This window comes from Schistocerca nitens, chromosome 2 (genome assembly GCF_023898315.1).
Source record: "Schistocerca nitens isolate TAMUIC-IGC-003100 chromosome 2, iqSchNite1.1, whole genome shotgun sequence".
Taxonomy (NCBI): Eukaryota; Metazoa; Arthropoda; class Insecta; order Orthoptera; family Acrididae; genus Schistocerca; species Schistocerca nitens.
This window is the reverse complement of record NC_064615.1, coordinates 218171411-218243499: the sequence shown is the minus strand read 5'-3', so window position 1 is coordinate 218243499 and position 72089 is coordinate 218171411.

The window sequence follows — 72089 nt, the reverse complement described above, 5'->3', positions numbered from 1 at the left end:
ACGACACACGGCAAAAGGGACAGTAGTAAACTCTCAGTAACGCTGTGCCAGTTCTTATGCAACGTGTTTGTTGCTCGTTTCTCTTATTAAAATAGCACTGACCGCTTTTCCATTTTCTGTAATAACGCAACATTTCAAGTCAACGCAAATTTTATGAATAAAAATTGCTCCTAAAAAAAAGTAAAAAGGAATTAATTTAAAAACTTTAGTACTGCGGCTGTGGCTAATTGATATTTTGGTTTTTTCTTCCTTTATTAGTTAAAAAATGTTATAACCAAGACCAAACAAATACCGGTTATTCAGAACTAAAACAACGTTATTGATTTTAACCGGTTGGTTTTTCCCATCCCTAACCGGGAGTCGCATGGTCACAACTCCACTGCAGACTAGCCTTCCCTCTAGCTAGTTCGGTTGCACGGGTCAGCCTGCGCGTTAGGCGCAGTGGGACCGCAAGCAATTCCAGCGGCTTACGACAGCCTTACACGAACTGTGTTCAACGTCAGCAGTCGTGTGGAACAAATAGCACGCAGTCTCATGTCACTGAGAAAACCAGGCTGCAGGCCGAGTTCGGCGGCTAAACGAGCAGATCCAGTCCCGTAGAGCTCAGTCGTTCCATCACAGACCAACTGCGGATGATCATCGTTCTGTTTGCGCCACGCACGCCAACGACGTTTCCGACAGGAAATCAGCAGTTCAGATACAAGGCATCGCCACTGAGCAGTGCGTACGCCAAGAGAAGATAGCCGCGTTCCGCAATTTTGACTTAGTCTCAGTGCAACGATTAGATGAGGGTCGAATGTTTGTGTTACTGAAACAATCAGTGTTTCGGACATGGACATCCGTAAGTGTTACAGCAGGTTGTAATATCATAATTTTGTCCATAGCTGTGGTTCAGCATCTGCTGTGAGTACTCATCTAACAAAGATGAAAATCAGTCATCAACCACACGAAACTTTTATTAGAAGTTAGAAGTTGGCTGAAATCACACACAAGTCAACGTCGAATGGGGATCGGACGACAGCGTCCTAGAAACACCCGGCACAAAATACATATATAAAAGGAGTGTGATAAAAGGAGTGTGTTAAAACAAATGTACAAAGATTGAACAACAGGAAAACGTAACAGGTTTATTGAAACAAATCCAAAATACACTCCTGGAAATGGAAAAAAGAACACATTGACACCGGTGTGTCAGACCCACCATACTTGCTCCGGACACTGCGAGAGGGCTGTACAAGCAATGATCACACGCACGGCACAGCGGACACACCAGGAACCGCGGTGTTGGCCGTCGAATGGCGCTAGCTGCGCAGCATTTGTGCACCGCCGCCGTCAGTGTCAGCCAGTTGGCCGTGGCATACGGAGCTCCATCGCAGTCTTTAACACTGGTAGCATGCCGCGACAGCGTGGACGTGAACCGTATGTGCAGTTGACGGACTTTGAGCGAGGGCGTATAGTGGGCATGCGGGAGGCCGGGTGGACGTACCGCCGAATTGCTCAACACGTGGGGCGTGAGGTCTCCACAGTACATCGATGTTGTCGCCAGTGGTCGGCGGAAGGTGCACGTGCCCGTCGACCTGGGACCGGACCGCAGCGACGCACGGATGCACGCCAAGACCGTAGGATCCTACGCAGTGCCGTAGGGGACCGCACCGCCACTTCCCAGCAAATTAGGGACACTGTTGCTCCTGGGGTATCGGCGAGGACCATTCGCAACCGTCTCCATGAAGCTGGGCTACGGTCCCGCACACCGTTAGGCCGTCTTCCGCTCACGCCCCAACATCGTGCAGCCCGCCTCCAGTGGTGTCGCGACAGGCGTGAATGGAGGGACGAATGGAGACGTGTCGTCTTCAGCGATGAGAGTCGCTTCTGCCTTGGTGCCAATGATGGTCGTATGCGTGTTTGGCGCCGTGCAGGTGAGCGCCACAATCAGGACTGCATACGACCGAGGCACACAGGGCCAACACCCGGCATCATGGTGTGGGGAGCGATTTCCTACACTGGCCGTACACCACTGGTGATCGTCGAGGGGACACTGAATAGTGCACGGTACATCCCAACCGTCATCGAACCCATCGTTCTACCATTCCTAGACCGGCAAGGGAACTTGCTGTTCCAACAGGACAATGCACGTCCGCATGTATCCCGTGCCACCCAACGTGCTCTAGAAGGTGTAAGTCAACTACCCTGGCCAGCTAGATCTCCGGATCTGAAAGAAACGGAAAATATGATAATGAATCTGTAAAATCTTCGTGACTGATTTTGAACACACTAATCTCCAAGTCCGCAGCTCGTGTTCTCGCGGTCGCGTTCTCGCTTCCCGAGCAGGGGGTCACTAGTTCGATTCCCGGCGGGGTCAGGGTGTTTGTGCTGTCCTCATAATTTCATCATCATTCATGAAAGTGGCAAGATTAGACAGAGCAAAGGTTGGGAGTTTGTACGGGCGCTGACAACCGGGCAGATGAGTGCCCCGCAAACCAAACATCATCATCATCAACGTCATCACTAATCTCCAAAACTACTACACGGTTTTTCATGGAGTTTTCGCAGATAACGTGAGAATAGTAGGGCAGCGTATAGTTAGTTCATCAAAACTGGATCACGAAAATAAATTCGTGTTTTGAAATTTTACTAAAATTTTCTTATCTGTCTGTCTGAACATGCTAATCTCCAGAACTACCAGACAGATTTTTGTGGGGTTTTCACTGGTAACTTCAGCGTAGCTGTGGGCACCCTATGATATATATTTAATCAAAATCGGATCAGGAAAATAAAAGATATTCATACATATTATAGACATGTATGTATCTACTATGTTGCACATCTTCTCAGAAATCATTGGACCGATTTAAATTATATTTGGTTCACATACCACTTAGTGTCTGGAAATAATTTCTGTGGGGTGTGGGGTAAAAACCACCTATCTGTCAAAGGGATAAGGGAGGGGTAGAAAAAGGAAGTGTCACAACTCGCGAATACCTAGATTTTGTTCATCGAGTATTTGAGAACTAAAGCAGTTAATGACTTGCAGCAAACTTTATATATAATTATGATTTCAAACTTTTCTGAAACTTTTTCTCGCTAACACCCCCCCCCCCCAAATTCTGAGGAAAGGAAAAAAAATTATCGGTTACTACCTTTTCGCTGTTCATTTTCAGATCAGGCATGGCGTTTTAAATTATTACTTGTTTACCAGTAGCATACAGTATCCAAGTATGCCGCTGAATGTACCTTCAAAATTATAACACTATACGACACAGAGTGAGGGGGAGGAGGAGACGGACAGAGAAAGGAAAGAGGAAGAGATCGACAGGAAGAAGACCAAGAGGAGACGAACGGAGACACGGAGGAGGAGGACAAAATGAGGAAAGAGTAGCAGATGGACAGAGAGGGGCGCGGGTGGAGATGGACAGACAGGTATGGGTGGAGTAGGTGGAGAGAGAGAGAGAGAGAGAGAGAGAGAGAGAGAGAGAAGGGAGAGAAAGAGATGGACAGAGCCGGAGGGGCAGAGTAGACTGAAAATACATACCTGAGCAATGCTGTGTACTAGTACGTAATATATGCAATGAGTACCAGGCATCAGATTATCAAACTGCAAATCATACAAATTATACGCGACAGAGGTCACCCATTACATTGATGGCTAGAAGAGAATTAATCACGAGTAAATAAAAAGTAGTAGCGGTAATTTACAAAAAACCTTAGTAAAAAATGTGCACACAGTGACTGCTAGTATCCACTGAACCACATAAAATCATGTAAAATGTTTAACGTAAGTATATAAACAGATAGTTGAATCTTGGATCAAAAGAAACAAGTATAAAAATATCATTACATGTAACGGAGTTAAACACGGGTAATACATTAAAATTCATCAGGTGACGGTGACGCCAAGAGCCGATGGAGCAGCGGCGTTTCTTTGAACTTTTCAGTATCTTGGAGACGAGGTTACCCGCCGTATGCGAGTTTGTAGAAAACGCAAGTAAGTTAGCTGTACTCGGACTACGATGCCAGGGAGTGGCGATAGCCGACACGATAACACGCGAGGGGCTCCAGCGCGTAAGTTGAATTCGTGTGTAGAACACGTCCCTGTAGCCCACATAAATGCAGACTAATGCCTAGTACTTAAAAGCTAGTACAGCTTGGTAGGTGTTTTAACAAGTTAGTGTACGGCAGCTACACACCAGACTAAGTTGTAGTCCGTGTAATATTTATGATTATCCGTGCTTGTCACCGTTTCTTCCGAGTAGCTTCCCTGCTCGCACGTACATATGAGCGGCACTTCTAAGGCTGTTGTCAGTGTACGGAACTCACAGTATTCACACATAATGAAGACGAAATTACAACATGTACACATGTTTAACCGTCAACAAGATGCAAGATTGCCAGTCTGCCCCTCGGCTGGGCCCTTTTACGATCCGTATACCTTAGGATGAACGTGTGATGCAGGCTCTATCTGGGCAAATCTTATGGTAATTAACCCACAAAAGTTGAATTTTAGAGTAGTTTTAAAATTAAAGCTTCTAAAGCAGCATTAACATTTGCTATTTACTTCGACAAAATTTTATTATGCAGTATGGTTTAATGATTAGATGAGGATAAAAAATGAAAGGAACTGAAATATTCAATATGTAAACAACCATATTTTTCAAAACAGCAGTAAAACGTGGAGTTTCATGTCCGTACAAAAATCGTGTTTTAGTATTAAAAACAACATACCGTATGTACAAGTAAACATGTTTGTTAGCCAAATTCAAGATAAAAAGGTATGTTTCAAATGAAAGAAATTTTACTTTTATTTGCTTCCAATGCAATATCTTCTGAAAGAATCAGCCTTAAAACCAAACTATCAAACAATCTAATTGGTTTGCACTGACACTTCACAGTAATGCGCCTACGTGCAATGCCTTTGTAAATTAATTACTTTAAAAGGTCACTTTCAGGACTGGATGAAGCTAAAGCGTTGAGCCTGTCTTGCAATGTGCAGGTTGTGAACCTGTTTCTGATCATCTTTGGTTTTGAACCTTTTCCCACTGATGTTTGTGATCATGAGTGACAGACACCTAGGTGGTAGGCAAACAAAATTAGACGTTTAGTGGGTTCTGGTTTGAAAGAAATGAAGAAAGAATGAAACCGACTTTCAGCGAAATCTGACTCATTCCAAACTATCGAAATTCCGTTCGCCATTTTTTAAAAATTTCATCGGAATTTCCAAATGGAGGGCCACGACCGTGTGCAATTGGGAATTTTGCAGAAGGAAGTGCTGTTCACTGAAAAATTCATCCAAATTAGCCCACGTAAAATAATTACGTCTACGACTTTTAATATTATAAGATCATCAGCGCCACAGTCTTGAAATCAATTTTTTTTAAATTTTTGTGGTGCGTGCACCTTTGCGCTCCTACAAAAAAAAAAAAAATGGTTCAAATGGCTCTGAGCACTATGGGACTCAACTGCTGTGGTCATTAGTCCCCTAGAACTTAGAACTACTTAAACCTAACTAACCTGAGGACATCACACACATCCATGCCCGAGGCAGGATTCGAACCTGCGACCGTAGCAGTCGCACGGTTCCGGACTGCGGGCCTAGAACCGCGAGACCACCGCGGCCGGCTGCGCTCCTACACTGCAGCCTATACTAAATAGTCTATCCGTAGTTAAGACCCTGCCTCTTAGGTGAGACCAAATGTATCATCACATCACCATATCACTCTCCTCGACGCTTAGGTTTTCCGTGATTTCCCTAAATCGCTTCAGGCAAATGCCGGGATGGTTCTTTTGAAGGGGCACGGCCGACCTCCTTCCCCATCCTTCCATAATCCGATAAGACCGATGACCTAACTGTTAGGTCTCTTCCACCAAATCAACCCAACCCAACCCAATCCTCGGCGCTATACCTCAAGCTTTATTTAACCGTGATTTCCATTACGCCTTCATGTTCTGTGAAGTAGGCAGACTTTGCTGCCATTTCACTGTAACTAAAGTATTCAGTCGGTGTGCCCTGTTTGTACAGGGCTTCAAAAAAATATGGAAACAACCCGAGAAACGCAAGTTTGAACCTAAATTCACATGAGAGCCAAGCCTGTAGATTGCGCTGTTGTATTTGACGACGAATCTCACCTGTGTAAGGTTCAATACGTCAGAAGTGTCAGTCAAGGTCAGAACAGCGTTCTGTGTAGTTACGAGCATTGTGTCCGGACCTAACAGAATTCGAACGAGCGCAAATTGTTGGTTCTCGTATGGTGAGTGGTCCCACAAAAATGGTAGCCAAAGTGTTTTGTGTTTCAAAAGGCACCGTACTGAAGATTTGTAACGCATACTGGCAAAGCTGAAAAACAGTTGCCGCTAAATCACTACGCGGGCGAAAGTGTGTGACGTACCGTCACTGAAGAGGACTTAGACGAAACATAAGGGGACGACAGTTACAAAAGCTATCACAGAACTGAAAGTGGCACTCGCGAACCCTGTCAGCATCTAAACAGCACGAAGGGAGCTCCATAAGCAGTTAATTTCAGGGCGATCTGGAATTCCAAACCCACTCATCAGTGATAAAAATGCCCGTTCGAGGAAAATGTGGTGCCGAAGACATAACACTGGACTATAGACCAATGAAAGAAAGTAATTTGCTCGTACGAGTCTTGTTGCTTACTGTTTCCAACTTCTAGACGAGTTTAGGTTCCAAGAGTAAACATGGCGGATGTCCAGTCATGATTTGGAAAGCCATATCATGGTATTCCAAGATCCCCATCGTTACTTTGCAAGGTCGAATTACTGCCGAAGACCATGTGACCATTTTGGCTGATCAGTTGCATCCCACAGAACAATGTTTGTTCCCCAGTGGTGATGCTGTGTTCCAGACGATATGACCCCTGTTCACGCTGGTCGCATTGTTCAGCGCTGGGTTTGTGAGCACGACTATGGATCGTCGCATCTTTCTTGGTCACCGCTGTCAGCAGATCTCAATGTTATTTTTCCCTTGTGGTTCGTTCTCCAGAGGTAAGGGCGCGTGTTCGGTATCGACCTTCATCTTTGTTACATAAACTTGCCACTATTTTTCAGCAAGAATGATATAAGACTCCCTTGGAAACCTTGTCCATGCCGAGGCGACTGGAAGCTCTTTTGAATGCCAACGGGTTTCCTAGACTGTATCAGGCATGGTATTTTATACTGTTTTTGGTGTTTCCATATTTTTTAGAACAACAGCCGTATTTGTTTGTTCAAAATGTTCAAATGTGTGTGAAATCTTATGGGACTTAACTGCTAAGGTCATCAGTCCCTAAGCTTACACACTACTTAACCTAAATTATCCTAAGGACAAACACACACACCCATGCCCGAGGGAGGACTCGAACCTCCGCCGGGACCAGCCGCACAGTCCATGACTGTAGCGCCATAGCCCGCTCGTCTTATCCCGCGCGGCCCGTATTTGTTTCATTTACGTGTAAGTGCGTCATTTATCCGAGAAGTGCTGTTAGAGGGTTCCTGTGCTGTAATTCTAAGTGTAGCGTTAATCACGTGAATTGTGATCAAGCAGAAAATCAAGACTTCATTTCACCCTGCCAGCAGGAAATTACCTCTGATTCTTTGGTTTCATTTGGGACAGGATAGTGGAAGGCAAGTTCCCAGTTTTAGCATAACATAGCTATGCACAGCAGAGAGAATTGTGTCTACTCTGCCAAACTGCAGACTGCATTTTATATTGAGACTAAACTATATCATCATCATTGCTGTACGTACGACCATCCCAATGGACAATGTTCCGAGTATTAACACCTGTTATAGAGATCCAACATTTAGTCCTGTGACTTCTACATTCGTGAAGCTCTGAAGCGAAACATTTTTCATTACTGGATTTCAGGTCCGCCTATTATGCAAACAACTTTTTGTTGTAGAAACGCAGTAAAGCTTCAACACCTCTTTGCCATCGTCAGTCGGTGCATTTATTAAGCTCTATAAAGTGTAAACATGTCTTAAGCAATAATTGTTGTAACAAAATACTTTCTGTCTGTTTTTGTCGGATTGTGTAGAACCAGCCCTCTTTACGTTACCATTTATTGGCAGCTTCCCATCTGCTATCAAACGGCGTTGCTGTGAGGTTGGTTGTTGAGTTAACATTTCACTTCATCTATAAATGCAATTTTTTGTGCGAAAATATTTCGAGGTTATATTTTGTGACTATTTATTCGTTCTCAGCTACATTCTTGTCTTTTGTATCCTCACCTGCATTATTAATTGTTGTTGGAATGCACACACAAATACAGTACACGTTTTGTGGAATTTCACTCGCAAGTTACACTTTTTCACTTTCCAGAACAGAGTGTTTATATTGCTGCCGTGTATCCAGTCCCTGTTGATGTTAGCTTGCTCTCATTCAGTTTGGCATCAAATTTGACCTTTTTTTACTTTCTCTCTTCCTCATTGTGTGCGCATGCGTGTGTGTGTGTGTGTGTGTGTGTGTGTGTGTGTGTGTGTGTGTGTGTGTGTGTGTGTGTGTTTGTGTTTCTTTACCTGTTTGTGTCGTTTTTGTACAGTTCCTTTAATGTACTAGTTAGTGTGCCATTGAATTGTGTAGCGTAGTTGTTTATGATCTTTACCTTCTGCTAATGTTTCCGTATGTGGAAATGTTTTGTGTTTTAAAATTTACAGTGTAGGCTGTGACTGGATTTTAGTTCTTTTACAGCTGTTTCTATTTTAACTGGTTGATGGTTGTGGGTTATTAAATCGTTAAGAAATGTACCGCGGGAGCTGTTACTTTTTAGAGCTCTAAGGTGTCCTGAATATCTTGTTTTAAAGTTCTTCCATATCTGACCTGTACAACAGAGTGTCCCAGGACAAATGTTCAATATTGAGAGATATGATTGGAACGATCCTTCAAAGCAAAAAGAAAGTTCAGTAATGCCTGTCTTAGAGCTATGAGCGTTTGTACGTCTTCGCTACTGTGAAAAACATCACTTCTACTGAAAAAAAACGTGCTATGGCTCTTAAGATATGCAGCTTGGAGCCCATGTTTACTGGACTTTTTGCTTTGAATGATCGTTTCTGTCATATCCCTGAATGTTGGCCATTTCTCCTGGGACACCCTGTGTACAAACAGCCGTTCACGAAACAACTGGTAACTTTGTTGGCAAGCACGGACACTGCAAGAGTTTTGGAACGAAAGGATGAATAAGAAACATGAGCCGACGTGGTTGTGAACGACTGCGCTTGAATCAGTTTGTTCTCCTGACATAAGATTGCCGACCTAACGGAAACATTCATTAATGCTGATGATAAGATCTGACAAGGGGAAGCCGCCAATTGTGAAATTCAGATTCGATTCATACTGCGCATAACAAAAGCTCATGGCCAGAAGTGTAATGTGGCAAAGCACCAAGATGCACTTCTCAGCCGTTGTCGAGAAAATCGACAGTTAAAAGAAACCTTTGGGGTGAAATATTCTCTACAATTAATAATTTTCTACAGCGTCGTGGCGCAGCGGTAAGCTCTCGGGTTTTTAATCCGAAGGTCGCCGAATCGAATCTCGCGCCGTGCAATTTTTTTTATTATTAGTTTTTTGTAATTCAAATATATGAATTGCTTATGCATGTTATTGAAGGCGGATCGCTCTCCAATTGTACCGCCTCCATTTTTCCGTTTGTTTAACAGGGTGTACCAAAGCTCTCCCGTCCGCACTGATTTTCGACGATGTTATAAGTTCCGCTAGGGACCGCATCTACCTTCTTTCTAAGTTAGCAGACAACTACGCTGTTATGCGGCGGCTCGTTTCGGCCCATTCAACATCTGTCCTTCAAGTGTAACGAGCGAGTGACGGAGTTTATATTTCATACCTGCCACAGCAAATTTGTGTTCGTGGGGTCTCTATTCTAATTCGAACGTTTGACTTACGCTATACGTATTCGTTTCGGAATATCGTTTCTACGTCTTCCGTTAACAACACGTGGTTAACATTATGAAGACAATTAATAACATTTGTGAAATACAACTTTGTTTGCGGAAAACATAATGATGTCCGAAGTCGCCAGTTTTTCCATGCCAAACGACTTTCAACAACTTATTATATGCATAATTGTTGCAACTGGTTGCCGGGAATTTTATATATATATATATATATATATATATATATATATATATATATATATGTGTGTGTGTGTGTGTGTGTGTGTGTATGTATATATATACATTTGAATTACAAAAAACAAATACTAAAAAGAAAAGGTTGCATGGCGCGAGATTCGATCCGGCGACCTTCGGATTACGAACCCGAGCGCTTACCGCTGCACAACGACGTTGTAGAAAATTATTAATCGTAAAGAGTATTTCACCGCAACGGTTTCTTTTAACTGTCGATTTTCTCGACAACGGCTGAGAAGTGCATCTTGGTGCTTTGCCACATTACACCTCTGGCCATGAGATTTTATTATGCGCAGTATGAATCGAATCTGAATTTCACAATTGGCGGCCTCCCCTTGTGAGTGGTAAGGTGGCGTCGAATTCCCCTTAAAACTTGTTCACTGCTCGACGTTTCGGTGGCTCTATTATGATCTTCTTCAGGATTACACTGGTATATCTGGCTGGCTGAACACTGTAGCTTTCACTTACGAAAGGTTATGTTCCCCGCGCTTTTTCGGAGAAGTGGTGTGACGGGATAAAAGTCATCAGGCTGCTATTAACGGGTCGTCGTCATTGGGAAAATACCTGAAGCAGATACTGAAAGAGAGTGTGAATCCAAAATACTATAATTGTTGTGTCGCCTCGGATGTTTACTGGTTTCTCTTCGCTCGCTGTTATCGATGACAACGGCCACAAAAATCTACAGGCTTATTTTTATTGGTGTTATTTAACAACATTAGTGGTTGTCAACGACGGCGCGCGAGTCGGTTCGTTGTCCCGACATATGTATGCTCTTGTGGACGTAGTGGAATAGCTGCCTGCAAGTTGCAAAAAAATCCTAGATAATAGACGATACAAAATGTAGGGTCAACGGTGAATCAGACGACCAGACTGAACGTCTCACCCAAGTGAAATGCTTACTGGAATAATATACAGAACGATTAAAGAAGTGATTTATAAGTAAGATTTCCGTCCGAATGGAAAATAACACAAACCACAGACATAAAAACCAGCAGGTGATATTGAGAGAACTATGAAAAATTTTGCACATGACGTCTAAAGGAATGAAGTCAGGCACACTTGGAGAATCAGAAATATATAAACGGAACAGTCCGAATTTAAATACAATAACTTTTCTGCTCTTTTTAAAAATGAGTTAGCTTATGGCATATCAGTAATTAATAAAATAATACGATCATGTCTGAGACTTTTGTCAATACAGCATATTTGTATGTAGATGTAACATTATGGTCTCTGAGAGACAGAGTACATGAACACATAATAAACATCGGAAATGAAGGCCGGTGTAACCTCGCGGTTCTAGGCGCTTCAGTCTGGAACCGCGCGACCGTTACGGGCGCTGGTTCGAATCCTTCCTCGGGCATGGATGTGTGTGATGCTTATATTAGTTAGGTGTAAGTAGTTCTAAGTTCTAGGGGACTGATGACCTCAGCTGTTAAGTCCCAAAGTGCTCAGAGCCATTTTAGCCAAACATCGGAATGTGCGTGTCGAATTTGTATGTAAACAACCGAATACGCCTACCGAATTTTAAATGTATCAGGAGAACCGTAATATAGCCAAATAACATGTTATATTGATCTGATTCAAAAGCAAATGTACACCGAAAACTGATTAATGTAAATTAATGAAATTTTTCGGGAATACATTTGTCTAGGTAACTTATTTATCAATATTGCAAGATCATAGGTTCATGTAATAGCCAGATAATCCATAGCAAATGTGAGAGGCTGGTACATTAGTAACAGGTGTAACCGCCAGAATGTTGCATGGAAGCTCGTACTGTACAGCCGCCGGATGTGAGTTTGTGGGATGGAGTTCCATGACGGATGCGCTTGGTGGGACAATGCAGGGAGGGTTAATGCTATTATCCAACTGGAAAACATCTCCTGGAATTGTGTACGTGTATGGCAGCACAATAAGTCGAATCACCAGAGTGACGTCCAGTTTTGCAGTCAGAGTGCGTTGGATATACATGAGAGTGCTCCTGCTCTCATACGAAATTGCATCCCAGAACATAGCTCCAGGTGTAGGTCCAGTGTGTCTAACACGCAGATGGGTTGCCTGCAGGTCCTCAACTGGCCTCCTTCTAACCAACACAGGGCCACCACTGGCACCGAGACAGAACCAGGTTTCATCAGAAAACACAACAGACCTCCATACTGCCACCCAATGAGGTCTCGCTTGACATCACTGATGTCGCAAATGGTAGTGATTTGGGGTCAGTGGAAGGCACGCTAAGGCGAGTCTGATTCGGAGCTCTCCTTAAAGTAACCGATTAGTAACTTTTCGTTACAGTGGTGCCACCTTCTGCTCAAATTGACGCTGCAGATGCAGTTACGATGCGCCAGAGCCATGTACCGAACACTACGGTCTTCCCTCACGCGGTCGTCCGGAGCCGGATCATCTTGTGACCGTATATTCTACATCTACTTCTACATCCATACTCCGCAAGCCACCTGACGGTGTGTGGCGGAGGGTACCCTCAGTACCTCTATCGGTTCTCCCTTCTATTCCAGTCTCGTATTGTTCGTGGGAGAGCCAGTCCTGACAAAACTCTACCATCTGGTGAGCAAGATGTATGAAACAGGCGAAATACCCTCAGACTTCAAGAAGAATATAATAATCCCAATCCCAAAGAAAGCAGGTGTTGACAGATGTGAAAATTACCGAACTATCAGTTTAATAAGTCACAGCTGCAAAATACTAACGCGAATTCTTTACAGACGAATGGAAAAACTGGTAGAAGCGGACCTCGGGGAAGATCAGTTTGGATTCCGTAGAAATATTCGAACACGTGAGGCAATACTGACCTTACGACTTATGTTAGAAGAAAGATTAAGAAAAGGCAAACCTACGTTTCTAGCTTTTGTAGACTAAGAGAAAGCTTTTGACAACGTTAACTGGAATACTCTCTTTCAAATTCTGAAGGTGGCAGGGGTAAAATACAGGAAGCGAAAGGCTATTTACGTTCTGTACAGAAACCAGCTGGCAGTTATACGAGCCGAGGCGCATGAAAGGGAAGCAGTGGTTGGGAAGGGAGTGAGACAGGGTTGTAGCCTCTCCCCGATGTTATTCAATCTGTATATTGAGCAAGCAGTAAAGGAAACAAAAGAAAAATTCGGAGTAGGTATTAAAATCCATGGAGAAGAAATAAAAACTTTGAGGTTCGCCGATGATATTGTAATTTTGTCAGAGACAGCAAAGGACTTGGAAGAGCAGTTGAACGGAATGGACAGTGTCTTGAAAGGAGGATATAAGATGAACATCAACAAAAGCAAAACGAGGATAATGGAATGTAGTCGAATTAAGTCGGGTGATGCTAAGGGAATTAGATTAGGAAATGAGACACTTAAAGTAGTAAAGGAGTTTTGTTTTTTGGGGAGCAAAATAACTGATGATGGTCGAAGTAGAGAGGATATAAAATGTAGACTGGCAATGGCAAGGAAAGCGTTTCTGAAGAAGAGAACTTTGTTAACATCGAGTATAGATTTAAGTGTCAGGAAGTCGTTTCTGAAAGTATTTGTATGGAGTGTAGCCATGTATGGAAGTGAAACATGGACGATAAATAGTTTGGACAAGAAGAGAATAGAAGCTTTCGAAATGTGGTTCTACAGAAGAATGCTGAACATTAGATGGGTAGATCATATAACTAATGAGGAAGTATTGAATAGGATTGGGGAGAAGAGAAGTTTGTGGCACAACTTGACCAGAAGACGGGATCGGTTGGTAGGACATGTTCTGAGGCATCAAGGGATCACCAGTTTAGTATTGGAGGGCAGCCTGAAGGGTAGAAATCGTAGAGGGAGACCAAGAGATGAATACACTAAGCAGATTCAGAGGGATGTAGGTTGCAGTAGGTACTGGGAGATGAAGAAGCTTGCACAGGATAGAGTAGCATGGAGAGCTGCATCAAACCAGTCTCATGACTGAAGACCACAACAACAACAACATTGTTCGTGGAAAGAAGGATTGTCTGTATGCTTCTGTGTGGACTCTAATCTCTCTGATTTTATCCTCATGGTCTCTTCGCGAGATATACGTAGGAGGGAGCAATATACTGATGGACTCGTCGGTGAAGGTATGTTCTCGAAACTTTAACAAAAGCCCGTACCGGGCTACTGAGCGTCTCTCCTGCAGAGTCTTCCACTGGAGTTTATCTATCATCTCCGTAACGCTTTCGCGATTACTAAATGATCCTGTAACGAAGCGCGCTGCTCTCCGTTGGATCTTCTCTATCTCTTCTATCAACCCTATCTGGTACGGATCCCACACCGCTGAGCAGTATTCAAGCAGTGGGCGAACAAGCGTACTGTAACCTACCTACTTTGTTTTCGGATTGCATTTCCTTAGGATTCTTCCGATGAATCTCAGTCTGGCATCTGCTTTACCGACGATCAACTTTATATGATCATTCAATTTTAAATCACTCCTAATGCGTACTCCCAGATAATTATGGAATTAACTGCTTCCAGTTGCTGACCTGCTATTTTGTAGCTAAATGATAAGGAATCTATCTTTCTATGTATTCGCAGCACACTATTCTTCTGCCCACCGCTGCCAGCAATCACGTGCGGCGGGTACATTTCTGCCAAGTCTCTCTGCAATATCGCAAAAGGAAAATCCAGCTTCTAGTTGCCCTGTTATATAACCTCGTTCAAAGTCAGTGAGGTACTGGCAATGGCGTCTTTGTCAGCTGAAAGGAATTGTTGACTAACATCAGCACACTAAGTTCAATCTCAGAAACAACTTACTCTCACGACCGTTGTAGTGAGATTTCAAGGCAAACCTGAGATGCATACTCATAGCGGTACTACTAGTGTCATTCTCATGCGACTGGTGGTTAAATTTGCATAGACATCATTTTTGAGGCGTAGAAATACGGGTACGTCTACCAAATTTTGTTTATGTTGCACAAGTAAATGTTTTCCTCAGTGTAATACACACATCAAAAAAAGGTTTGCATCAGCTCGGTTCCGAGATTTCAGGAACCTGTACAGAAAATTGGAATAGAGATCAACATAAATATCATTTCCGCCCTTTTTATTGCTCATGAAATCCACACATTGCATTTTGTACCACCATACACCGAGGCCTTCAGAGGTGGTGCTCCAGATTTCTGAACACACCAGTACCTCTAATATCCAGTAGCACGTCCTCTTGCATTCCTGTATTCGTCGTGGCACACTTTCCGCTAGTTCATCAAGGCACTGTTGGTCCAGATTGTCCCACTCCTCAACGGCAATTCGGCTTAGATCCCTCAGAGTGGTTGGTGGGTCACGTCGTCCACAAACAGCCCTTTTCAATATATTCCAGGCATGTGCGATAGGGTTCATGTCTCGAGAACGTGCTGGCCACTCTAGTCGAGCGATGTCGTTATCCTGAAGGAAGTCATTCACAAGATGTGGGCGATGGGGGCGCCAATTCCCGTCCATGAAGACGAATGCCTCCAATATGCTGCCGATATGGTTGCGATATGGTTGCGTTCAGCCTGACCGGGTTACCTCCAAACACGTCTCCGACGATTGTCTGGTTGAAGGCATATGCGACACTCATGGGTGAAGAGAACGATCCATTCGGCATTGTTGGGCCCATCTGCACCGCGCTGCATGGTGTCGTGGTTGCAAAGATCGACCACGCCATGGACGTCGGGAGTGAAGTTGCGCCTATTTAGCACAGTTTGAGAGTATCACGACGTCCTGTGGCTGCGCAAAACGCATTATTCAACATGGTGGTGTTACTGTTAGGGTTCCTCCGAGCGATAATCCGTAGGTAACGGTCATCCACTGTTGTAGTAGTCCTTGGGCGGCCTGAGCGAGGCATGTCATCGACAGTTCCTCTCTCTCTGTACCTCCTCCATGACCGAGCAACATCGCTTTGATTCACTCCGAGACGCCTGGACACTTCCCTTGTTGAGAGCACTTCCTGGCACAAAGTAACAATGCGGACGCGATCGAACTGCGGTATTGACCGCCTAGGCATGGTTGAACTACAGACAACACGAGCCGTGGAATGATTGGAACTGATCTGCTCTCGGACCCCCTCCGTCGAATAGGAGCTGCCCATGCATGGTTGTTTACATCTTTGGGCGGGTTTAGTGACATCTCTGAACATTCAAAGGGACTGTGTCAGTGATATAATATACACAGTCAACGTCTATCTTTAGATGTTCTGGGAACCGGAGTGATGCAAAACTTTCTTTGATGTGTGTATGTAAAGCGAAACATTACAAACGCATGCACGTCGTAAGAGATTTGTAGCACTGATGTAATCTGTGCACACGAAGTGTTTGAAGGTGTTGCATTTCAAGTCTTGTTAATAACAATGTACATTATAATGTAGGTAACTATTTGGCAACGAACGAAATTGTTCGAAACTAACAAATAACAAAAATATTGTTTGCAACACTAACGGAAACCTTGATTAACAAATCACAAATATATATTGAGTTGCAGGTTCTGATGCCAACACAATGTTGGAACAACGCGAATGAAAGAAGTGTTGCCTGAAGATTACCTTCTTGTCAGAAAACTAAATGATTGCAGAACAACTATTCTTGTTTTCCATTTAGCATTTCAGAGAGAAATAAATAGAAATCAGCAAGCGCTGAGTCGAGAGGAGCTGAGATACTTAGCACAGGGGAGGACGCGGTTTTTCTGCATGCATTTGTGCTGGTGGTAAGTACATGAAATTCGCGAAGAAGATCCTGGGACTGTGTAGCTGGACAACAGAACTGCAGGGAAAGGTGACCCGAGCTATGGGACCGCTGATAAATAAAAAACAGCAGTTTGGTTCCGTAAACGAATGTAAAACGTGGTGGACAGCCAAAGTATCAATCTGAGAGGTGCCAAAAGCAGAAGAAAATAAATTTTTGCTGCAAACCCATGCTACAATATGGAACATTAGAACAGCACATGATTTGTGCCATCCAAATACAGTTAATTTGTGCCTGGAAGACGTAAATTTAACACTGGGTTCCCTAATGGAGTGCTGCCAATAGACGTAGCCACTCCGACGTCTAAAAAAACCGAATTCTCAAGTATAAAAAGTCGTATCTCCCGAAATATGTATCGTAAAATAATACAGTTTCGCTGCTACATGCAGTGTTATATGTGGATACTGTGTGGAACACGTGTTGCGAATAGAGTTGATAGTAAGGAAATAATGATTTAAAATCTCATGAGTGATGCTCAAGTTTTCCTGCACAAACAGCGAAAACGTAAGCGATAAACGTTTTTCGTTTCACTGTTTTGAGGGAGGTGTCGGCGACAAAAGCTTAGAACAGGTTCGAAGCTATGTGTATATTTTCTTGGAAGCCGCTGAGTGCTCACATTCTCAAATACTGGATGAATAAAGTCTGGGTAAATTGCGCGCTGTGAGTTACGCTGCCTCATTATATTTACACATTTTTTAACTTAATATTTTACGTACTCTGTTCAACCTTTAACGTTAAACGTAACGTAAGATCACTCTTAATGAGTAGGTCATGCCAGTATTTCAGAAATTTAAATTTTTTCAGTAATTACGTGAAGTATCTAAATCAAAGTCTGCTGCTCCTGGAAGCTGTTAGACAGGTAACCTTCAACTAGAATTGTGCACAATGCCCCGTTTTTTAGTAGTACAGACAGGACCACTACTTTGCACAGCATACATAAATGACCTGGTGGGCAGCGTGGGAGGTTCCTTGAGGCTTTTCGCGGATGGTACTCTTGTAAAGAGACAAGTTGCAACGCCATAAAATTGTAGTGGAACGCATGAAGACCTGCAGAGGGTCGACCCTTGAGGCAGGAATTGTCAGCTGACCTTTAGATGTGGACTGCTATTCACAAATAAGCAGCAATATTAACATGATTGCAGAACAATCACAGGAAACAGGCACGACAATTGGATATATGGAACTTTGTAAGTGATTTGAAGTGGAACGACCAAATAAAAATAAACGCTGCTAACAGATGTCAGAGACTGATTAGAAGAATCCCCAAGAAGTGTAGTGCACTCACAACAGAGACTGCTTACAAACCCCTTGTTCGACCACTAGCTGAATTTTGACCGTCTTTCTGAGCTCTGTCCCTTACAGGATTGATAGGGGAATTAGAGATGATCCAAAGAAGAGTACCACATTTTGTTACAGTTCATTTAGTCAGCGCGAAGCGTGACGGAGACGCTCAGCCGACTCCTGTGGCAGACGGTGCAAGAGAGGCGTACTGAATCACGGTCTGGTTTACGTTAAAATTCCGAGACCGTGTGTTAATGGACTCAGACCACAATCTATTGGTTATGAACTGTAGGTTAAAACTGAAGAAACTACAAAAAGGTGGGAATTTAAGGAGATGGGACCTGGATAAGCTGACAGAACCAGAGGTTGTACAGAGTTTCAGGGAGACCATTAGGGAACGATTGACAGGAACTGGGGGAAGAAATGGGTCTCTTTGAGGAATGAAATAGTGAAGGCAGCAGACGATCAAGTAGGTAAAAAGACGAGGGCTTGTAGAAATCCTTGGGTAACAGAAAATATATTGAATGTAATTGATGAAAGTAGAAAATATAAAAATGCAGTAAATGAAGCAGGCAAAAAGGAATACAAACGTCTCAAAAATGAGATCGACAGGAAGGACAAAATGGCTAAGCAGGGAAGGCTAAAGGACAAATGTAAGGATGTAGAGGCATATCTCACTAGGTTTAAGATACATGCTGCCTACAGGAAAATTAAACAGACCTTTGGAGAGAAGAGAACCACTTGTATGAATAGCAAGAGCTCAGAGGGAAACCCAGTTCTAAGCAAAGAAGAGAAAGCAGAAAGGTGGAAATAGTATATAGAGGGTCTATACAAAGGCGATGTATTTGAGGACAATAGTATGGAAATGGAAGAGGCTGTAGATGAAGATGAAATGGGAGATAAGATACTGCGTGAAGAATTTGGCAGAGCTCTGAAAGACCAAAGTCGAAACAAGGCCCCGGGAGTAGACAACATCCCATTAGAACTACTGACAGCCTTGAGATAGCCAACCCTTACAAAATTCTACCATCTGGAGATCAAGATGTATGAGACAGGCGAAATACCCTCAGATTTCAAGAAGAATATAATAATTCCAATCCCAAAGAAAGCAGGTGTTGACAGATGTTAAAATTACTGAACTATCAGCTTAATAGGTCACGGCTGCAAAATACTAACGCGAATTGTTTACAGACGAATGGAAAAACTGGAAGAAGCCGACCTCGGGGAAGATCAGTTTCGATTCCGTAGAAATGTTGGAACACGTGAGGCAATACGGACCCTACGACTTATCTTAGAAGACAGATTAAGAAAAGGCAAACCTACGTATCTAGCATTTGTAGATTTAGAGAAAGCTTTTGACAATGTTGACTGGAATACCCTCTTTCAAATTCTGAAGGTGGCAGGGGAAAAATACAGGGAGCAAGAGGATATTTACAATTTGTACATAAACTAGATGGCAGTTATAAGAGTCGAAGGGCATGAAAGGGAAGCAGTGGTTTTGAAGGGAGTGAGACAGGGTCATAGACCATCCCCGATGTTATTCAGTCTGTATATTCACAAGCAGTAAAGGAAACAAAAGAAAAATTCGGAGTAGGAATTAAAATCCATGGATAAGGAATAAAAACTTTGAGGTTCACTGATGACATTGTAATTCTGTCAGAGACAGCAAAGGACCTAGAAGAGCAGTTGAACGGAATGGACATTGTCTTGAAAGGAGAATATAAGATGAACATCAACAAAAGCAAAACGAGGATAATGGAATGTAGTCGAATTAAGTCGGGTGATGCTGAGGGAATTAAATTAGGAAATGAGACACTTAAAGTAGTAAAGGAGGTTTGCTATTTGGGGAGCAAAATAACTGATGATGGTAGAAGTAGAGAGGATATAAAATGTCGACTGGCAATGGCAAGGAAAGCGTTTCTAAAGAACAGAAATTTGTTAACTTCGAGTATAGATTTAAGTGTCAGGAAGTTGTTTCTGAAAGTATTTTTAAAGAGTGTAGCCATGTAAGGATGTGAAACATGGACGATAAACAATTTGGACGAGAAGAGAATAGAAGCTTTCGAAATGTGGTTCTACAGAAGAATGCTGAAGATTAGTGGGTAGATCACATAACTAATGAGGAGGTATTGAACAGAATTGGGGAGAAGAGAAATTTGTGGCACAACTTGATTAGAAGAAGGGACCGGTTGTTAGGAAATGTTCTGAGGCATCAAGGGATCACCAATTTAATATTGGAGGGCAGCGTGGAGGGTAAAAATCGTAATGGGAGACCAAGAGATGAATACACTAAGCAGATTCAGAAGGATGTAGGTTGCAGTAGGTACTGGGAGATGAAGCAGCTTGCACAGGATAGAGTAGCATGGAGAGCTGCATCAAACCAGTCTCTGGACTGAGAACCACAACAACAACATGTTCCTAGAACCATCAGCCAATATATTGGTTCCTCCTTGCGAAAATACCATGGAGGTAAAATTAGAGTGTCTCAAGCTCGCATGGAATTTTAGCAACAATCATGCTTCCTACAGGGCATTCGCGACTGGAGTAGGAGGGGAGGGAAGTGACAACGGAACACAAAATACTCTCAGGATTTCAGCTAAGCAATATATGGTAGGTCACAGAGATGTTAATGTAAATGTAGATGATGTGGCACAGTGAATAGCTGTTGGGGTATATAACCACTGGAATAGGCAAAATAGATTATAGAGTATGTTGGATGTGATATCTACACCAAATTAAAAAGAAAAAAATCATCCCAGACAGCTTCATCAGACCATTTAAAAGATAAACGATCTAAAAACAAAGTCTCAGGAGAACTTCTATTAAAATGAGTAAATTTAATTTCTTCTTATTTTTGTATTCGTATTTTTAAAACATTAAGCGAGGTCCTGACAACATCTCATTTCGCTGACTGATGTTGCAGTACATGCTGTTTCGTACGGGTGGTGAAGATTTAGTTGAATCGAAACACCACGTCAAAGGAGGCGTTGCCTTTGTGGAGCCCCACGAAACAAAACGGCCGGTTTTAATTAGGCAAGGGAGGCCTCAGCAGTTCAGCTTGAAGCAATCCGATCGAACTGTGTCTCGATATAGGTCAGACAAACAAGGCACCATCGTGCCCCGCCCTCAGACTTGCTGTTCACGACCCCTGCACAACAAGCGGCAAACACCTGTTGTGTCAACCGCTTAGTGGTTTCAAATCGAACCGAAAGTAATGGCACACAAAAATAGTTCAATGCAGTCACAGGGCATGTGTGGTAACTAACAAGTTCCACTGCATATCGCAAGAGATAATTTTTCCAAGCTGTGTTCATTTCTACAGCTACATAAACACTCTAAAAGACTCCTTGCGGTGTGTGGCGCAGGGTATTTCTGGCACCAACATTCCTGTTCTCTTCGCAATTATCGGTAAGCCAGTGAGTACTAATTTCCTAGAATGGCTCTGAGCACTATGGGACTTAACATCTATGGTCATCAGTCCCCTAGAACTTAGAACTACTTAAACCTAACTAACCTAAGGACAGCACACAACACCCAGCCATCACGAGGCAGAGAAAATCCCTGACCCCGCCGGGAATCGAACCCGGGAACCCGTGCGTGCGAAGTTTCCTAGAATATTCCATCGTAGTCAGTTTGATAAAGTAAATGGGAGGAAGTAACACGTTGCATGACTCTACAGTAACCCCGTGTAAGATTCATTAAAAATATCATTTGCGATACGCAACTGTACTACTTTATTTTTATTCAAGACTATCGATTTCCCGACCATCTTCCGGACCGAAAAAGGTGTTCAGCATCGCAACGCGCAACTGCAGCACTTAATGCAACTGAAAATGGTAACCGAAAAAAACTTCACAAGCCAAGATGGCTAAAAAAGTTTTATTAGATGAGCGGTTCCGATAGAGCTATGCTGACATCATCGCATCCTATCCTTTAGAATTTTTACATCATGACGGTGAAGTGACTTGTAACACTGATGTAAAAATTAAAAATCATGAGATCCTATGATGAGAGGATAGGTCACTCAGTCGAAACCGGTCATCCAATAAAATTCTTTTTTAGCGGTCTTGACTTGCGTTTTCTTTAGTTAATATACATTTCCTATTGCCCTCAGACTGTTCATCTCAGGAATATGTTCCACTATTACGAGGGTCGTTCAATAAGTAATGCCCCAATTAAAAAAAAAGCCATTAATATACACAGACAAATATCCTTGTTGGTGCTTCACGTTTGATATTTATTCTGGGCGCCGGTGAAGTTTCGAACCGTTCTGGCAGATGACAGAGCCGTAATGCAGAGTCAAAATGGCGTCTACATACGAGTCACGTTCAGGCTGTTATTGAATTCTTGTGTGCAGAAAAGGAAACCGCGGTGAACATCCATAAACGTTGTGTGCGGTGTATGGCGATGCTGCAGTTGGTAGGAGTACAGTTAGGCGACGGATAAAGAAATTTACAGCCTCAGGAAATGCAGAGTTCCATGATCAGCCACGCTCGGGACGTCCTGTCACAGCCACTGCTCCAGACATGCTGAATCGTGCGCATGCCGTTATTCGTGCCGACCGGTGCATCACAACTCAACAGTTCGTTCTACAGTTGTCGCTCACATATCGTTGCGGCGGACGAAAGCTGGGTGCACCACTCTGCACCGGAAACAAAAAGGCAGACTATATAGTCGCATCCTCCTCATTCACCACAAAAGAAAAAATTTCAAGACAAACCCCTCTGCCGGAAAAGTCATGGTGACAGTCTTCTGGGATTGTGATGGCGTCATTTTCGTCGATGTGATGTCAAGAGGGTCAACCATCAATTCAGAGACATATGTGAAGACTCTGAATAAATTCAAGAACCGTTTCCGACATGGTCGATCGGACAAGAATCTAGAAGAAACCATGCTCCAACACGATAATGGACACCTACACAGAAATCTGAGAACCCGGGAACACATCCCCAAATTGGGTTGAACATCATTGCCTCATCCATCCTACAATCCAGACCTGGCACCTCGGGCTTCCATTTCTTTAGGCCGCTTAAAGATTCTCTACGGGGAACATATTTTGGAGATGACGAGAGTGTCAGTCAAGCAGTGAAAAAATGGCTACGCCTACAGGAAAAGAGCTTTTACCAGCAGGAATACACTCCTGGAAATTGAAATAAGAACACCGTGAATTCATTGTCCCAGGAAGGGGAAACTTTATTGACACATTCCTGGGGTCAGATACATCACATGATCACACTGACAGAACCACAGGCACATAGACACAGGCAACAGAGCATGCACAATGTCGGCACTAGTACAGTGTATATCCACCTTTCGCAGCAATGCAGGCTGCTATTCTCCCATGGAGACGATCGTAGAGATGCTGGATGTAGTCCTGTGGAACGGCTTGCCATGCCATTTCCACCTGGCGCCTCAGTTGGACCAGCGTTCGTGCTGGACGTGCAGACCGCGTGAGACGACGCTTCATCCAGTCCCAAACATGCTCAATGGGGGACACATCCGGAGATCTTGCTGGCCAGGGTAGTTGACTTACACCTTCTAGAGCACGTTGGGTGGCACGGGATACATGCGGACGTGCATTGTCCTGTTGGAACAGCAAGTTTCCTTGCCGGTCTAGGAATGGTAGAACGATGGGTTCGATGACGGTTTGGATGTACCGTGCACTATTCAGTGTCCCCTCGACGATCACCAGTGGTGTACGGCCAGTGTAGGAGATCGCTCCCCACACCATGATGCCGGGTGTTGGCCCTGTGTGCCTCGGTCGTATGCAGTCCTGATTGTGGCGCTCACCTGCACGGCGCCAAACACGCATACGACCATCATTGGCACCAAGGCAGAAGCGACTCTCATCGCTGAAGACGACACGTCTCCATTCGTCCCTCCATTCACGCCTGTCGCGACACCACTGGAGGCGGGCTGCACGATGTTGGGGCGTGAGCGGAAGACGGCCTAACGGTGTGCGGGACCGTAGCCCAGCTTCATGGAGACGGTTGCGAATGGTCCTCGCCGATACCCCAGGAGCAACAGTGTCCCTAATTTGCTGGGAAGTGGCGGTGCGGTCCCCTACGGCACTGCGTAGGATCCTACGGTCTTGGCGTGCATCCGTGCGTCGCTGCGGTCCGGTCCCAGGTCGACGGGCACGTGCACCTTCCGCCGACCACTGGCGACAACATCGATGTACTGTGGAGACCTCACGCCCCACGTGTTGAGCAATTCGGCGGTACGTCCACCCGGCCTCCCGCATGCCCACTATACGCCCTCGCTCAAAGTCCGTCAACTGCACATACAGTTCACGTCCACGCTGTCGCGGCATGCTACCAGTGTTAAAGACTGCGATGGAGCTCCGTATGCCACGGCAAACTGGCTGACACTGACGGCGGCGGTGCACAAATGCTGCGCAGCTAGCGCCATTCGACGGCCAACACCGCGGTTCCTGGTGTGTCCGCTGTGCCGTGCGTGTGATCATTGCTTGTACAGCCCTCTCGCAGTGCCCGGAGCAAGTATGGTGGGTCTGACACACCGGTGTCAATGTGTTCTTTTTTCCATTTCGAGGAGTGTATATTCCCTTCCATAACGTTGGCGTATGGCCATAGAACGTAGAAAAATAGGACATAGACATGTTGATGTATATTGTCACCAAATTTTGACTCTTAACAATTAATATTTACTGAGAGAAAAAATGTGTGGCCTTACTTACTTAACGACCCTCGTATATCATCTGAATGTGTGTAACGGTGATGTCTTAAAAACATTTAACAGGACTCTGCCCACCCTATTCTTTCACTCTGATTTAAAATCGACGTCTTTAATAAAAATAAAGTAGTCCAGCTGCGTATCGTACAAAGCTGTCTAGCAGGAAATATTTAAGATTTGACAATGTTATAATTCCGTCAGAGACGGCAAAAGACTTTGAAGATTATTTGAGCGCAACGGATACTTTCTTTAAAAGACATTGTATGATGAAAATGAATAAAAGTAAAACAAGGTTGATGAGGTAGGATTAAATCAGGCAACACTGGCAGAAGAAAAGATTAGAAAATGATATACAAGAATCCGTGGATATGTTTCGCTTTTTTGGGCGATAAAACAACTGATCACGGCTGAAGTTCAGAAGATATAAAATGCAGACTGGTCATAAAAAGAATAGCGTTCCTGGAATACAAAAATTTGTTAAATTATAAATTTAGTGCCAGAATGAGATTTTCACTCTGCAGCGGAGTGTGCGCTGATATGAAACTTCCTGGCAGATTAAAACTGTGTGCCCGACCGAGACTCGAACTCGGGACCTTTGCCTTTCGCGGGAAAGTGCTCTACCATCTGAGCTACCGAAGCACGACTCACGCCCGGTACTCACAGCTTTACTTCTGCCAGTACCTCGTCTCCTACCTTCCAAACTTTACAGAAGCTCGCAGGAGAGCTTCTGTAAAGTTTGGAAGGTAGGAGACGAGGTACTGGCAGAAGTAAAGCTGTGAGTACCGGGCGTGAGTCGTGCTTCGGTAGCTCAGATGGTAGAGCACTTTCCCGCGAAAGGCAAAGGTCCCGAGTTCGAGTCTCGGTCGGGCACACAGTTTTAATCTGCCAGGAAGTTTCATATAAATTTAGTGTTGTATATTTCTTCCGACTGTAAAAGAGTAGAAGCTTCTGAAACGTGGTGATACAAAAGAAAGCTGGAGATTACAAGGGAAGTTTTAATAACTAAAAAAGAGGCGCTGCAGCAAATTGTGAAAAAAGGAAATATATAGCAGAGCTTAACTAAATGATCGGTTGACAGGGCACATTCTCAGGCATCTAGGTATCGTCAGTTTCGTACTGGAGAGAAGTGCGAGGGGTAAACATTGTAGACGGAGGCCAAGGGTGGAATATAGTATGCAGGTTCAAATGATTGTTGGTTGATGTAGCTGCACAGATTTGGAGCAGCTTGCACAGGACAAACTAACGTGAAGAGCTGCATCAAAACACTCTTTCGACTGAGGACGACAACACCAAGGAGAAAGTATGCTGGATGTTAACAGGAACACGTTTTCTTTGGTTTTATACAGGATTTCAATACATGATATTATTCTCCACTCGTTTGGCTACAGAAACCTATTTTTCAGGACAATGTCCGTTCAATGCGACAGTCTTATGCCACCTTACTGGGAAGGCTTGTATGCCCGCTTGGTACTATTCTATTGGTCGACGTCGCAGCCAACGTATTTATGCATCAATAACCTCACTTTTATCCGCATACTGCTTCCCCCTTCATTGCGGTCCGTAGGTCACCTCTAATCGGGAGTGTCCGCCCGTTCCAACACTGCAGGAGTGACAGCTGTGTGCGGCCGGCCGGCAGCAAGAGATCGGAAAGGTTTGCGCCACCTTGTTGCTTCGCCCAACGACTCACCGTGCTTTTGTTCTCTGCCAGGTCTCCACAGACATTCTGCGAGCGTCTGTGAATATCTGCAATGGTTTCCTGTCAAAAGAAACGCACATCTGTTACAGATGCCATTTTTAGGCTATATGTAGGGCCACCACCTATCGGGACATTACGAAACTATAGGGGCTGAACCGGGAAATCGAAGTTACCTGAGAAAATAAAGTGTTGCATTACGTACTGAACTCCCCTCGTATATCTGTTTCGCGACTGGGAAAAATCTCTTTAGAAGGCTGGAGTATCCTCCTCAAGACTTTTAAAGACGCACATTAAGCCTGGAATGGTAATACTGCCGATGAGGAAGCAAATGAGACGGCGTTGGAAGAAATGGTTCAAATGGCTCTGAGCACTATGGGACTCAACTGCTGAGGTCATTAGTCCCCTAGAACTTGGAACTAGTTAAACTAACCTAAGAACATCACAAACAGCCATGCCCGAGGCAGGATTCGAACCTGCGACCGTAGCGGTCTTGCGGTTCCAGACTGCAGCGCCTTTAACCGCACGGCCACTTCGGCCGGCTTGGAAGAAATGTTGAACAAGGATTTTGTTGAGAAACTGTCAAGAATAAGTAAATGCGCAGATGATCAAGCAGTATTGGCTAAATCAGAGAAATAATTGAATTTATAATGGAAAGGATTGGAAATCGGGGAAAAATTATCGATTAACGGTAAGTGTAGGAAAAAACAAAGTGATGGGAAGCAGCAAACATGAAGTGATTCTTGAAGTTTTCCCGGCGTACTGAATGTTCGATGAGGTCTCGGGATTGCAGCCAGATCATGTTGACTTCTTGCCACAATGTTTCGGCCGGCAATCGCCAGTCATAGTCAGGTGGGTGTCCTACACTGGAGACTGCAAATTCTCGGCGTCGGCTTTATAGCAAAAATTGGCGCGGAAGATCCTATGAAATCATCGTTGGAAGAAATACACTTGGATCAAGTATAATCTTTTAGTTACAGCTTCGTTGTTACAGAAAACTGTATTACTTGAGTAATACCAACAACAAACGTATTGTAATTCAAACCTAGTTGATTCGAAACTTGCTACCAGTTTCGGCGCGAAACAGCATCATCTTCAGGCCCCAGACCTAATCTACCATCAACATACGGACCAGAACGACGAACACCAATGGGTCTTCCACGTGGTTCGTATGTCGATGGCAGATTATGCTTGCTATCTGAAGATGACACTTTTTTGCGTCGGAACTTGTAGCACAGTTAGATTATAATACAGCGTTGGTTCCAGTTTTCATAACTCAAGTATTTCATGTCCGACACTGTCCCACTGTCCTCGATGGCTTACTAGAGACTGAAAACTGCATTTGGCTGTAGGAAATTAGTGGTATGGACAAAAGGCACTGTGAAAAGGTGAATTTTTTTAGATTGGAGAAAGAATTCCGGCAGAATTAAGAAAGAGATTCGCCCTGAGTTTGGTCTCAAGTGTAGTATTGTATTGTTGCAAATCAAGGACTTTCCAAAAAGAAAAAGGACAAATATTTGGATTTTGAACTAAGTAGTACGCTTAAGAGGAAAATAAGAAACGCAAATGGTAAGAATGAAGAAAATTGTGCTGCGGTGACCACGACACCACTGAAGACAGCTTTCTGCCGAGCGATGCGACTTTCCGATATACCCTGAAGAGCCAAAGAAACTGGTATACCTGCCTAATAGGGCCCCAACGAGCACGCAGAAATGCCGCAACACGACGTGGCACGGACTCGACTAATGTCTGAAGTAGTGCTGGAGGGAACTGACACCATGAATCCTGCAGGGTTGTCCATAAATCCGAAAGAGTGCGGGGGGATGGATATATCTTCTGAACAGCACGTTGCAAGGCATCCCAGATATACTCAATAATGTTAATGACTGGCGAGTTTGGTGGCCATCAAAGGTGTTTAAGCTCAGAAGAGTGTTCCTGGCGCTACTGTGTAGCAATTCTGGACGTGCGGGCTGTTGCATTGTCCTGCTGAAATGGTCCATTTTGAAACGAAACTCGTCCGACCAGGCAACATGTTCCCAGTCATGAAAAGTCCTATGCCGGTGTTGACGGACCAAGACGAGGCATAAAGCTTTGTGTCGTGCTGTCATCAAGGGTGCAAGAGTGGGCCTTCGGCTCCAAAAACCCATATCGATGACGTTTCGTTGAATGGTTCACACGCTGACGCTTGTTGATGTCCCAGCATTGAAATCTGCAGCAATTTGCGGAAGGCTTGCACTTCTGTGACATTGAACGAATCTCTTCAGTCGTCGTTGGTCGCGTTGTTGCAGGATCTTTTTTCCAGCTACAGCGATGTCGGAGACGATGTTTTGCTGGTTTCCTGATATTCACGGTACTTTCGTGGAATGGTCGTACGGGAAAATCCCCACTCCATCGCTACCTCGGAGATGCTGTCTCCCATCGCTCGTTCTCCGACTATAACACGATGTTCAGACACACTTAAATCTTCGTAACCTGCCACTGTAGCAGCAGTAACCGATTTAACAACTACGCCAGACACTTGTTGTCTTTTACAGTCGATGCCAACCGCAGCGCCGTATTCTGCCTGTTTACATACCTATGTATTTGAATACACATCTGTGTACCAGTTTCTTTGGCGCTTCAATGTAGTAGCCTACTCGCAGATTTCTTATTACTGTAGGAGGTTGGACGTTGGTTGTGCATCTGTAATTAAACATGTCCAACAGAACAGACACCACTCTTATCCAGAACAATAATTATTCTGTGAGAACTTGATATTAAACGTCCTTCGATCTCAGCCGAAAATTGACACTGAACATTTACCTTTTCCGCTAGTCAAGAGTAACGCTCTACTTTTGTGTTTATATTCCTCTGCGGCGGCTGCTAAGTGTTGAGATTAGAGTTTAGTGTTTTAATTTACCACCTGAGGGGGGAGACATTTTATAACATTTCCCCTGTTCTTTTGTGTAACCTTACTGGTTGTGAATTTTTTTTAACGATTTGCTTATTTTTAACTGTGTTGGTCTCTCTGCTATAGTTCTGCATCATTTGTTATCCTGACTAATTGATATTACTATTCCAATCTACCAATGGGTTTATTATGGGTGCCTCGAAATTGTACTGAAGAATTAAGTCTACTTAATTACTTCAGTTCATAATTTCAGGCCTTAATTATTTATTAAATATTTTTCATTTATTAAATGTTGAGTGTTTTTATGATATTCTAAGCCCCAAAATTTTATTTCTGCAATCTTTAAACTAACAGGTAAAAGGTATTTATTAGCTCAATCAGATATCTAAGGCCTTTATTGCTTACGAAATGCAGTTCCCTTATTATGTGTGCAGACTTGCTTTCTAAGAAATTTTATGTTGCCACATTTAATTCCTGGAGAACGCTAATCTAGTAAAATTGGCCGGCCGGGGTGGGCGAGTGGTTCTAGGCGCTTCGTTCTGGAACCACGCGACCGCCACGGTCGCAGGTTCGAATCCTGCCTCGGGTGTGGATGCGCGTGATGTCCTTAGGTTACTTAGGTTTAAGTAGTTCTAAGCTCTAGGGTACTGATGACCTCAGAAGTTAAGTTCCATAGTGCTCAGAGCCATTTGAACCATTTAGTAAAATTGTTTGTGAAAATTATACTTTCCATGGCCTGCTATCGTACCGCACACTTTTATTTTCCTGCCCCCTACCACTGACAAGTTATGGAGGATATGCGTCTCAGCGATGGCTTCAGCTGTCGAATTGCACTTGCCATAGCGTACGGTGGCCGTTCACATCTGAGCCGCCACCGATACCGTTTTCCTCTACCCTTTCGTGACGTCTCTGCAGGTCACCACACGTTCTACTACACGCACGCTACCTGTCCTCTTTCCAGGCGACCTCCGCCTTGGCGTAAACTTGTGACTCCCAGCCCCGTCATGACCCTGCGCTCTTGCCTTCGGAGTGCGTGCTGAGTCGCGTGCGTGTCACCTCTGCCCTCCCCCTCCCCAGACCTTTCCACCCCTCTCCAGCCACGAACTCCTCCCCCCCCCCCTCCTTTTACGGCACCTACCGCGGCGGCTGTATCTTATCGCCCGACGCCGCTGTCGACCCTGCGTCTCGCGGGCGGTTGCACGCTATCGCGGACGCCAGACGTGAATTCCTCCACGCCGGCGTGGCGTGCGCTCGTACGTCAGCCTTATCTTTACTGCAAAGTGAGCGTCGAGAGCAGAATAACACGGTCCGGGACGTGGGTTCACCCGGGGCCGCACCAGACGAATAGCCCGCGAGCATATTCCGGCCGCTCGAGAAAATATGGTCGGCGATAGCATTCTTCTCGTCCGGTCATTCGTGCCGGGGGAATTCCATCCCGGAAAGAAATTTATGCGTCGTTCCAGGGCCGTTGCATCTCGGGTCCGACCATAAGGTTAGGGAATGAAATGTAGGAGAAATTAAGCAAACTGTAAATAGCCTGTGATTATTTTCGACCCATCAGTTTAAGGCTTGGTTTCCAAAATACTGGCAGGATTTATCTATGGAAGGATTGAATGACTCGTGTAAGCCGATTTGAGGAAAGGTTTATTTCATCTCCAGAGAAATGTAGGAAGAGGAGGAGGAAGAGGGCTGCTGAGTGGATGATTCAGGCCTTAAGACAAGAAGACTGCTTACCGGAAATGGTTACGCTCTAAAAGGCAGTCCCGGCGGAGGTTCGAGTCCTCCCTTGGGCATGGGTGTGTGTGTTTGTCTTTAGGATAATTTAGGTTAAGTAGTGCGTAAGCATAGGGACTGATGACCTTAGCAGTTAAGTCCCGTAAGATTTCACACACATTTGAACATTCTAAAAGGCAGGAAGATAGAGATAACGAACACAATTAAGAGAGAATTAAAAAAGGTTGTTTATCCGATCTGAAGAGGAGTGTGGGAGCCGTCTGACTGAATACAACAGGGAATCAAAAGCTTAGCGATTCAAATGTCAAATGAGAGTTCCTTGTAAGAACAGAGGATGAGCTAGAATGATTGCCATTTCTGACTGGAAGATGGACTTTAAATATCTTCTGGCAGAGAATAGGGAATATTTCGAGAAGAGTAAAATTACGAGAAAATTTATCCAGTGGAAGAGTTGGCTGAAAATGAAGTTTGTCAGGCCCTTCAAAAATCAGAAAATGGAAAGACAGCCGATCTTGGAGGTACAGTAATGGTAATGGAATTATTGAATTACGGATTGCCGGCCTCTGTGGCCGAGCAGTTGTAGGCGCTTCAGTCCGGAACCGCGCGACCGCTACGGTCGCAGGTTCGAATCCTGCCTCGGGTGTGGATGTGTGTGATGTCCTTAGGTTAGTTAGGTTTAAGTAGTTCTAAGTTCAAGTGGACTGATGACCTCAGATGTTGAGTCCCATAGTGCTCAGAGTCATTTGAACCATTTTTTGAATTACGGATTACCTAAACTAGTAGCAGCACTAGTAATTATTTTTAACAAAGTGTCTCATTGAGGAAAAGTACCCCAGGAATGGAAAATTGCATACATTACCACCATACATATAAGAAAGGGAGCAGGAGAGATCTGATAAATTACAGGGGAATAAGTGTAATGGCTTCGGCAACGTGGTTGTTCAGTAGTGGAGCAAAGAACATTCTGGAAAAGATTGTGCAGTTTGTTGTATTGGAGGAACAGTCGGTTATTACTGCGGGAAAAGCTGTGTTGATAAAATCATTTGTGTACGCCAGATGTGTGAGAAAAAGGTCGCAAAAATCAACATCTCCATTTGGTGTTTGCTGATTTTGAAAAGGCCTATGATTCTATGTCAAGGAGGTTACTATGGAGAGCATTAGAAAAGATTGGAGTGGGCAGTGCATTAATAGAGTTGGTGAAAAGTATGCACCACCAAAAATGGTTCAAATGGGTCTGAGCACAATGGGACTTCTGAGGTCATCAGTCCACTAGAACTTAGAACTACTTAAACTTAACTAACCTAAGGACATCACACACATCCATGCCCGAGGCAGGATTCGAATCTGCGGCCGTAGCGGTCGCGCGGTTCCAGACTGAAGCGCCTAGAACCGCTCGGTCACAGCGGCCGGCCGATGCACCACCATTGCGAGGCATTGTGAAGATTGACTGTAAGACATCGGAAAGTTTTAGAAAACCACAGGGATGAAGACAAGGATTCTCTGTGCCATCAGCCGTATTTGAGTTGTATTTAGTTATTTGTATGAGCTGACATTCCAAGACTCACTGATATTGTAGTCATAGAATACTGCATTTTTTGTTTTTTGAACTGCACGTTTTTTAATGGAATGAACAATATAATGGTTACAGAGTATGGACTGACAGTAAATCGAAAAAAGACGAAAGTAAAGAGGAGTAGCAAAAATGGGAACAGTGAGAAACGTAACATGAGGATTGGTGGTAACGAAGTAGAAGAAGTTAAGGAATTCTGCCACCGGGGCAGCAACATAACCCATGACGGACGGAGCAAGTAGGACACCAAAAGCTAACTAAAACTGGCAAGAAGGGCATTCCTGGCCAATGTACGTATGAAACACAGCGCAGTGGGGCAAACAGAACAGAAGAGAATCGAAGCGTTTGAGATGTGGTGCTACAGAAGAATGTTGGAAATTAGGTGGACTGATAAGTTTTGGAATGACGAGGTTCTGCGCTGAATCGGTGAGAAAAAGAATATACAGAAAACACTGACAAGAAGATTTAACAGGGCGATAAGACATCTGTTAAGACATCAGGCAATGATTCTAGAGGGAGCTGTAGAGCGTAAAAGCTATAGAGGAAGACACAAATTGGAATAAATCAAGCAAGTAATTGAGGACGTAGGTTGCAAGTGCTACTCCGAGACAGAGGTGATAATGCTACTTGGTATTGAATCCAGCAGTCGTTTGATGAGGTAAAAATGTGATTGTAGACTGAAGCATATATTTTATTTTTTGATTGTGTTGGTCGCTGTTCTAACCGACAGTACGGATACACACTAATGAGCCAAAATATTATCACCATCTGCTTAATAACTTGTTTGTCCGTTTCTGGAACGGAATATATCACTGTGTTTGCGTATCAGGGATCCGAAAGTTTGGTGGTAGTTTTGTGGAGGTGTGTGGCATTAGATATCTACGCACAGGCCGCTGATTTGCCTAAGCGGTGATGGCGTCAGATAACGATCCAGATGGGTCCCACAGGATTTACATCAGGCGAAAGTGGTGGCCGTGACGTCAAGGTGAGTTCACTATTATGCTCCTCAAGCAACTGTAGCACGGTTCCGGCTACGAGATACGGACAGTTACACTACTGAAAACTGACATCGCCTTCAGGAAAGACATCAAGCATCAAAGGATGCAGGTGGTTCGCAGCTGTCAGCGTGACTTCGATTACTACCACAGATCCCATGCAAGTGGAGGAGAATGTCTCCAATAACATAATACCTCTCCCACCAGCCTACGCCAGTGGCGCGCTGCGCGTTTCTAGCCGCCGTTCACTTCGATGACGGCATTTGTGAAGACGACCAGCGGCCTAATGTAGAGATAATCACTCGAAGAGCTGACACGTTTTCATTTATCGTCGATGGTCCCGTGCCCACTGCAATCGTAATAGACGATGTCATCCGGTCAACATGTGAACACGTAGGGGTGGTCTGCTGCGGAGCTCCATGTTCGGCATACGATGAACAGTTTGCCCCGAAACACTTGTGCGTGCATCAGCATTGATATGCCGCAGATCACTATCTATCCTACTTCACAGAGCCGACAAGTCTCCGAACTCCACGTTCTGTAAAGAGCCATGGGCGTCCAACCATTTAGCGCCTAGTGGTAGTTTCACTGTCCTTTTACCTCTTTCCCTAGATGCTCACGACAGCAGCACTTGAACGTTCGACTAGCTACGCCGTTTTCGGGATATCTGTTCACAGGCTCTGAGTAATGATATTCTGCCTCTTGTCAAAGTCGCTTATCTCAATGGATTATTCAATTTGCAGCCCATGTCTTTGCTAGGGTTCGCAGAAGACCTTCTGTGAAGTTTCGAAGGTAGGAGACGAGATGCTGGTGGCATTGAAGCTGAGAGGACGGGTCGTGAGTCGTGCTTGGGTAGCTCAGTTGGTAGAGCACTTGCCCGCGAAGGGCGAAGGTCCCGAATTAGAGTCTGGGTCGGGCATGTGGGGAGGCGGGTAAAAGTTAATCATTTGTTCGTTCACCGTTTTTCTCACGCGAACCTGGCAATTAATTTAGTGGTCAGCCAGAAAGCGAAGGGCAACATACTGACCTTAGTTTACTCGGTCACATTCTGGTCCAGCCCACTGGAAGAAAAGTTTCTATTCTCCTATTTCTTTGCGGGATCAGGACTATGATTTTAAATAAAAGTACAAAGTTCCAATCAAAATCGTATTGCGTAAAGTTTCTCACACGCAACAATTGGAAATTCACTATTTTCAATTGAAAGCAAGTCTTCCTATTCTGACAGCACATTTAGCAGTTCAGAGGCGACCTCTACAGTACGTTCCTACCTGATTGTCTTTCGATTTGACTAAAATTACTCAATGAAAGTTCGCAAAAAATGTTCACAATTAATGCTTGCCATAAATGAAGTCACCACTTGCCACGTGGAATTGATAATTCACACGGACGACACACTAATAGTTACTCTGGCGAATTTTAAGCGATTCAGGACGGTGTACAGTCCTCGCGTGTTCGCTATCCGTTTTTACTGCAAAATATGCGCTTTGACACAGTTCGGCTCTGACGTCATCCGAGGCAGAGCGCGATCCGACGTTTGACAGACGTAGATCTTACAGTAACTGAATGCGAAGTGAACCTTTTTTACTGCCTCTCGGGCTGTATTTATATAGGTGCCGGAGCGGACGGCCGAGGAAACATCTGTTGTCTATGGCTATCTGCATACTGCAGCAGCCTCCGAAAGACAGCTTTCTTGAGCACTTAAACTTTAGTAATATAGTTACAAATTACTTCAGAAACCTCTTAATTTTTATCTGTTTTCAGATAAGTTGTTTGAAATCACCGAAAAAGTTTCAACGCGCTAGAATGAAAATTTTGCCTTCTAAAATTTTTATAGTGAAACTAACGGTAGATCGTTACCTCTGAACTGTCGGCAGTTATTAATACTACAACTCTCAAATTTGGTATAGCGCTATCACTTGGTATGTTTTATCACCCACTGTAACCAAAATTCCCTATCATTAAAATTACAGGTACTTAATCTACAACAATTGGGTACATTTTAGTTACAAAATCGGTTTTTACTTAATTGCTCAAAAAATATAAGAGGTACCTTAATGTGGTCTTTCAGTTATTATTTTTGGGGTGAACTGAAACTTAAAACAAATTTTCATGTTTCTAAGTCGATTATTTAGCGCCTCTGATTTTTCCTAAAAATGTGGATTCCGGTGTTAATATTTGTGATATGGTTTATGGTTCTGGAAACCTACATCACTTATTTATGAGCTCTAACTGCGCCTTCTGACCAGATTCTGGCTTTCTAGCTTCATTATTTAGCGCCACTTATTTTTCTCTTAAAACGGCATTTTTTACGTAAACTATTAAGTCTAGAACATAAAGACTTGGTATTTGGAACATTGTAACACTAAACTATATTTTAACAAAGTTTTAAACATAAATTTTGATTTTTAATTTCATACATAATTGTGGCTCGATACTTACGCGCTACGCGCAGACGCTTTAAGGGCCCGCATCTCGTGGTCGTGCGGTAGCGTTCTCGCTTCCCACGCCCGGGTTCCCGGGTTCGATTCCCGGCGGGGTCAGGGATTTTCTCTGCCTCGTGATGGCTGGGTGTTGTGTGATGTCCTTAGGTTAGTTAGGTTTAAGTAGTTCTAGGGGATTGATGACCATAGCTGTTAAGTCCCATAGTGCTCAGAGCCATTTGAACCATTTTTTGAACGCTTTAAGGTGACTTGGCGCTACTAGCATTGAACTGGGGTGAGTCCCGGCACACTCGCTCACCTCTGTATCTCTCACATGATACAGCGCTTGCTTTGCTTCCGGCGCACAGTTTTAATGTGCCAGGAAGTTTCATACCAGCGCACACTGCTCTGCAGAGTGAAAATCTCATTGTGTAAGGAGCGATCAAAAAGTTTTCGTTCAAAGTTGACACTAATTCCTTGCCTACATGTCAGCGCTTCCATAAGCGCATCGGAGTCGGGCTTAAAAGGCGACAGGCTTTTGCCAGTCAGGCTTTTTCCAGTCAACTGCCATACTTATTTTCACAGTGAAAACATAGTAAAAGTATGCTGTGTTCTTTTTCTCTCTCTTTCCCTTTGTTAAGTTTCCGAGTTGCATTTATAGCAGCAAGTGCTTTGCACCAACGACTGGACAATAACTCCTTCTTTCTGTATTGTTATACTAAGAGCCGCGTCGGAGATCCAGACGAACACCCCGCAGGTACCTGAGAAAGCATCGTCCTGGTCTATTGTGAACGGAGCTAGGGAGGCGATTCTTCAGCGCCAAGCCACCGTGATGCAACAGGGGACGCCGAATTGACTTGTAGAAAGCAGGATAGACAAAATCGCTGGGCGAAAATTACCTGAGGGACATGAGAACGGCCGGGTAGCCTTGGGCCAAGAGCATTGACCTTTATAAGGAAGGGCCTTGGGGATAGGCTTAAAAGTTCAACACACGGAAGGTAGCCTTTGGTGGGTATATATGCACGCCGTTAAAGATTAAATTGTTTATGCTGATACGAATACATGTGAATCTGTGTGATTTCAATAAAAATTGTGGCAAATTAACGTGTTAGCTTCTTTCAGCAATATGTTGTAAATTCATATCCTGCCATTACTAGAGATAGCTAGGAAAAAGGGATCCAGTTACCTCAAGGTTCTAAATAGTTTGTGTAGATATTTAACTGAACCAAGAAACGTACAAGTAACAGCAAATAATCAATCTGACCGCATTTCTGATAATTATTCTGGAAGTATCTCGAATTGGTATAATTTGTTTTATCGATATAAACTGGATCATAGATTAATTTACTTGATCAGTCACCTACCAGAATTTTGCACGAAGGACAGTAAAATCTTCTCAGTTTAAAGTACGCATGATGCTCATAGCGTCAGTTCAAATTCTAATCTCAGTTAGTGTTATCCGAAACATAGCGCATGTGTTAACGTCAGGGGTCAATCAATAAATAAAACAGTGATTTCTTGTGTCAAAGATAAGGAGGGTTGACACTTTATTATTTAATTAATTATAACAGACCTAGCCCGAAGGAAAAATATAACTACTAGAATACAAGTGAGTGGTAAAACCAGTCGTTATTAGTATCCCCAATATCTGTCTCTCACTCCAGTATAAAGGTAATATAAATTTACATTTTTGTTATAAACCAATAACCTCCACCTCCATTATTCTTTCATGACTACACATACGCTGTAGTAACGCTCTCAAAAACAGATCGCCCTTTATACATTCGTATGTCAGTAGTTTTTGAAGTTCACTAGTAGCGTAAGTAAAAACATCGAATATCAGCATTCAGAAGCTGTTAAAGAAAATGGTTGAGATTTCACCAGTAAATGGCTCCAGATGCACAGGCTACCAGTCAACATCTAAACAATATTATGACTTGCTTCAGGACACGTAAATGTTACGTTACTGAAGTGTCGCGTCTGCCTGTCCGATGGGGTAGGGTGTGATTCCGATCTGCAAAAATATTAATTTGTTTTGGGTGAGGGGAGGGGCGGGAGTTTGGGGCAGTTATCTCATCCTGCCTTTTGCTGGGTACGTCGGGGAGTGCATAGATGTTTCCGTGTTTAGTTAGACACTGTTATAATGTATATGTACTTTCGAAGTTGACAATCAGGTGTCTTTGACAGTAATCGGTTCACATTACGGTTGTTAATTCTCGCATCCACCGATAACGGGCGTTGCGGAAACACCCCAGTGAACTCCATAAACAGAAACTGAGGCGTCGGAAATCTGTACTGAGTGCGCATTAGCGCGGTAGGCAGCATTAACGCGGAAGTATGGCGGCCATTTGGCAAGCCGCAATACTGGTTTTGGATCAGTACCTCTGATTCTGGCGTGACGGGTGGCCAGTGTTTGCACAAATGACACCATTCTCATTGTTAGCAACGTCCGATGACGTCAAAGAGCGCATTGTTTTACTGTGTGTGTATTTGGGGCTGGGGTAATGGGGATATGCTTTGTTGTTACCGGCCGCATATATACTATAAACACAGAAAGAATATCTCTTTCACAGTGTGGTAAAGAACAGCATCTTTGACCGACACAGGATCACAACTTCCTATCGGTTTCCATCAATCACTGTTGTACGAAAAAAAAGGTCCATCTTCTTTGAAATAAGAAAAAAAAATTGTTAGAGGAGGGTTAAGTATTAATTTCATACATCAAATCGAAGTTTTGAGGAAACCTGCAGCTGTATTACGTATTATTTAAATAATAAATACTGGACCATTTATGTTTCCTCAAGTGTACCTAGCTGCGTTTCAGAAATTTACTCCCATTTTCAAATGCAAATGTTTAGATTGACATATTATATATCTGTGTTTCTGTGATGTGCTAATTCTCTTTCCTTGTAGCCAATTTTTGTTTTGTTTTGTTTTACTACATCTGGGAAATACGAATATTGTGTACGTATCTACTTACATGTACAGTGCCTTTTTTACTGTGCAAAAATTACACATAAGCAAACCATCAGTCCAATTATTTGGTTACTAGAAATCAAACTATAGTATGCAGTATTGCTTCTTTGGATACAGAGTTCCCTTCTTCGAGGGTTACATTACTTACGTCAAGTTTCCACTTGTAAGTTCTATCAATAACACACATACTAAAATTATAAATTATGCTTTAAATTCTGATACAGTGCCACTAAAGCTGAGCTATTAAACTCGGTATTCAGAAATTCCTTCATCAAAGAAGACGAAGTGAATATATTGCAGGATTCGGATCAAGGACAGTTGCGAACACAAGTAACTTAGACGTAGATCTCGGTGTAGCGAAGCAATTCTAATCACTTAATAAAGGAAAGTCTTCCCGTCCAGATAGTATACCAATTAGGTTCTCCCCAGAGTATAGAGATTACAGCCCCATATTTAGCGATTGCATACAATTGCTCGCTCGACGAAAGATCCGCACAGAAAGTGGAAATTTGCGCAAGTCAACCAACTCAAGAAAGGAAATGGGAGTAATGCGGTGAATTACAGACCAATGTCACTGACGTCGATTCGCTGTGGGATTTTGAAACGTATTCTGTGCTCGAAGATTATGATTTACCTCGAAGAAAACGGTCTATTGTCACAAAGTCAACATGGAATGAAAAAATATCGTTCTTGTGAAACTCAACTACCTTCTTATTCACACGACGTATAGATTACTATCGACAGGGGGTCTGAAATTGATTTAGTGTTTCAGGATTTTCAGCAGACTTTGATACCGTTTCTCAAAAAGAGCTTGCCAACAAATGGTTCAAATGGCTCTGAGCACTATGGGACTTAACATCTGTGGTCATCAGTCCCCTAGAACTTAGAACTACTTAAACCTAACTAACCTAAAGACATCACACACATCCATGCCCGAGGCACGATTCGAACCTGCGACGGTAGCAGTCGCGCGGTTCCGGACTGAAGCGCCTAGAACCGCTCGGCCACACCGGCCGGCGCTTGCCAACAGATTATTGTCTCAGATGTACGAGTGGATTCTTCACTTCCATCAGACAGCTACGTAGTATTCCACGGAAAATCAGAAGTGATATCTGGGGTTCCCCAAGAAAGTTTTATAGGCCTTCTACCGTTCCTAATCTATATAAAGGCTTTAGGAGGCAATATGAGTAGCCGTCTTCGATTGTATTGCAGCTGATGTCCTTTACGTCTAGTAAAGTCATCAGAAAACGAATTGCAAAATGACTTAGACACTAGATCCCTATGATGCGCAAAGTGGCAGTTGTCTCTGAATAAGGAAAAGTGTAAAGTCACCCACATGAGTATGTAAAGAAATCCGTTGAATTTCGGTTATACGGTAAATTACATAAGCTTAAATACCGTTAATTCCACTACATACCTAGGAATTAACTTAAACTGGAATGATCACATAGATAATGTTATGAGGAAGGCAAACCAAAGACTGTGTCTTATTGACAGAATATTTTGAAGATCCAACAGTTCTAGTAAAGAGACTGTCTACAATACGCTTATCCATCCTCTGTTAGAGTATTCCTGTGTGGTGTTGGATCCTTACCAGGTATAGGATTGTCGGAGGACAACAAAGAAGCCCAAAGACGGGCAGTTCGTTCTGTATTATCGCGAAATAGGGTAGCGAGTGTCACGAATATGCTAACAAACAAAGGGGTTTTTCTGGACATAGCTGGAAAAGATATTCGTTGTACGGAAAGTCTGTACTGGAATCACACTGCTGAGGTCAGAACTGGCGGCCAATTGACAGAAGCACAAAAATCTGTAGAGGAGTTACACAATGCTCTATACCCTCACCACTCCAACTTTAACCTGTACTCAGGACATATATTCCAGGAGGCGCTTGAAGATTGTGAGACAGGTATAAAAGTAAATGGGGTATGGATTATCAACATAAAACACGCAGATGACACAGTCTTAATTGCAGATAGTATGAACGACCGGCGAGATCTTCTGACTACAGTGGGAGGACATAGCAGGAATATGAGTCTCAATATCGGCACCAAAAAGACCAAATTTATGATAGTCACTCGCAATTCAGATGACCATCAAAATGCAGAATTAATGCATAATAATCAACCCATAGAAAGGGTAAATAGATTTAACCACTTGGGGACGTGGCTGTGCGATAATTGGCCATCGGACATGGAAATCAGATGCAGAATAGAGAAGGGTCGCAGTGAATTCATGAAATTTAACAAAGTGCTCTCTAGCACTGACTTTGATTTTAACCTCAGAGTTAAATTTATGAAGAGCTATGTGTGGTCAGTGCTTTTGTATGGCGTGGAAAGTTGGACGTTGAAAGTGAACACCATGAACAAGTTGGAAGCATTCAAGATGTGGTTATATCGAAGAATACTTAAAATTCCATGGACAGCAGGGAAAACAAATGAAGAGATCTTGAGAATAGTAAAAAGATACCGCGAACTACTAACCGCAAACAAACGTAAGAAAAGAGCTTACTTAGGCCATGTGAAACGAAATGAAAAGTATCACATTGATAAACTGATAATCAGGAGGAAGTTTGAAGGCAAAAGAGGAATTGGCAGGAGAAAAATGCCATGGCTCCGTAACATCAGACAGTGGACAGGAATAAGAGACTCCGGCGACTTGATTCATGCAGGAAGAGGTAGAGAAGATGGGAAAATGTGATCGCAAACATCCATTAGTGGACATGCAGCAGCAGAAGAAGACGTTTTTCGTTGTGGCGACACCTTTTCACGAGACTTCGATCACCAACTTTCCCCTCTGAATGCGAAAAAATTCGCCCCCAGCATTAATAGGGTGAAATGATCATTGTGGTAAATTAACAGAAATCGCAGCTCGTACAAGAAGGTTTGAGTGTTCATTGTTCCCACTCTGAGAGTAGAATGGTAGAGACAAAACATCACGAAAGTGGTTCGAAGGACCGTCTGTCAGGCACCTGGGTGTGAATTAGAGACTGGTCATCTAGATGTATATGAAATCCTATTTTGCACTATTTTATTGCAAATACTGGGCGGAATGTATGAAGTGATTAATATATTTATGGATTTACTATAATTATTATACACTAAAAAAGAATAAAGAACGCTGCACCACGAAGCAGTCATCCGAATGGGTCGGAAATTAGCAGATGTGACACATGTGATGCACATGTACAGACAAACACATGATTATCGTTTCAGAAAAACTGAATCATTTTTTTTAAGAGAAGAGTTTCACAAACTGAGCAAGTCAACGAAGCGGTGGTCCACCTCTGGTCCTTATGCAAGTAGTTATTCGGCTTGTCATTGATTAGTGTTATTGCATGTTCTCCTGAGGGATATCGAACCAAATCATGTCCAACCGACGAGTCAGATCGTCAAAATCCCCAGCTGGTTTGCGGGCCCTGCCAGTAATGCCCAAAACTTTCGCAACTGGAGCATTATGGGCAGGGTGCTCCAACCAACTCGTGATTTTGGCAATCTAACCCGTCAGTTGGACAGGATTTGGGACACTATCCCTCAGGAGCACATCCAAAAATTCTGTGTCACTGCCAAGCCGAATAACTGCTTGCGTAAGGGGCTGAGCCAGACCAACGCATTGTTGACTTGCCAACGTTTTTGAAGCTGTTTGTCTTCAATAAATAATGCAATTTTTGTGAAACTGTAATTCAATTGAGCCGCCTTTACATATCACATCTACCGATTTCCATCACTTTCAGATAATTACTTATTGGTGCGTCTTTTTCTTCTTAGAGTGTACCTAGGAAGCGATGGAGTATCCTAAAATCTTCTGTTTTTGTGAGTATCCAGTGTATTTTATGTGTCACTATGGCTGATTTTTTTCCCTGAATACGTCAATTGCTACATAAATCCTCTATGGCTATAGTGCAGTTTCAGCAGGGAAAAAAAATTAAGTTGCAATGACAGCAGAAGGTTTATTGCCGCGTTTCACCTCATTGAGCCATTTTCAGACTCTCTAAAGAGGGAAAACACATCAAAACGGATCAGTATGGTCCTATGTGGCACGAGGAGGTGCTAAAAACTTTTTAAAATATTATAAAAACACAGAGTGAAAGGGGACTTACGTTTAGAAATCGCGGGTACCGCTTTAGTCATAAACAGCCAAAATTTTTGGTGTGCACCTAGAACATAAAATAGAGAAATTTGGAAAATATGCCCTAGACTAGCAATGAAGAGCCAAATTGTTAGTGGAATCATGAAAAAGACGACTGTTTTTACCTTCGGCGAATATATGTAGCTATGATGAGATATGACCACACATCAAATGTTGACACAAATTTTGGAATACAAATTGTAATTACCGTGAACACCACATATGATCTCAAGTGCGCACATTACGTGAGACTGGCAGCTCCGCTAGGCGCCGTTTACGTGTTTAAAAGTACATTACGTAAGAATAAAGTAAAACATATAGTGGAAGTTAAAGTTTACGCTAGTGAAAACTAAATTTAAAATAGTTGATGGAAGTAAAACAGATGCATTAAGTTGGTGTATAAGTTCATAGCTTTCTTGTTTTGCATATTGTTATTCCTGTTGCTATGGATTTATTTATTGATTGTCATTTCTTATATCTGTATCTCTGTAGCCACATGAGTTTACATATAGTAATTTTTTGATCTGGACTTAGTGAGTGGAGCTGTGGACGGCAGAAAATGGAGTGCGAAGTGGAGGAATCGGAAAGTTTCCGACCTATTCTTTTGTTTGAGTTCAGTAGAGGAGCGACAGCAGCAGAGGCGACCACAAACATTTGAACTGTGTATGGGGATAATGCCAATGTCAGAGCAAGGCAAGAAAATGGATTTCCCATTTTAAGGAGGAACGTTTGACATTGGTGACTCTCCACATTCAGGAAGACATCCAACGTTTGATGAAGATTGTTTAAACGTGTTAATCCACAATGATACACGGCAGTGTACTCTAGAACTGGAAGATGTGACAAACTGTGATCAGTCAACTATGGTACGACATTTACATGCCATGGGAAAGGTTAAAAAATCGGGTGTATCGGTACTGCACGCTTTAAGACAAAATCAAAAAAATCTGTGGTTGGCCAATATGCGTATCTCTGCTTCCTCGTCATCAGTTGGATCTTGAACATCACCGACCATTCCTAGCCCGTATCGTTACTGGTGACGATAAATGGGATATTTATGCGAACATAAGGAAAAGAAAGGAATGGTTGGGCCCAAACAAAGCTGGGAAAAGGAAGGAATGGTTGAGCCCAAACAAAGCTGCAACTCCTCAAACATAGACTTGCGTGCATCCACAAAAGATAGTGTTATGCATGTGGTGAAATGTCGCAGCTCGTGGTCTAGTGGCTACCGTTGATGCGTCTGGATCACGGGGTCCCGGGTTCGATTGCCGGTCAGGTTTGGAATTTTCCTTGCCAGAGGAGTGGGTGTTTCTGTTGTTCTCATCATTTTCATCATAACCATCATCATTCGTGACAGTTCCAAGCCCGGACTGTGTAAAAACTGGGATTTTGTATGGGCTCTGATGACCGCGCAGTTGAGCGCCCCACATACCAAACATCATCACATGGTGCAACAGCGACGATGTGGTATACAACGAATGGCTTCCCCGAAGTGTAATCATCACTGGTGATATTTATTGTCAACAACTGAGACCTACTGCAGACGCAGTCCACGAACAACGACCACGCAGACTCCGTGAAGTGACGCTACTCCACGATAACGCTCGGCCCCCATTGTACTAGTCTGACGAATAAGGTCATTCCACACCCATCTTATTCAAAAAACGTGTGTGAAATCTTATGCGACTTAACTGCTAAGGTCCTCAGTCCCTAAGCTTACACACTACTTAACCTAAATTATCCTAAGAACAAACACACACACCCATGCCCGAGGAAGGACTCGAACCCCAGCCGGGACCAGCCGCACAGTCCATGACCGTAGCGCATCAGACCGCTCGGCTAAACTCCCGCGGCCCCATCTTATTCACCTGATCTTGCGCCCTCAGATTTCCACATTTTCCGTTCTCTATCGAACAACTTTCAAGGAACTTTCCTTCCAAGATGAAAATGCGCTCCGAACATGGTTCGACGACTAGTTCACCTTAAAGCCACGCGATTTCTAAAGTGACGGAATCGAACAGTTACGCCAGTGTTGGCAGACTGTTGTAAATAGTGAAGAACAGTGTATTATTGATGACTAAAGACTCTGTTATGTGTATCTGTGGTGTTCATGAAACTTATGGAATAACGCTTCGAACTTATGCACCAACCTAATATGGCTCTGAGCACTATGCAACTTAACTTCTGAGGTCATCAGTCGCCTAGAACTTAGAACTACTTAACTAACCTAAGGACATCACACACATCCATGCCCGAGGCAGGATTCGAACCTGCAACCGTAGCGGCCGCCCGGATCCAGACTGTAGCGCCTAGAACCGCACGGCGACTCCGGCCGGCGCACCAACCTAATAAAAACAATTAAATACCTCCTAGCGGAACTCCCGTCCGTTGCGACTGCGGCGCCCTGGCTCACACAGAGAGCTACAATTCGTTGCCCAACATTTGTGTCATGATTAGATGTACGGCCCTTTCTTAGCATAGATGCAAAATTCTTTCTTTTGCATTCTATGTGCAAACCAAAAGTTTTGGCTACTTATAACTAATGTGTCCTCCGCGGTATCTAAAAGTAAGTACCTTTCCACTCTGGTGCTTCTGTAGTTTTTTAAAAAAAGCTTTTACCACCTTCTCGTAATATGTAGGCCCATACCCCTAATGTGTTTTTACGTGTTCTTCCCCTGTAGAAGGATGTCTCAAAAGATGAAACGCGTCAATAAAGCTTCTGCTGTCATTGCAACCTAGACTGTTTTTCCCTGTTGTCAAATGGTACACAAAGCGTTAGTACATTGGCTCCATAACATCAGAAAGGTCACAGTTCGTAGTAATCGATGGAAAGTCATCGAGTAAAACAGAAACGATTTCTTGCATTCCCCAAGGTACTGTTATAGGCTCTTTGCTGTTCTATATCTATACAAACGATTCAGGAGACAATCTCAGCAGCCGTATTATCCTGTTTACAGATGATGCTGTCGTTCATCGACTAGTAAAGTCATCAGAAGAGCAAAGCAATTTGCAAAAAATGGTTCAATTGGTTCTGAGCACTATGGGACTTAACATCGGAGGTCATCAGTCCCCTAGAACTTAGAACTACTTAAACCTAACCAACCTAAGGACATCATACACATCCATGCCCGAGGCAGGATTCGAACCTGCGACCGTAGCGGTCGCGCGGCTCCAGACTGTAGCGCCTAGAACCAAACGGCCACCCTGGCCGGCTAAAGCAATTTGCAAAACGATTTAGAAAAGATATCTGTACGGTGCAAAAATTGGCAACTGATCATAAATAACGAATGTGTTGCATGGGGGCTTAATTAAAATAAAATGCAAATAATTTTAATTTTTTTGCTTTAGTAGCTGTCTGTCCGATTACGATGTCTCGTAAACGGTTGGCCCTGACTAGTATTATTACGCAATCTGACTGCATAGAACAACAACAAAGAATGAAATGGAAATTTTCATTAACACAATTAATTAATTAAGTCCCCAGCAACTATAAAACCTACGAAACCAAGGCACAAGTGTAACTGTTCTGTGTGTGGAAGTATGACTCAACGTACGCATCTGGCACGGTTCTTCTTCAACAACACAAGAAATTTTAAATATCGTTATACTGAATTAATTAAAGGAAATAGAAATACCATAATTACCCAAGAAAACCAGAATTGCACTCTAATCCAAGAACACAAGCCAGATGCTTTGTTGACTGAACCTGTAATGACGCATTATTTAAGACACTGAAGTAATGAAAAAAAAAACACATAATATTTTACCTTCATATATATTGACGAAAAGCACTCTGATCATTACAGTATTTCCATTCGAACCATCTGCTGTCTATCCCATCAAACAACTGCATAAAACATGGAACGGGCACTTCTTACTACAACATCTCGACAAGCACTGCCCACTAGCACATCTCAACACACACTGACTACTACGAGTCCTCAACAAGCACTGCCCACTACGACATCTCAATAATCACTGTCAGTGGAGGCGGCGGAACAATACTCTCTAGCGCGATCTCTGGCGCTGTGGCTCAGTGTAGCCACCTTTCAGTGTCAGGTCATCCACATGAATGCTAAAAGAAATCTGATAAATGAGTCAACTCTAAAGGCCGTAAATTCAACTAAATACCTAGGAATGACAATTACGAACAACTTAAATTGGAAATAACACAAAGAAAATGTTGTGGTGAAGGCAAACCAAAGGCTGCGTTTTACTGATAGGACACTTAGAAAGAAAATGTACCAGATCTACTAGAGAGACTGCCTACACCGCGCTTGTCCGTCCTCTTTTAGAATACTGGTGCCCGTTGTGGAATCCCTGCCATACAGGGTTGACGTAGTACATCGAGAAAGTTCAAAGAAGCGCAGCACGTTTTTTATTATCGTGAAATAGGGGAGAGAGTGTCACTGAAATGATACAGAATTTGGGGTGGACATAATTAAAACAATGGCCTTTTTTCGTTGCGAAGGAATCTTCTCACGAAATTTTAATCATCAGCTTCCTCTTCCGAACGTGAAAATATTTTGTTGACGCCGATCTACATAGGGAGAAACGATCATCATAAAATAAGCGAAATCAGAGCTCGCACTGAAAGATATACGCGTTCGTTTTTACCGCGAGCTGTTTGAGATTGGAATAATAGAGAATTATTGTGAAGGTGGTTCAAAAAATGGCTCTGAGCACTATGGGACTAAATTGATGAGGTCATCAGTCCCCTAGAACTACTTAAACCTAACTAACCTAAGGACATCACACACATCCGTGCCCGAGGCAGGATTCGAACCTGCGACCGTAGCGGTCGCGCGGTTCCAGACTGTAGCGCCTAGAACCGCTCGTTCACTCTGGCCGGCGAAGGTGGTTCGATGAACCCTCTGCCAGGCACTTAAATGTGCAGAGTATCCATATAGATATAAATGCAGATGTAGATTTAGGGGGCCAACTTACATGATGGGTTTAGAACGTCTAAATAGCCACCATCCGTTTTCCTGTGAATGGATTACTGGCTGCAGTTCGGTGAAATTTTCCCATTATACCGAAAAGGAAGAGCTCAGTATTTTTAACGGGTTGCAAGATCGCAATCATAGTCGTCAATAGAGCGCAAATCCCAAAAAATTTCGATCAGCGTAGCGTGTGCCGATGCATTAAACTACTGGTCACTGGCCACTGTACGTGTGGCTGACTGACAGGATGTACGCCGCCAGTAGAGTGCAGTCGACCGTGCTGGCATCGCCATTAACTTTGTTCGCAGAACTGGCGTGTGCACCGATGCAGCGGCGCCGCAAACAAACCCCTGCTTTTGTAGAGAATGCGTCTCCGTGAGCTGCTCTTCAAGCATCAGAGGCCAAGTGCGAAATAACTACGGTATTAGCTGCGAATAACGGCGTTTGTGTGTAGGTCGAGAGTTTTATACACTCACTGCAAACTGGCACTTCGCACGGTAGGAACGGATATAAGGAATACCATCTTATGATGTGTAACGGAGGGTAACTACAGTATATACCACTATCATTTTCTCCGATCTCTATTCCGTTCTCGAATTGTGTGCCGGAACAACAACTGTCGGTTATCTTCCGTATGAGCCACAGTTTCTCTCTTTTTTTTTTTTTTGTCGTTTCCTTTTCGCTAGACACATATGGGGGGAAGTGCTAAGTTGTCCAAGACTTTTCCGAACGTATGCTCTCGTAATTTCACTGCTAACCTCCTCCGTGACACACAACGTCTTCTATTGCGGAATGCCACTGAAGTTTCTTGGGCACTCCGTAACGCTCTCGCACTTGTTTAATGATCCCGTGAGGAACGAGCCGCTCTTCAAAAAAAAAAAAAAAAAAAAAAAAATGGTGCAAATGGCTCTGAGCACTATGGGACTCAACTGCTGAGGTCATAAGTCCCCTAGAACTTAGAACTACTTAAACCTAACTAACCTAAGGACAACACACACATCCATGCCCGAGGTAGGATTCGAACCTGCGACCGTAGCGGTCGTGCGGTTCCAGACTGTAGCGCTAGAACCGCTCGGCCACCAACGGCCGGCGTGCCGCTCTTCGTTGAATCATCTTTATCCCTCATATTAATCCTGTGAGGAGACCTGTTAAGTTATTGAGGAATTGTTCGGAGAAACTTCCACTACTTGTTCCTATGTTTTTGGGCCCCGATTAGTGAATTCAGGCGAAATTTCGGTACTGCTAGTCAAGTACTCCTAAGTCTGGGGGGAACCCCTCAGATTTGTGACTTGGTTTTTGTTACTAACGTATCTTACTCCACAATATTAAATTCTTATAGGTGCGTTCACGCAATAACCAGTGTTCGGATGCGACGATAAATTAGTGAACTAACACAAATTAAAACAGGGCCCGCACCATGCGCTAATTCAGAAGCTAATTTGATTTCGTTTTATATTGTCTGTCACACAACAGATAAACGTCATTATTTTGTACTTAACAACCTGAGAAATGAACGTTCCTAGAACCATTCTGTATTTACTTTAACCACGCCAGAGTCTCTCTCAGTGATCATCAATAGCGGATCTCTCGTCCGTTAATTTAAACTTTTGATCATGGCAAATTAACATGGCGGGAAAAATGAGAACGCTACTGAATTATTAATATTGGCAAATTTTAGTTTTCAGAATCATCCTAAACATTTTTATTACTGGAATTATAATTTAACATTCCCTGCCTTCATCTCACACGACGCTAGGCACCCTTCCCCAAATGTGATTCATTATGATATAGCCGGCCGAAGTGGCCGTGCGGTTAAAGGCGCTGCAGTCTGGAACCGCAAGACCGCTACGGTCGCAGGTTCGAATCCTGCCTCGGGCATGGATGTTTGTGATGTCCTTAGGTTAGTTCGGTTTAACTAGTTCTAAGTTCTAGGGGACTAATGACCTATGCAGTTGAGTCCCATAGTGCTCAGAGCCATTATGATATCTTTCGATGTGAAGCATCTGCTAAGTATCAAAGACATGTACCTAACGTTATTATACTGATTTATTCAGTCCTAACATTAACTATTGTCTTTGACGCCCTCCTTTTTTTTCCTCAGACATTAATTACACTCACTTCTGACAGTAAAATTAAGGTAATGCCAATAGCAACTGATCAACTGACTATGAGTGCCCTCATCCCGTCGTGTGGAAGATGGTAAAGACAAAACTACGCGAAACAATTCTGTTACTTAAAAATTCTGCGCACGTAACTTCCTGGCATTGTAATTACATACTTGAGATCGATAAAGCGCATCCGACAACTGACCATGAGGTCTTTTATCGGACCGGTGGTTGACGGCATATATACTCTACGCGGACCGACCCCAAGTACATATTCAAATCTGCACACGCAATTTTTTTCGATTGTGAGGAGTTCATTAACTAATTCTAATACACGTCACTGCCCACAAAGAACAATATCACGTTTCACGGTTATAGTAGTGTGCAATTCCAGCCATGAATGGCATGGAGAAGATTATCGAAGTACATATTCACCGGGTAGTAATTTCAGCTTAATTTCGACACTTGCGTTACCTCAGCTTATCATGTCGCTTAAATGCGGTAGATACCTCACAGAGACATAGGCGCTAATATTACTCACCATAACACGTGCTTGGCCACTGAACAAAGCATCACAAACAAAACGAAAAAATTCTTGGATTAATGTATTGAATTTATAGCAACATAAAGTGAACACACGCACTTAAATATTTCAACTATGTCTAAAACGCATTGCCCTGAAAATAATCCTATCAAACTGAAATGTCCCCTCATCAATTAACACAAAATACACTGAAGAGCCAAAGAAACTGGCACACCAGCCTAATTTCGGGTAGGGCCCTCGCTAGCACGCACAAGTGCTGCAACTCGAAGTGGCACGGACCCGACTAACGTCTGAAGTAGTGCTGGAGGGAACTGACACCATGAATCCTGCAAGGCTGTTCATAAATCCGTAAGAGTGCGGCGCGGTGGAGACCTGAACAGGGTGCTGCGAGGCATCCCAGATATGCTCAGTAATGTTCATTTCTGGGGAGTTTGGTGGCCATAAAAAGTAATTAAACTCAGAAGAGTGTTCCTGGAGCCACTCTGTGTCAATTCTGGACGTGTTGGATGTCGCATTATCCTGCTGGAATTGCCCGAGTCCATCAGAATATATAATGGACATGAATGAATGCAGGTGATCAGACAGGATGTTTACGTACGTGTCACCTGTCAGAGTCGTATACAGACGTATCAGAGGTCCCATATCACACCAAATCCACACCCTCCACACCATCACAGAACCTCCAACAACTTGAACTGTCCCATGGATTCATACTCGTACACGTCCATCCGCTCTATACAATTTGAAACGAGACTCGTCCGACCAGGCAACATGTTTCCAGTGCCTTCGGCTCCGAAAGCGCATGTCAATGATTTTCGTTGAATGGTTCGCACGCTGACACTTGTTGATGGCCCAGCATTGAGATCTGCAGAGATTTGCTGAAGTGTTGCACTTCTGTCATGTTGAAAGATTCTCTTCAATAGTCGTTGGTCTCGTTCTTGCAGGATCTTTTTCCGGCCGCAGCGATGTCGGGGATCTGATGTTTTACCGGATTCCTGATATTCACGGTATATTCATGAAATGGTACGGATGGGAAAATCCCCATTTCATCGCTACCTCGCAGATGCTGTGTCCCACCGCTCGTGCGCCTACTACAACACCACGTAAAAACTGAATTAAATCTTGATAACCTGCCACTCTAGCAGCAGTAACCGATCTATCAACTGCTCCAGACACTTTTTGTCTTATGAAGACGTTGCCGACCCTGGAACCTTATTCTGCATGTTTACATATCTCTGTATTTGAATAGGCTTGCCAATACCAGTTTCTTTAGCGCTTCAGTGTATTGTCTAGAAAAATAAACGTTTTGGTTAGTATTCCAACTTAAATATTCCACATGCTCGCAATGCTGGAAACGGCTTCTCATTTCATGGCACTACCTTCTTGTCCTACCACTAACGTCTCCTCTCCAGCAGTCCCCTATCCACAACGGCGCTAACCGTCTGTTTCTTCCACTTGCGGACAGTGGAGAGGAGGTCCGCCTAACCACGTTGGCCAACTGCGACTTATGAAACTTCGACACTCACGTCTTTTGTTTATTTTACTAAGCTGCAGAGCATCGACCGAGCAAATCTCAGACTTCACCTGCAGTATTTTTGCCAGACCCCATCTTAGTAGAAAGCTCACACACAAAGAAGCAAACATGCAAACATTTAAACAAAATCATATTACTGAATGAGGACACAGCAGGGAAAATGCTAGAAAGTGCACACATACATGAGAACAAAAAATGAAACACAAGTGTCCAGCTCGTCTCTCAATGCCTATGGTAGTTGCAAGTGTACTGTAGATGTCATTATAAGTATGAGCCGATACCAAGTGAACATAACATTACCTGAAATAGTTGAAATGGAAATGGAGCATACAGCACCCTTTCAATCCTACTTGGTAATGGTCTCACACAGTACTCAGGAATAAGTCGAACAAGTGTTTTGAAAGACACATCTTTCGTGGGTGAAACTCTGCCTTCCATTTTCTAAATTTTGTTTTATTTAATCATTCAACTTCAGGTCGATCCAGACGGTTACTCGTAGGTATTATACGAGTGTTAACTGTTTGCAGTGATTCTTGACCAACAGTGGAAATGGAATGTGCTTATGACATTTATGACCGCCTCTTCCAACTCTTATTTGACGAAGACAACACACACACACACACACACACACACACACACACAGAGCCGTGCGGGGCAGCCAACCGGTCTGAGGCGTCTTGTCACTGTCAGTGCGTCTTTCCCCACCGGAGGTTCGAGTCCTCCTTCGGGCGTGATCGAGAGTTAGCCACGCTAACCACAAGAACACGAACTACTGACACCAGTAGCGGAATCGAACAGCAATGTTCGGTGACGTCATTTCTTGTTATGCTTAGATAGTGTGGATGTGACCGACCAATTGACATGATTTTCAGTCGCCATGTTGTGCTCATTGATTTCTTACTCACTCTTGCCCTCAATACCTTTTGTTACTTACCAGACCTATCATCATTCCATAACTGAAATCAATAACATACAACGTCTTGGCTGTATTAACTGATGCATCATCCCAGTCTGAACTCAGTGGCGGAATGTAACCACATTCCCAGTTGCCACTTCCGGAATTCGGGGAGGTACGGCAGCCATGAACATAATCCGCCGAGCAGTTTAACGGTAACGTGGTTTTCAAGAGGTTTCCCAGATACGCCTAGGTGAATACCAGGCCGGTATCCATGCCCTCCTTAGTTCCACGGCTCGCAAGGAAAAACATCCGACCATCCTCTACTACTACATTACCAACCCCGTGATGATACAGGATAAGGTCAGGAACAAGATGAAGGAGTCAAATATTTTCGCTCATGTTCGTTTTCGCTTTACGCTATGCATACGTAAAAACTGCAAAATGCTCTACATTCTCGCACTGCCAACTGATACATATTGTAGGGGATGCTGCAAGGTAGAGGATTCTGTTTTTGCCTTGTTTCAGTCAGTGAAAATATGAATAAAAGAAATGTTGTTCACAACACCGTTTCTTGTAGTGTTTTGGGATTTTTGAACTGCAAGATTTCAGTTTTCCTACTGGCGCTGGAGTGTCGCAAAGCGCGTTAGGCGCCGACACCATTCTGCAACACACCGCCGTCGGGTTGGTTGCCAGCTCAGCACCTGCAGCTACACGTCGTTCCGGCTCCGACATTTGCAGTGCGACCTTCAGACGACTTCGCGTACACTGAACCAAAACACAGAGCGCGTTTAAATCATCGAGAGAGAGCGCTCCTGCCGCGAACCTTTTGCTGCATCCGCCTACAGCCATTCACATACAGCCATTCAAGCGGAAGTGTACCTCCGCCGTGCGGGCAGTTAGGACCGCGTCCGCACCAATCTCGGCAGTTGCGTCGCAACCAACGAAGAGAAGTGTGTTCGGGTCCAGCGCCTCCTTGACCGCAAGCTGCCTTCGCCGCCAAGCGACATCGGAAACGCGTTCGCGGTTCTGTTGGTTTCCTGTCAGACTCATTTGCAAATACTGTAGAAACTGTGAACTCGTACAGATCGTAACTTACGTGTTAGTCTTTTTCAATGTGTTCCGCTCAGGGAGAGCGGGCACTTAAACATTTGGTAGTCAGACTAGTGGGAAACGAACTCTAATTGCAGAAGCTTCCACTGTCTTGTTTCCTCCACCAACACTTGTATTCCAAGTACTTGCGTTTCGATGTGCACTTATATTCCTGTTAGGAACTAGTTACAAGGTTTGTTGCTTCCAAGGGCCGGATGCTTCTCCTACATGTAAAAAGAGTTAAATGAGCTGCCCCTCCGTGTCCCACCTCTGCTTTCACTGGAATGAGAAACTCAGGTGCTAGTTCTGTGTAGATAAATGGTTCAAATGGCTCTGAGCACTATGGGACCCAACACCTTAGGTCATAAGTCCCCTAGAACTTAGAACTACTTAAACCTAACTAACCTAAGGACATCACACACACCCATGCCCGAGGCAGGATTCGAACCTGCGACCGTAGCAGTCCCGCGGTTCCGGACTGCAGCGCCAGAACCGCTAGACCACCGCGGCCGGCTCTGTGTAGATAGACGAAGCCTTAAGATTAATATTGGCAGGTCGCGGTGGCCGAGCGGTTCTAGGCGCTTCAGTCCGGAACCACGTGGATGCTACGTTCGCAGGTTCGAATCCTGTCTCGGGCAAGGATGTATGTGATGTCCTTAGGCTACTTAGGTTTAAAGTAGTTCTAAGTTTAGGGGACTGATGACCTCAGCTGTTAAGTCCCATAGTGCTTAGAGCCATTTGAACCATTAATATTGGCTTTCAGTTGTTTTCTTACTTAATTCACAAAACAGTTAATATATTTTTACAAACCAGGAGTTAGTTATACATGAATGGTCATGAAATAAATTCAGTACTTAAGTTACAACATATAGGCTACCGTAATAATTACTTTCTAAACTGCGTATAACTGCAACTTACTCTACTGAAAGCAATCTCCTCCTCTCACATCCTAAGATTCAGAACCCGATCCCTTACCCTCCCAAATCCACCAACCAAAGATCTACCTATACAAAATCCATTCTACTATTACACGATCTTTTTTCCCAAAACTGTCTGATAAAATATAAAAAAATCTGAATATAAACACCTATTATATCAGAATAATTAACCGACGCCGAGTAATGTAATGCGTAAAATTATTCATTAATGTCAACAGTCGAATGTTATAACTTACATTTTTATTCGGATTTGCATGCTTCATATAAGTAAGTGGACGTTGAAAGTAGACTGAGATAAGGTGACAATGCGTACGTATGCTGCAGAGTCATGTGGGCAAACAATGAAACCTACCTCAGAGCAGTTCTGAGAAGGACGCAGTGGGAGGTATCAAGCAGTCCACTGGCTTCTCTCTCTTATAGTACCGCACATGGGTGCTAGACACACAGCAGGCAACTCAGATACAATCTCCTGTGGTGTAAGGCCGTTTTACGGCCCTGAAGTGCAAAGAGGAGGAGCTCCGATTTTAGCAAGGTTCAGGAACGCACTAATGAGCACAAAACGTAGAAAGCTACGTTTCTTTGGAAAACGTTACACACTATAGAGAATGGAGTGAGAACTCACACTTTGGTGCGCCTTAGGAAGTGTGAGACACCACCGAACGTAGACTTCATGAAAACTAAATGTTTAAGAAATATAAGAACTGCCGGGATTGGCTAATGTAAATAAATTGGACATGAGAGAGAGACTGTGCTGAAACCCACTCTACTGGCCACAGATGGAAAGAGAGTGAGAAGCACGTTCTAAGGAACATTTTTACAGGTCAGATCAGTGGCCCAGCCAATCCGAACAGAGTAAATTGCGCAAAATTTAGAAATAAGAATCTTTCTTTTAGTAAGCATTTGGTACAGAATTACTTATTCGCCGACAGACCTCTCCTCCACCAGTCTGAGACGCCGTCAGGGCAGATAACATGACGGACTTAGAAATATTTAGGGCTGATTTTACTTAACTGCTGGCGATGGTCATTGGTCTGCTGCCAATGACTGATTCTGCAGTCGTTTCAGCCTCCACCTACAGTTTGCTACGATGAGACTGAGTCCTGACTGGAAGATGATGCATAGGGATCATTTTTATAGAATTTCCCAACTTCAAGCTTTACTTTGAAGATTTACATTCAGATTGAAATGATCTATTAGCTTTCACCTCTGGTCACAGATGCAACGCATTTCCTTCTTTAGTACTATCGGTCTTTTATACTAACATCATAACATAGTATAAATTCATTTACGCAATTATTAGAATCGACCCCAGACACTTTTATCAGATGTGATAAAGTCTTACTTTAATATTTTTATAAATGAATGTACTGGAATAAACCAAATTAATTGTAATTCTTGTCCCAATTAGCAGCCATTTAATTTTTAATTTATTATTTTTGACCAGTTTACAAAACAACACTTTAGAAAACGAACAGCTCTTTAACACTACATTTCACCCGAAAACCTACAAATCCCATGATACCTCTGTCAGCAGTCTATATAAGATCATTTCCTTCATCTGTGTAAATATTTTAAACAATCAGCAGATCAGCCTTTCATCTTTTACCCGGCGCAAAGCGTTTATAATCTATCTCCTCGCACCTACCTTAATCACACTAATAGTAAGTAATCATCAGAACATAAAATCATGATGGGTGGGTGTAGTGTGAGGCGTTCCACAGGGACTAATTTTGGATGCACTACTTTTATCTGATTATCATTTTGCGACGACATTCATTTTAACACCATGCAGAGTTTTAAATATGTTTTCAATTTTTAAATTCAGTTGGGTTAAGAGGGGCGGATTGTAACCACTGACAAGCCTGTTTGGGGCGAGGGGGATCAAGTAACAATAAAGAAGATGAAAGCTTAAAGCAAAGGAATATTTCATGTGTAGAAGCATAGGTTTCCGTTGCTGTTGACACAAAACAATTTTGAATGTATATTAATGATTTGCACATTCTAACACTTACTCGATGAGACATTTTGAAAGATGAGACATTTTGAAAATTTAATTATTTTTCTTCAAAAGAAAAGTGTGTGTAAAGTGTAGCAACGATTTCACAATTAATTTCTTCAGTGTTGGTGAGCAATTTTATTGCTTTTGACAGTTTGTTGTCATTTTTGTGTGGTTTTATCGTCAGTTGCAATTGTGGTTAGTTATTTTGTGCGTTCAATAGTGGAAATTTCCTATTTTCCGTATTCATCAACTGGTTTGGTAGGAAGTGTACGATACAAAACCTGAAGCTATTCTGTATATACATTACGCTTTTCTGGGAGTTACTAGCCACTTTTCTTTTAAAAAAAGGTAGCAGTATTTTTCACTAATTTAACAAAGAGAATCGTAAATAAATTGTCTTGTAATACTTTGTATCATACTTTTCAGGGCCCTTAGAACTTAAGAAAAACCAATGTGGTATATCTGTTGGCTGCAGCTGCTATTTATTGCACTGCAAAGACTCCCTTTTGCAAAAAATTAATACAAATCAATGTAGGCGATACTATCAGATATCATATCTGAAGTTTAACTTACTGTCACTGTCACTGGGAGCTTTCGTATCTAAGTGTGTAACAAAAATTAACAGGAGTGCCGCAAGCGGTAATGTTAGACTGTGGTACAGTAATACAGTTAAAAAATCTGTAATTTGGACTTTTAGGAGCGTGGAAGACCCAAGGACGAAGTGCGTTTCGCGTCTGTCTTTTTCCGCACTCCACTTTTCCCGTAATTTTTGCGCTGGAACCAGTTACAGCCACTCAGAGCGGCGAAGTGTTTTGTGCAGCTCTCCAAAGGAACCCACCTGTCGGAGAAGACTAATGGGCGGGTCGTCTGCAGGAGAAGGGCAGACTGCGCCAGGTGGGGCATCAATTAGCGCCAAGTACTGGCAGGTGCAGCGCCCATAACCCGGCATCTGGCCCAGTTTTCCAGAGCGCCGCAGAAATACAGAGGAACAGACGAGCCAAACTCGGATGAATCCAGGTTCTGTTTACAGCATCATGATGGTCGCATCCGTGTTTGGCGACATCGCGGTGAACGCACATTGGAAGCGTGTATTCGTCATCGCTGTAGTGGCGTATTACCCGGGGTGATGGTATGGGGTGCCATTGGTTACACGTCTCTGTCACTTCTTGTACGTATTGACGGCACTTTTAACAGTGGACGTTACATTTGAGATGTGTTACGACCCGTGGCTCTACCCTTCATTCGATCCCTGCGAAACCTTACCCTACATTTCAGCAGGATAATGCACGACCGCATGTTGCAGGTCCTGTACGGGCCTACCTGGATACAGAAAATGTTCGACTGCTGCCCTGCCCAGCATATTCCCCAGGTCTCTCACCAACTGAAAACGTCTGGTCAATGGTGGCCGAGCAACTGGCTCGTCACAATACAACAGTCACTACTCTTGATGAACTGTGGTATCGTGTTGAAGCTGCATGGGCAGCTGTACCTGTACACGCCATCCAAGCTCTGAGTGACTCAGTGCTCAGGCGTATCACGGCCGTTATTAAGGCCAGAGATGGTTGTTCTGGGTACTGATTTCTCAGGATCTATGCACCCCAATTGCGTGAAAATGTAATCACATATCAGTTTTAGTATGATATATTTGTCCAATGAACACCCGTTTATTATCTGCATTTCTTCTTGGTGCAGTAATATTAATGGGCAGTAGTGTATTTCTTTTATTCTCAGTTTAGATGTAAGCATCGGAAGAGATTAGTTACGCAACACGTATACAATCTACCAGCTCGTACCTGCCTTACAGCACACTAGTAGTATGCAATGATCGAAAGAAAAAGATCACATTGGAGGGATGTGATATCAGAGGCCCCACAAGGATTAGTTTTGTGTCCGTTACTTTTCTTATCTCCCCTTTCTTACATGCTGATGACCTACAGTTCAGTAAAGTGCAAGTTCAGTAAACCTGTGCACAGCCATCCAGCCTGTTAATGCTGACTTGCCATATCACAGAAGAATGTCGGTTTGAAGCTTAACCCATCCAAAATAGAAGCAATCTTAGTTGCTTGCAAAAGACTTACTAACTTAGTTCAGAGAACGTCTTCTACCCTTAATACTATAAGGCACAGAAATAACTTTCTCGTCTTCTGCAAAGAACTTTCAGATATAACACCGTGGCAGATTAAAACTGTGTGCTGAATCGAGACTCGATCTAGGGATCTTTGTCTTCCATGGGCAAGTGTTCTACCAGTGCAGCGCTTGCCAGCGAAAGGCAAAGGTTCTGAGTTCGAGTCTCGGACCAGTACACAATTTTAATCCGCCAGAAAGTTTCATATCAGCGCGCACTCCTCTGCAGTGTGAAACATTCACTCTGGAATCTCTGAGGTAATTTTGGAACATTACTTAGACTGGACTGAACAAATTATTGCAGTCTATAAGAACAAGTCAGCAGCATTTCATTCACTATAAAAATATTTAAAAAGATGTATTACCTCTCCAGCTTAAACAGGTATCTTGGAATCACTCCCCCTACTTGATTATTTTGCTCCTTTTTTCAAAAGACTTTCGCGTGAGAGATTACGCCAGCTGGATATGATGATGACTGACTGTGTGCGAAACGTTTGTAACGTTCGCTATTTAGACCATATCACAAGGAAAGAAACGTGCGGGAAACGATGACAAGCAGAAAGGAGAGGAAAATAGACAACAAGAAACAACTTTCAAGGTACTTCAGGGAGCGGTAGAGGGGAGACAGAAAAAAATGGCTCTGAGCACTATGGGACTTAACTTCTATGGTCATCAGCCCCCTAGAACTAATAACTACTTAAACCTAACTAACCTAAGAACATCACACAACACCCTGTCATCACGAGGCAGAGAAAATCCCTGACCCCGCGGGGAATCGAACCCGGGACCCCGTGCTCGGGAAGCGAGAACGCTACCGCGAGACCACGAGTTGCGGACAGAGGGGAGACAGAGACTGGAATACAGCCTACAAATAATTAAGGACGTAGGGTTCAAGTGCTGCTCTGAAATGAAGAAACTGACTTAAGCTTGGTGGGCCGCATCACATCTCTTACAATCCAGTCAGTCAAAAGACTGACGTCAAAAAAATGAAAAAGAAATTGGCAGTTGCAGGCGGGATGCAATCATTAGTAAAAAATGTAGGATCACTTTCAAAGAAAATCATTGAGTCCTCATCTACCTTGTCGTGAGGTCACTTACTTTACACGAGAAGTACTTTGGCGGCTATGGTATCGGGAGCGCTGGTTGCCTATTCTTTCTCAAGATTCGCAAGAAGAGCGTATTCTTTCTTTGAAAGATTCCCATTTAAGTTCGCGGAACATTTCTGTAAATCTTCCTTGCTCAGAGAGTTTCGGAAAGTTTTCTAGCTGTATATAGCTCAATTAATACATCACTTGATACTCGTAACTATCGAGATATTTGCAAATATCGTACAATGTGGAATGATAGTTACACACTTCTCCCAGGAGTGGCCGATATTACGTCGTTAGAGTGCATCCACGGAAGTCTGAGTAACCATGTCTAACGACAGCCGAGATAAGGGGAGCATAGCAAACCGAGCTGAGTGTCTGCGGACCGTGTGGATAGCATTCGGCTAACACGGGGTCTAGCTAAGTGCCACTTAGGGCGCCGAAGTTCGCTACTTGACGTTAATGCTCCCACGATAGCGATATGCTCCAGTAGCAGTTCAACGGCCTCAAGACAGGTAGGCGGCTTCTGCGTCGCCCTGAGTATACCGACCGCAACTGTCTGTTCGTTGCTGGGTACTGGCGCATTGTATGTACCTAACACTGGTACGCCTGTCATAAGTTCACAACGTCTTTTACTGAAGTTTACCCACCGAATGCGAAAAAAAAAACGCTTTCACACGTTTCACATCACTGATCACTGCTGCCCGCACATGTCGAGTAACTCATCGATTGTGCAATCTTATAAAATGGTTCAAATGGCTCTGAGCACTATGGGACTCAACTGCAATCTTATACCATGTAGCTTTCAGCACACAGGTTCACCCTCACGTACACTATATGATAAAAAGTATTGAAACACCTGGCTGAAAATGACTTACAAGTTCGTGGCGCCTTGATATAGCGTCCACTCTCGCAGGTATGCGTTCAGTCAGGTACTGAAAGGTTTCATGGGGAGTGGCAGCCCATTCTTCACGGATTCAGGTCAGGACTCTGTGCAGGCCAGTCCAGTACATGGATGTTATTGTCGTGTAACGACTCCGCCACAGGCCGTGCATTATGAAGAGGTGCTTTATCGTGTTGAAAGATGCAGTCGCCATCCCCGAATTGCTCTTCAACAGTGGGAAGCAAGAAGGTGCTTACAATAACAGTTAGGCCTGTGCTGTGATAGTGCCACGCAAAACAACAAGGGGGTCAAGCTCCCTCCATGGAAAACACGACCACACCATAACAGCAACGCCTCCGAATTTTACTGTTGGCACTACACACGCTGGAAGACGACGTTCACCGGGCATTCGCCATACCCATTCCCTGCCATCGGATCGCCACATTGTGTACCATGATTCGTCACTCCACACAACGTTTTTCCACTGTTCAATCGTCCAATGTTTTCGCTCCTTACAACAAGCGAGGAGTCGTTTGGCATTTACCGGCGTGATATATGGCTTATGAGCAGCCGCTCAACCATGATATCCAAGTTTTCTCGCCTCCCGCCTAACTGTCATAGTACTTGCAGTGGATCCTGATGCAGTTTGGAACTCCTGTGTCAGGATCTGGATAGATGACTGCCTATTACACGTTACGACCCTCTTCAACTGTCGGCGGTCTCTGTCAGTCAACAGACGAGGTCGGCCTGTACGCTTTTATGCTGTACGTGTCCCTTCACGTTTCCACTTCACTGTCACATCGGAAACAGTGGACCTAGGGATGTTTTGGAGTGTGGAAATCTCGCGTACAGACGTATGACACAAGTGACTCCCTATCACCTGACCACGTTCGAAGTCCGTGAGTTCCGCAGAGCGCCCCATTTTGCTGTCTCACGATGTTTAATGACTACTGAGGTGGCTGATATGGAGTACCTGGCAGTAGGTGGCAGCACAATGCACCTAATACGAAAAACGTATGTTTTTGGTGGTGTCCGGATACTTTCGATCACGTAGTGTATGTTACATACAGGGCGTCCACAATGGAAGTTTCAGCTTCAAAACGCTTTGGAAAGCGTATCACTGCTCAGAATGACATCAAATTTGAACGGGGAAACGTAATGGGGAAAAAAAAAGAATTCACGAAAATTTGACCAACGGATGCCGCCCTGTGAGTGTCAGTATGTGCACGCCAACACACGCACTTCACACCGCTATTCCTTAGTTTGCGTACGAAACGCCCAACATGACGGTGTCTGTGAGCCAGTAGCGCTACAGAAGTTCCGGACTCTCAAGGGCATGAGAAAAGGAATTGGTCCGATGTCTGATGAGGGTCTCGAGAAAGTAATTACAAAATTCCAAAAGACAGGTTCTTTTGAAATGCAGTGTGGCAGACGGAAGAAAGCAGCTGTCCGTCGTCTGTCGAAGATGTGGCCACCGCACTGCAGGAGGAGTCGAGCTGTGGTGTGCAGACATGCTGTGCACGAGGAATTGCCCCAACGTTGGACATTCCTGCCAGCACGTTGCATAAAATCCTATGAAATATCCTGCATTGCTACGCATACAAAATCATCTATGTTGCGGAGTTGCTTTCTGCTGACCTGCCAAAGAGAAACATATCCGCTCTGGAATTTGTTGCTCGCATGGAAGATGACAATGAATGACCACAGTACTTTCCGTGGACAGGCGAAGCCTATTTCCATCCCCAAGGTTATGAAAATATGTACAATTTCAGAGAATTGAAAACGGAGAATCCACACGCACGTCAACCGGTACTATATTATTCTACACTACTGGCCATTTAAATTGCTACACCACGAAGATGACGTGCTACAGACGCGAAATTTAACCGACAGGAAGAAGATGCTGTGATATGCAAATGATTAGCTTTTCAGAGCATTCACACAAAGCTGGCGCCGGTGGCGACACCTACAACGTGCTGACATGAGGAAAGTTTCCAACCGACTTCTCATACACAAACAGCAGTTGACCGGCGTTGCCTGGTGAAACGTTGTTGTGATGCCTCGTGTAAGGAGGAGAAATGCGTACCATCACGTTTCCGACTTTGATAAAGGTCGGATTGTAGCCTACCACGATTGCGGTTTATCGTATCGCGACATTGCTGCTCGCGTTGGTCGAGGTCCAATGACTGTTAGCAGTATATGGAATCGGTGAGTTCAGGAGGGTAATACGGAACGTCGTGCTGGATCCCTACGGCCTCGTATCACTAGCAGTCAAGATGACAGGCATCTTATCCGCATGTCTGTAAGGGATCGTGCGGCCATGTCTCGATCCCTGACTCAACAGCTGGGGTCGTTTGCAAGACAACAACCATCTGCACGAACAGTTCGACGAAGTTTGCAGCAGCATGGACTATCAGCTGGGAGACCGTGGCTGCAGTTACCCATGACGCTGCATCACAGACAGGAGCGCCTATGATGGTGTACTCGACGATGAACCTGGGTGCACGAATGGCAAAACGTCATATTTTCGGATGAATCCAGGTTCTGTTTACAGGATAATTTTCGCACTGATGGCACTTCGAACAGTGGACGTTACATTTCAGATGTGTTACGACCCGTGGCTCTACCCTTCATTCAGTCCCTATGAAACCCTACATTTCAGCAGGATAGTGCACGACCGCATGTTTCAGGTCCTGTACAGGACTTTCTGGATACAGAAAATGTTCGACTGCTGCCCTAGCCATCACATTCTCCAGATCTCTCACCAATTGAAAAAGTCTGGTCAATGGTGGCCGAGCAACTGGCTCGTCACAATACACGAGTCACTACTCTTGATGAAATGTGGAATCGTGTTGAAGCTGCATGGGCAGCTGTACCTGTACACGGCATCCAAGCTCAATTACTCAATTCCCAGGAGTATCAAGGCCATTGTTACGGCCAGAGGTGGTTGTTATGGGTACTGATTTCTCAGGATCTATGGACCCAAATTGCATGAAAATGTAATCACATGTCATTTCTAGTATAACATATTTGTCCAATGAATACCCGTTTATCATCTGCATTTCTTCTTGCTGTGGTAATTTAATGGCCAGTAGTGTACGAAGGTGGCTGTGTGGTGCGGCGTTGACGTCATCATTTGTCGTAGGACCGTATTTTTTCGAGGAGTTGAGTCCTGCGGGTCCTGTTACCTGTAGCGTCACTGGTAAACTCTGTGAGAGTCTTTTGTGCACCAACGTCATTCCAACCGTTTAACGGCGTGAATGCGTGCGTAGGATCATTTTTGTGCGAGAAAGCGCTAATCTGCACATTGCACAGCTATTGAAGCGGCTGCTGCAGGGGCATCTGGGTAATGCTAGATTTAACAGCCGTCATTTCTCTACAGCCTTGCCGTCAACATCACTTGATGTTAATCCGTGTAACATATGGCTGCCGGGTTATCTGAAAGATGTTGCGTTACGTGCTCCAGTTACGAACGGAGATGAGCTGAAGGCACGCTTTGCGCAACTCATTCTGAACGTACCCCCCAAGACATTCCGATTTTTTGTGGACCAGAGCCTTTCTCGGCTTCAACTTGTGGCAGCAAAGGGTGGACAGTATGTTGAACATGTCTTGCGCCAGTATCACGACAGTTAGAAACCGGTGCCATTTTGCTTTTTATGGCGATTTTAGTATCGGGGCAGTTAAAAACCGATTTTTCCCAAGTGATGTTGTAAGACCTCGACGTGGTGGATGGTCTTTCCTAACAAACAGTGCCACAGCTGTTGACTGCCGAACTTGTACACAGTCATGAATATTGAACATTGTAAATCTGTCAGAGACAGCACAGGACCTGGAAGAGCAGCTGAACAGAATAGACAGTGTCTTGAAAGGAGGATATAAGATGAACATCAACAAAAGCAAAATAAGAATAATGGAATGTAGTTGAATTAAATCTAGTGATGCTGCGGGAATTAGATTAGGAAATGAGGCGCTTAAAGTAGTAAATGAGTTTTGCTATTTGGGGAGGAAAATAACTGCTGATGGTCGAAGTAGAGAGGATATAAAATGTAGACTGGCAATGGCAAGGAAAATGTTTCTGAAGAAGAGAAGTTTGTTAACATCGAGTACAGATTTGAGTGTCAGGAAGACGTTTCTGAAAGTATTTGTATGGAGTGTAGCCATGTATGGAAGTGAAACATTGACGATAAATAGTTTAGACAAAAAGAGAGTAGAAGCTATCGAAATGTGGTGCTACAGAAGAATGCTGAAGATTAGATGGGTAAATCACATAAGTAATGAGGAGGTATTGAATAGAATTGGAGAGAAGAGCAATTTGTGGCACAACTTGACTAGAAGAAGGGATAGTTTGGTAGGGAATATTCTGAGGCATCAAGAGACCACCAATTTGTTATAGGAGGGCAGCGTGGAGGGTAAAAATAGTAGAGGGAGACCAAGAGATGAATACACTAAGCAGTTTCAGAAGGATGTAGGCTGCAATAGGTACTGGGAGATGAAGAAGCTTGCACAGGATAGAGTAGCATGGAGAGTTGCATCAAACCAGTCTAAGGACTGAAGACCACAACAGAAAAAAATGGTTCAAATGGCTCTGAGCGCTATGGGACTTAACTGCTGAGGTCATCAGTCCCCTAGAACTTAAAACTACTTAAACCTAACTAACCTAAGGACATTACACACATCCATGCCCGAGGCAGGATTCTAACCTGCTGCCGTAGCGGTCGCGCGGACCACAACAGACAGTATGAGGCACACTGCCAACAGTGATTTTCATTTCGAGGAAAAGGGCTGTGTCGACAACAGTCTGATTCTACGCTGTTTTATGTCATGCCCCACAGTGAGACCGTTAATCTGTGGAATCCACCCGTGTGGAGTGAACCGTGAAATTATCGGCCCGTTGCAGTGCTCATTCTGGCGATCTGATTAACTCTTTGAACAACAAAAAAGAGGGTTCACGCTTTATAGTTTGATAGTATTCCAAATCAAATATAGAAAGGAAATACCAACAGGTCGTATTGCAACATTTTCACATGCTGCCCATCTCCACCCCCAACCCAAGTGCAGGAGCAGTACCTTACTCCACACACATGCCCCCCCCCCCAAAAAAAAAAAAATAAAAAATAAAAGGAAACACCACGAAAGAATTATCGGAATGTAATAGATATTGGTAGATGTGATGAACATGTACAGAAAAACAAGTGATTAAAATTCAGGAAAATTAAATGATTTATTCAAGAGAAAGAGCATTGAAAATGGAACAAATGAAAAACGCGCTCGTCCACCTCTAGTCCTTACGCAATCATTTATTAGGCTTGGCATGATTTGATAGAGCTGTACGATGTCCTCCTGAGGTTTTTTTTTTTTTTTTTTTTTTTTTGAGTCATCAATCATGTGACTGGTTTGATGCGATCCGCCACGAATTCCTCTCCTGTGCCAACCTCTTCCTAAGGGACATGCTTTAAATGTTCTCAATTGCGGAAAGATCCGGCTACCTTGCCGGTGAAGTAATGGCAAGCCTGAAGACAAGCAATAGAAACTCTCGCCACGTGTGGACAGGTATTATATTACTGAAATATAAGACAGGATGGCTTTCCATGAAGGGCAACAAAACTAGGTGTAAGATATCGTCCACATAGAGCTGTGCTGTAATGCCGAGGATGACAACCAAAGGGGTCCTGCTACGGAAGGAAATGTTGCATACTAGACAATCACACCTTGTTGTCAGGCCGAATGACGGGCACAGTCAGGCCGGTATGCAGCCGCTGTCCGAGACGCCTGACTGGAGGTGAGCTGCCTTCAGTGATGATTCCTACTTCGAACTTAGCCCCGATGACCAGCGGACATGAGTCTGCAGACACCACGGAGAGCGATGAGATACCAACCTGACTGTCACCCAATGTCAGAGCCAAGCTGAATAACTGTTTGGTAAGGTCCAGAGGGGGATCAATGCAGCGTTGACATGTTCAATTTGTGAGGTCCTTTCTCTTGAATAAATCATACAATTTTTCTTGAATAGCAGTCGTTTGTTTGTCTGTACATGTAAATCATTTCCGTCCCATTCGGCTGAATTCTTTCATGGTGCGTCGGTTCTAATTTGTCTTAGAGTGTACATACCAAATCTGTCGAAAGTTCTCCAAGCGTTCCTGAGCCACGCTTGTATAGGATCTCTTTTCACCTCTACCCTCATACTTGGGATGCTAGGTGTGTCTACCTGTCACGGTAACTCTTTTCCACACAGCAAGTGATACGTGGGGCGAGTGCATAAGCTGAAATGCACTGTCTTTGGATTCGCAGCCCCTAGGGGTGAAACGTGATGGCGACTGTCCTCAAGAAGCCTAGCGACGCCGGAAACTATGGATCTGATACTGTACATGTCATGGCACTTACCCGCGCACCTATACCTCTTCAGATAAAATCTACGCATCCATGGATGCCCTCGAATAATTATCGACGGCGCCACGATGACTGTGGACTTTTGTGTCAATTGACAGACGAATGAGAGAGACAGGGTCTTTCCGGGCTACTAAGCATGATAAAGGCTGGATACGCACTGTTCGTACACTTGAGTTAGACGAAGATGTGTTGCGTCGCAGAGCAAATGGTTCAAATGGCTCTAAGTACTAAGGGACTTAACATCTGAGATCATCAGTTCCCTAGACTTAGAACTACTTAAACCTAACTAAGGACATCACACACACCCATACCAGAGGCAGGATTCGAACCTGCGACCGCAGCAGCCGCGCGGTTCTGGACTGAAGCGCCCAGAACTGCTCGACCACAGCGGCCGGCCGTCACAGAGCAAGACCCAACGACAAGTACCAGGTGAATCGCTCAAGAACTAGGGGTGGACCTGCGTCACGTCTGAAATGTCATTCTTGAAATTGGTCTACATCCTTTCCAGCGACAAAAGGTGCACCCTGTGTGTCCGGACGGCTTCCCTGGGCATCCAGAATTTGTTGACTGGTCCCTACAACGAGTAGCACGAAAGCATTTTTTTTCTGGACGTGTGTTGTTTACGGACACGGTTTACTTTACCCGTGAAAGTGTTTCCAATTCACACAACAGCCATGTTTGGGCACTAAAGAATCAAGAATCTTCATGCAACGTACGTTCCTAGACGTTCCGTCGCGGTATGTCTCTCTCTCTCTCTCTCTCTCTCTCTCTCTTTTTTTTTTTTTTTTTTTTTTTTTTTTTTTTTTTTTTTTTTTTGGGAGTAAGATGCTGCTCCTGCACTTGGGTTGGGGGTGGAGATGGGATATCATGTGAAAATGTTACAGTACGACCTACTGGTATTTCCTTTCCATATTTGATTTGGAATACTACCAAACTACCGACACTGCTTCATGCTTGATATCTTCCCCGCTGGTGACAACATCTTCCAGCAGGATAACGTTCCGTGCCACAAAGCCAGAATCGTGTTACAGTGTCGTGAGGAACATAACAGCAAACTCAAGTTGATGGCCACCAGATTCGCGTCATACGAACCCGAGAGATCTGGGGTCCTATCGGGTGCCAGCTTCGCACTCAACTGTTCACCCGTGATACGCAGAAATTGCGTGAGCTGTCCATAGACGTCCCCGGAAGCCCACAAAGAATTTTTAGAATCCAATTCCACGCATTATCACTCATGCGTTGCTTTTCAAAGTGAAACAACACGCTATTGAGCAAGTAGTGTTCTAGCAGCAATGGACACCGGAAGACCCTGCGGAAGATCCCAGCAGAGGAGTCAAAACGTCGATTATTGTAGAGTAAATATGACGTGGCTTAACATCTCAGAAGATTGTAACTTTAGTAGTCATACTGTCTTTGCACATTAATGTATGTACTGCTCATAAGAATGCAGCCCGACTGTAAGTGCCACAGGAAACTGGTTTCATGTGAATAAAATCGACTGTTCTTACACTCTATTACGAATACCGGTATAGCAACGATGATTTAAGCATCGACAGGCAGGCTAGTTTACCGCTTATCACTCCAGGTATTTGGAAATTTACAAAAAAGACAAAAAACGTTTAGTACTTACAAAGGAAACATTTCCCCAAAAATTTCGCGTTCGGAATAAAGAGTTTCGCCTGGGGGGCGGCGCTTTGAACGCCGTGTTAAGCCACTTAATTAAGCTGCGGCAATCTGCCGCTTACCTGTTACAGGGAGAATGTCACCAGTTATTTTGCACTGAAGCCCGTAAGAAATTTTAATTACGCCCTCCTTTATTCGCAACACAGGTAACATCGGACAGAATCTGGCGCGAGTACCTGCAGAGCGTAACTAGACCCCGTCAAATATTGTGGGTCATCGTTGATGCCACTTTAGACGGCTATTAAACATTGCACTGTATGAACTACGGGTGTGATTTGTAAACTCAGTTACACGAAAAAAATTTTATCGAATTGGTTTTATCTGATGTCTACATGAACGGCATTGCCAGACGTGGAATGGTACTTTTTTTTACACCGAGTGACCGTTTTTTTTCACTTAGGAATACACAAAGCTAACCACAGTTCAGTAGCACAGTGCTACGACCAGCTTCCTTTACGCAGCTTACTATACGCAGTCGCTAATCTCCAAGGTCTAAACTTTTTTGTTTGGCAAATTTAGTTTACACCCTTGCAAAAAGAGCCTGCACGTCAATCGAACATATAAGCTAGAAATAGTCTAAAAGCAAGATCTGTAATCTTCAGTCTACGTCTATATCTACATCTACGTGCACATACCGGAAGCTACTGTACGGTGCATGGCGGAGGATACCCTCTACAACTACTGGTCATTCCCTTTCCTGTTTCACTCGCAGACAGAGCGTGGGAAAAACTACTATCGACGTTCGACTTCTAATTTCTCTAATCTCACCTTCATGGTCCGTACGTGAAATGTACGTTGGTGGCAGTAGAATCGTTCTGCAGTCAGCCTCAGATGCCGGTTCTCTATATTTTCTCAGTAATGCTCATCGAAAAGAACATCACCTTCCCTCCAAGAATTCCCATTTGAGTTTCCGAAGCATCTCCGTAACAAATGCGTGTTGTTCGAAGTTACCGGTAACAAATCCAGCAACCCCACTCTGAAATGCTTCGATGTCTTCCTTTAATCCGAGCTGGTGCGGATCCCAAGCAATCGAACACCACTCAATAATGGTGTAGTACATACGGCGGGCTCTTTTGCAGATGAACCGCAATTTCCTAAAATTCTCCCAATAAACCGAAGCCGAGCACTCGCCTTTCCTACTACAATCCTTACATGCTCATTCCATTTCGTATTTCTTTGCAATGTTACTCCTAGATATTTAGTCGACGTAGCTGTGTCACGCAACACACTACTAACGCTATACTCGAACATTATGGGTTTATTTTTACTACTGATCTCCATTAACTTACAGTTTTCTACATATAGAGCTACCTGCCATTCATCACACCAATTACAAACTTTCTCTCAGTTATCTTTTATCGTCCTACATTCACTCAACGACGGCAGCTTCCCATACACCACAAAATCATCAGCAAACAGCCGCAGACTGCCTCTTAACCCGTCCGACACAGCATTTATGCGTATGGAAACTAACAGTGGTCCCACCACATTTCCCTTGTTTCTGATTAACAGTTATCGTCAAGGCCAAAATAATGGGTTCTCTTAAGGGGGGACGTTGGTGAAATTGACCAAACATGTCAATTTTCGACGGCCGGAGTGGCCGAGTGGTTCTAGGCGCTACTACAGTCTGGAACCGCGCCACCACTACGGTCGCAGGTTCGAATCCTGCCTCGGGCATGGATGCGTGTGATGTCCTTAGGTTAGTTAGGTTTAAGTAGTTCTAAGTTCTAGGGGACTGATGGCCTCACATGTTAAGACCCATAGTGCTCAGAGCCATTTGAACCATTTGTCAATTTTCGATTTACTTTTATTTCCTAGTGCAACCCATGGACAATAAGTTCCCAAAGTTTCAATGTTGAAATCGTATCCGAAGTGCCTGAAAATTAATTAAAAGTGTGACGGGGCCTCCCAACCACGCCCACTTTTTGAAGCAGCACTTCAATACCAGCTCAGTGAACAACGATTCTGTGTATTACTTTCAACCAAACGTGTGGAGGATACATCTAGAAGGCCGAGATACATACTCCTTGGTTTCATAGATTATCTTTGACCCTGTTACGTATCTTATAAACAATAACAAACTAGCTGCATCGTTTATGACGAAGCAATTCTTTTTTTTGCCTTGTGATACTGACGGAGATTTATACATGTGTTCGATTCTTTCTTCATTCAGTTATTGTATTTAATGAAGGGAACGTCGGGAGGATGAAGGTATTAGAAAGAATTGGCTTCAAGATAGGAAATTTTACTCGAGACATCCTCAGAAAAATAAATTTACAGCGCGTCTCTGCAGCTGAAAAGTCAGTTAAAGACCTGTTAAAAAAAATTGTCCAAATGGCTCTGAGAGCTATGGGAGTTAACATCTGAGGTCATCAGTCCCCTAGAACTTAGAACTACTTAAAACTAACTAACCAAAGAACATCACACACATCCATGCCCGAGGCAGGATTCGAACCTGCGACCGTAGCGGTTCCGCAGTTCCGGACTGAAGCGCCTAGAACCGCTCGGCCACAACGGCCGGCTAAGATCTGATAAAGGAAAGAAGACAGAAAACAAGAAACGGGAAGAGAAGCCTTGAAGGGAAAGACGACCCAGAGTGCAAATGTGGTGCCTCCTGAAGAAGTGACAAAAGGAAAAATGTTAGGTTGAAC